This window comes from Lemur catta, chromosome 21 (assembly GCF_020740605.2).
Source record: "Lemur catta isolate mLemCat1 chromosome 21, mLemCat1.pri, whole genome shotgun sequence".
Taxonomy (NCBI): domain Eukaryota; kingdom Metazoa; phylum Chordata; class Mammalia; order Primates; family Lemuridae; genus Lemur; species Lemur catta.
This window is the reverse complement of record NC_059148.1, coordinates 34,323,649-34,388,312: the sequence shown is the minus strand read 5'-3', so window position 1 is coordinate 34,388,312 and position 64,664 is coordinate 34,323,649. Positions and strand designations below refer to the sequence as shown.

At 60.0% G+C, this 64,664-nt stretch overlaps 2 protein-coding genes across 2 annotated transcripts; one reads left to right on the top strand and one right to left on the bottom strand.

Annotated features, from left to right (window-relative positions):
- Nucleotides 1–16,944: 16,944 nt before the first annotated feature.
- On the bottom strand, nucleotides 16,945–26,397 carry KLF15 (Kruppel like factor 15). The gene is given in 7 exon segments (XM_045535033.1): nucleotides 16,945–17,338; nucleotides 24,836–25,224; nucleotides 25,226–25,369; nucleotides 25,371–25,418; nucleotides 25,421–25,670; nucleotides 25,672–25,811; nucleotides 25,813–26,397. Coding segments are annotated over 7 exon segments (1,245 nt in total). The 5' UTR covers nucleotides 25,918–26,397; the 3' UTR covers nucleotides 16,945–17,169.
- A 3,677-nt stretch (nucleotides 26,398–30,074) lies between these two features.
- CFAP100 (cilia and flagella associated protein 100) lies at nucleotides 30,075–58,364 on the top strand. The gene is given in 20 exon segments (XM_045534273.1): nucleotides 30,075–31,524; nucleotides 42,824–42,916; nucleotides 47,011–47,085; nucleotides 47,774–47,874; nucleotides 48,547–48,727; nucleotides 49,448–49,515; nucleotides 49,608–49,771; nucleotides 49,940–50,020; nucleotides 50,406–50,584; nucleotides 50,808–50,849; nucleotides 50,930–51,039; nucleotides 52,214–52,227; nucleotides 52,377–52,425; nucleotides 53,435–53,586; nucleotides 56,043–56,178; nucleotides 56,347–56,552; nucleotides 57,308–57,356; nucleotides 57,359–57,403; nucleotides 58,157–58,186; nucleotides 58,188–58,364. Coding segments are annotated over 19 exon segments (1,818 nt in total). The 5' UTR covers nucleotides 30,075–31,524; nucleotides 42,824–42,864; the 3' UTR covers nucleotides 58,272–58,364.
- The last annotated feature ends 6,300 nt before the right edge of the window (nucleotides 58,365–64,664 follow it).

The following is a 64,664-nucleotide window of genomic DNA, read 5'->3' as shown; positions in this document are numbered from 1 at the left end:
TTTTGCTCAACTCTCTTAGGACCCGCATTTTGCTGCATTGGACGTTGACAGTCCTAACCCACTTTCCCCAGTGGCCGGCCTCCATGGGCGGGGGGACACCGCAGGCCACAGTGAGTGACACGATGTGGCCAGTGGCAGGCCCAGCGGCGTCACCTGTGAACCCGGCAGGCCCGCCACGCCCGGCCTGATTTTTTTGTATTTTATTTAGAAGGTGGGATCTTGCTGTGTTGTCCAGGCTGGGCTCCCAGAGTGCTGGGATTACAGGCGTGAGCCACTGCGCCCGGCCCACGTCGTGATTTCAGTGAGACTTCCTCCCCAAACCTCTGCCTCCCTCCACTTAAAAAACACACAGAAGCCCAGAGTTCTGAGTCAGGGGAGTTCATCCAGCGTGGGTTGTGACAGTCCGGGGCTGTCCCTGCTGGGGGACTTGGGGCAGCCTGGGACACGGGGCGGGGGAAGCCCGTGTGCTCCCCCCTGCAGACACTCCTAGGGCTGAACCCCAGCACGTTGTGAGCCTGAGGACAGGCCGGGGAGTGGGGGAAGGTGAGATGTGGGCAGGGACAGGACAGTGTGTCACACGGCCAGTCAGGAGGAGGAGGCCACCGGCCGGGCTCAGCATCAGGCGTAGCTGCTTGGTGGGAAGTCAAGTCTCACGTCAGATTTGCCCATTTTTCCCAAGATGGAAATCTGGATTTTGATAACCTCATTTTAATATCTGAATAGTGTTATTTAATTTTAATTAAATAATAAATTAAATACTAATAAATCAATGTATCAGTTAACAATAAATTATTTAATAATAAATTAATTATTAATGAATGAATTAATTTACTGAGTAGTAATAAATTAGTTCGTTAATTAATTTATTTAAGTAGTAATTAATTATTAATTAGCAAATTAATTTATTGAGTAGAAATAAATTAATTATTAATTAATGGATCGATTTATTTAGTCGTAATAAATTAATTGTTTGAATTATTAATTAATTTAATTAACTTATAGCTTAATTGAATTGAATCAATTAAAAGTCCTATATTCATTTTACTATTATGGAAATAATTTTTTAAATGATTTTAAAAGTTCTAAAATCACAGCCAAGCCACACAAAACATCATCTGTGGGCTGGAAGTTTGTAGGGCACAGGGGACAGGGGCCACCGGTACCCTGATGGCCCCATGTTCCTGCAGTGCCTGGCGTGTCATAGAACCTCAGCCAGCAGTTCCTGACTCGACGGATGAATGAATGAGTGAATGAATGAATAGATAAGTGAATGAATGAATGGATGGATGAGTGAATGAATGGATGGACGGATGAGGGAATGGATGGATGGATGGATGAGTGAATGAATGGATGGATGAAGGAGTGAATGAATGGACGGACGGATGAGGGAATGGATGGACAGACGGATGAGGGAATGGATGGACGGACGGATGAATGAATGGGTGGATGGACGGTGAGTGAATGGATGGATGGACGGATGAGTGGATGAATGGATGGACAGATGAGTGAATGAATGGATGGATGGATGGATGGATGAGTGAATGAATGGACGGACGGATGAGTGAATGCATGGACAGATGAGTGAATGGATGCATGGACGGATGAGTGGATGAATGGATGAACGGATGAGTGAATGAATGGATGGATGGATGGATGGAGGAGTGAATGAATGGATGGACGGATGAGTGAATGGATGGATGGATGGACGGATGAGTGAATGAATGGATGGACGGATGAGTGAATGAATGGATGGATGGATGAGTGAATGAATGGATGGATGGATGAGTGAATGAATGGATAGGTGGACAGATGAGTGAATGGATGGATGGATGGGTGAGGGAATGAATGGACAGATGAATGAATGAATGGATGGATGGATGAGTGAATGGATGGATGGACGGGTAAGTGAATGAATGAATGGATGGCCGCGTGAGTGACTAGATGAAAGGGTTGGCGGGATGTCCCGGTTCCCGTGGGGCCGGAGGGCTGGCGGCCACCCCGTGTCCTGCGGGGGAACGCAGGGACCAGAGGCGGTGCCGGAGCCGGCGTGCACACGGGGCCGGCTGGGACCCTGCTGACACTGTGGCTCTGCAAGGCGACAGCTGCCACTTCCTTGGCCCTCGGGCCCCAGCTTAGCACAAACACGAGGACCTGGGCTAGCACGAGCCCCAGCGACACCTGTGAGCCATTCCCAGCCGATGGCCACCTGCGGGGGGCTCAGTCCTGCGAGGCCAGGCTGGGAGGCCAGTGGCTGGGCCGGCCCAGGGACCCTGGAGCTGTCACTCGGTTGTCGGGGACTTGGAGACCCTCTGCGGGTCCCCCTGTCCACGAAGGAGCTAGAAGCTGTGTCTGGGGGTGGGGGTCTCTTGTCTGTGCAGCCCCCGCTGTGTGTGCCTGTCTGTGTGCGCTATGACATGCACGCTCAAGTCCCTTCGCCGTGTGTCGCGTGTGTGCGTGTGTCGCGTGTGTGTGTGTGTGTGTGCACGTGTGTGTGCCCCAGATCTCGTCCCCACCCACGCCCAGGTTTACCGGTGGCCCCGGCTGCGCACGCGCCCTGCGCAGCGGGGCCTCGCCCCCCCCCCCAATGCCTGACATCTGAATGTCCCCAGAGAGCCGGCCGGGTGGGGAGGTCGCCGGGCCACATTCCATTCATAACATTCCCGAGCGCGGGGAGGGAGCAGAAGGGAAGAGGAAGGATAGGCCGGCTCTTCGCAGCAGCTCCCCCCGGCCCCGGAAGCCACCCCCTCTCTCTCTCTATTGGTGGCCTCCCGAGGGGGCGCTGTGGCTGGGCAGACGGACAAGGTGCCCCAGGCCCAGGGCGACCTGGAAGGTCAGAGCCAGCCAGGGCTCCATCTGCCCGCACAGGTCCTGTCATTCCCATTTCACAGCTGGGAAAACTGAGGCTCGGAGCGCCGAAGTCACCTGTGCCTGTCATTCTCCACGCTGTTGACTGTGCAAACGCCCCGGGGCCGCTCACAAGGGGCTTTTTCCTCCCGGGGACCCGCACATCTCCTTCATCTGAGTCCCACTCTCCTCCAGGGCCACCTGGGCCTTCCCCCCCAGTCCCGACTTGTAGCCCTGCGTGTGCTTGTGTGTCTCCGGGGACAGCTTTGAGGAGCTGGGGGAACCTGACACCGACCCATCCTTCCAGCACTAAGTCCCGGGCGGGCGCGGTGGCTCACGCCTGTCACCCCAGCACGCTGGGAGGCCGAGGCGGGAGGATCGCTTGAGGTCAGGAGTTCGAGACCAGCCTGGGCAATGTAGCGAGACCCCATCTCTGCTAAAAATAGAAAGAAATGATCTGGACAGCTAAAAATATATATAGAAAAATGAGCCAGGCGTGGTGGCGCATGCCTGTCGTCCCAGCGACTCGGGAGGCTGAGGCAGGAGGATCGCTTGAGCCCAGGAGGCTGAGGCTGCTGTGAGCGAGGCTGACGCCACGGCACTCTAGCACTTGCTACGTTTTCCTTATTTATTGGGAACAGATATTTACGCAACACAGATATTAACCGCTGATACAGCACATCCGCCGCAAACTATTTTCTCCCTGCCTGGAATCGGTCGTTTCTTCGTTTGCTTACGACACCCGTGCATTTAGCTTTTGCAACATTCAACCCTGTCGGTCATTTCCTTTAGGGTTTCCAGGTTGGGTTTCCCGCTTAGCGAAGCCTTGTTCGCTTGTGGGATTTAAAAAATATTCTCCTATATTTGCTTCTAAAACTTCATTAGACATTTTTTTTTTTTTTTTGAGGCAGAGTCTGGCTCTGTCACCCGGGCTGGACTGCCGTGGCGTCAGCCTCGCTCACAGCAGCCTCAGACTCCCGGGCTCAAGCGATCCTCCTGCCTCAGCCTCCCGAGTAGCTGGGACTACAGGCATGCGCCACCACGCCCGGCTCATTTTTTCTATATATATTTTTAGTTGTCCAGCTAATTTCTTTCTATTTTTAGTAGAGACGGGGTCTCGCTACATTGCCCAGGCTGGTCTCGACCTCCTGACCTCGAGCGATCCTCCCGCCTCGGCCTCCCAGAGTGCTAGCACGACAGGCGTGAGCCACCGCGCCCGGCCACCAATATTTATTGATTTGGGACTTTTTGATAAAAGCCCTTCTCATTGGAGATAAGTGACATCTCACTGTGCTTTTTGTTCGCATTTCCGTGATGATCAGAGACGTTGAGCATTTTTTCGTATATTTTTCTGTGTTCTTTCGAGAAGTTTCTGTGACTGTCCTTTGCCCAGTTTCGAATGGGGTTGTTTGATTTTTCTTTTTTCTTGCTGATTTTCCTGAATCCTATATAGATTCTCGATATCAGCCCTTCATAGCAGGTATAATCCGCTGTTTTTATGGTTACGTCTTTCACACACCTGGAGTTTAACCCTCTTGTTTTGGGATTCTGTCAAGATGGCCCTGCATGGGACGTTGTCACTCGTGACCGCCCTGGTGTCGAGCCGGGGGGAGTGTTAGCAGCAGGGTGGGCCTGGGGGGGCCATCCAGCCTTGTCTGTCTGTCTGTCCGGGGCCCAGTGGGCAGGCCACACGCTGATGGCGTGTCCAACCCTCAGCCCGACAGTCCAGTGGGGTCAAGGACAGGCTGTAGGAGGTAGGAGCAGGATCGGGTCGGTGCTGGACCCTCAGGGCGGGTGACATCGGCCATCTGTCCCTCCCAAGTGGCGGAGTAAGTGCCAGGCAGACCCCCCAGGCAAGCAGGGTGCTTGTCCCCCCCCCTGCCCCACGCTGGGCTGAGGCCAACAATTGCCTTGAGTTGTTCTAGGATTTTGAGAAAGGTTTATTCCTGTCTGTCGTGCGAACACGCTTTAATTCAAACTCACCACCTTGACAGAGCCCCGATTGTCACAAAGATCAACTGCCATCATGCTATTGATAACGTTTTGTGTTTTTTTTTTTTGCAATCTGCCATGTCCCCAAGAGACCGGGGATATTTTGGTTTAACCCATTCATCGTTAACCATCCAAATACCCGCGGCGGCGTCATTTGGAGCCACCGCACCTGTGACAGCGTGGCTTTGGTCCCCCACCGCCTCTGAATGCCCCAGAGGAAAGAATGTGAGGAGTCCACCCGGTGCTGCCATCACTGAGCATGAGCTGTGTCCCCTCGGTGACACGTGGGTCCCCCCCCCCCTGGGGCGGGTCCCCATGGGAAATACAGGCCCCCGGGCAAGCTGGGCTTTGCTCTTGCTCTGAGTCGATGCGGATTTTTATTTCTGCAGCTCCAGCGAGCTCGTACAAGGCAGTTGGGGGAGGAAACAGACAGCCAGGGGGTGACGGGGACAAGAAAGGACACAGCAGCTCCTTGGCCGGGGTCCACCTGCCCCCACCAGCTCGGGGACCCCTGATGGATGCAGGACGGCGGGAGCTGGCCCGTGGCCCCCAGGAAGGGCAGGGCGTCTTCAAAGCATTCCCTCCGGGACACTCGGGTAGCCCCGGGGACTCCAGCCTTCACCATGCCAGCCCGGCTCAAAGGCCCTGTGTCCCCCAGGCCTGGGGTGGACAGCCAGCCTCACGATCACGCATGGAGTGAGCCGGGGGGACACTCTCCCTCGCTGCAAGTGGGAAAGGGGACCCCAGCACGGAGGGGGACTGGTCCGGATCACACACAGCCAGCAAGTAGCTCTGGCTGCACAGTCCCCACGCCAGCCTGTCACTCCAGAGCCACCGAGGTAGCTGCCTTGGCCGCGTGATGCTGTTGGGAACATGCCACAGGTAGGAGCACGGGAGGCCAGAAGGAAATTTTCATTTTTTTTTTTTTTTCTTTTTTTGGAGACAGAGTCTGGCTCTGTCGCCCGGGCTAGAGCGCCGTGGCGTCAGCCTCGCTCACAGCAGCCTCAACCTCCTGGGCTCCAGCGATCCTCCTGCCTCAGCCTCCCGAGTAGCTGGGACGACAGGCATGTGCCACCACGCCTGGCTAATTTTTTCTATATATTTTCAGCTGTCTGTCCAGTTAATTTCTTTCCATTTTTAGTAGAGACGGGGTCTCGCTCTTGCCCAGGCTGGTCTCGACCTCCTGACCTCGAGCGATCCTCCCGCCTCGGCCTCCCAGAGTGCTGGGGTGACAGGCGCGAGCCACCGCGCCTGGCCAAGAAAAATATTTTCTAGAAATCTACTGTCCGGTGTTTCTAAAGTCTAGACTGGTGTTCAGAATTGTCCTGGGACTTCAGAGTCACTTGCTACTCACCTGCTGACCCACCCAGAGCTACTTCCAGTCCTGCAAGCTCCGTTCATGGTATAAGTGTCCCATATGGTTGTGCCATTTTTTATCTTTTATGTTGTATGTTTACTATACGTTTCCTGTGTTTACCTATGTTTAGCTACACAAATACTTACCATATTTCTCAGAATGTGCCCCTGGTTTTCAATGCTGTGTGTCTAAATCATTGCCATGAACAATCTGAAAATAAAATCAGGAGGATAATTCCATTTGCAATAACATCTAAAGGAATAAAATGCTTCTAGATTAAATTTAACGAAAGAAGTGTGTAGGCCGGGCGCGGTGGCTCACGCCTGTCACCCCAGCACTCTGGGAGGCCGAGGCGGGAGGATCGCGAGAGGTCGGGAGTTCGAGACCAGCCTGGGCAAGAGCAAGACCCCATCTCTACTAAAAAAATAGAGAAACAAATTAGCTGGACAGATAAAAATATATGCAGAAAAAATGAGCCGGGCGTGGTGGCGCATGCCTGTAGTCCCAGCTACTCGGGAGCCTGAGGCAGGAGGATCGCTTGAGCCCAGGAGGCTGAGGTTGCTGTGAGCGAGGCTGACGCCACGGCACTCTAGCCCGGGCGACAGAGCCAGACTCTGTCTCAAAAAAAAAAAAAAAAAAAAAAAGAGAAGTGTGTAAGGATATTGAAAAAACAAACTCAGGTTGTCCTAGTGTCGTCTCACGACTCAACACAGAAAGCTTCTGTGACCAAATATGTGACAATATCTCCCTTCGAACCCACCAAGCAATTCCATCAGCTTCCCCAGCCGGTACTAGCTGGGTATTGAGAACTAAAATAAAATCTTAAGGCTTCTCCCACCCCACCAGCTGACTGAATGGACCCCCTCCTGGCCAAGCGGATACCCTCCAACTGAATTGCCTGCCAGGAGGAGGGAGGTCAGACACGTCCCCTCCCTTTTTGGGGATGTCCTTTGTCACCCATTAACAGGCCTAAGGGCATGCACGACACACCTGCAGGTCACACACACCCTCTTCCCTTTTCCCTTTATTGTTTCAGTCTTCGGTTTCATGTTTGTTAAGTTCTCTCCTTCATCCCGAAGATTCCATAAACATCCCCTGAAATATGCTTCTCATGTTTTTCGGGTTTCATGTTACATTGGAATCTTAGATCCATCGAGAACAAGGAGCAGAAATGTAATTTTATTGCATTTCAAGGGCCTGGCCGTTTGCCCAAACTGTTGGTTGAAGAAGAAAAGCCTACGTTTTCCCTGCTGGTTTAAAAGGACATCATGTCACATACGAAATGTTTGCACGGCTTCAGGTTGACATGTAGATTTCCTATGTCGTCCTATTGCATTTCTGCATCAGGAATTCAAAGTCGAAAAAAAAATTTTTTTTTATTTCTTTTTTTGGAGACAGAGTCTGGCTCTGTCGCCCGGGCTAGAGTGCCGTGGGCATCAGCCTCGCTCACAGCAGCCTCCAATTCCTGGGCTCAAGCGATCCTCCTGCCTCGGCCTCCCGAGTAGCCGGGACTACAGGCATGCGCCACCATGCCGGGCTAATTTTTTCTGCATATATTTTTATCTGTCCAGCTAATTTGTTTCTCTATTTTTTTTAGTAGAGACGGGGTCTCGCTCTTGCTCAGGCTGGTCTCGAACTCCTGACCTCGAGCGATCCTCCCTCCTCGGCCTCCCAGAGTGCTGGAGTGACAGGCGTGAGCCACCGCGCCCGGCCAGAAAAGATTTTTAGTTTTATTATCTGATGAGACAAACCCAACTCCACACCCACTTGGCTCTCTTTTCAAATATTTCTTGCAAGAAAAATGGATATATTTACATTATGTCTTTCTAAGCCTGGACATGTGTCTCTGTGCATTTACTAAATAATTTGCATTTCTCAGGGAAGCGTTGAAGTCCTCTGATTTCACATCCTATGTGCGCTTCCTTGTGTGAGTATATCCCTAGGAATTTCTGCTTTCTCGCTGAATTGTGAATGGGACCTTTTTTTCCCCCTCAGTGTATTTTGTTGCAGCTATTTTGGGCCATTTGGCAAGCCACAGGGTTTTGTATATTTATTTTGTAACTGGCCAACCTCGCTGAATTCTCTTTGCAGTTTGCATAGCTTCTTTCCTCCTGTGGTTTGCTCTGGGTGTTTTATTCCTGTACCCCGTTTGTGGCGACAGCCCGGACCTTGCAAGGGGAGTCCCAGCCTGGTCCTCCTCGGGAGGGGCGGGGGTGGGGGGTGGGAGGAGACCCAGCCTGGAGAAGAAATATTTATTTCACCCTCTGCGAGCCGTCGGGGATCCAGCTCTAAAGAAAATATTTTTATTTTATTTTATTTTATTTTTTATTATTTTTATTTATTTTTTTTTATTTTTTTTATTTTTTTTTATTTTTTTTATTTTTTTTATTTTTTTAATTTTTTTTTATTTTTTTTATTTTTTTTTTATTTTTTTTATTTTTTTTTATTTATTTTATTTTTTTTTATTTATTTTATTTTTTTTTATTTATTTTATTTTTTTTTTTTCCGTGAAGGAGGTGCTTTTACGTCAGCTGGTGTTTTGGTCGGGAATTACAGAATGTACTTTGCAACCGGTGGAAAACACACACGGCTTTTGAAAACCAGGCCTCCTCCAGCAAGATCAACAACGAATGTGCAAATTTTCTCACACCTTGGAAATGCAGGAAAATGTGTACTCAGGGGGCTGGCCCGGTGCCCAGCTGGGGAAGGTGCCAGGCGGGATGAATGCTAGGGACAGGGGCTTGGCGCGTCCTTGCTGGCCAGACTCTGAGGAGCTAGCTGCTAAGAGTCCCCTCCACAGCCCACGGGCACCCTCGTGCAGGGCAGCTGGCAGCCTGCACAGCTTTGCCAACTGCATGCATCTCCACGTTGTGGCCGCGTCATCTCATGTGTGAGCCATGTAGCACCACAGGGAACACGCCTTTGAAGAAGAGGAACTGCGTCTTCGCGATAAGTTCATGTCACAGACGTTTGGGGACAGGACTGGATTCGAACCCAGTTTAAGCCCGCGATCCTCAAATGTTTTGATCTCAAGACCCCTTTACGGGCCGGGCGCGGTGGCTCACGCCTGTCATCCCAGCACTTTGGGGAGACCAGCCCGGGCAACATAGCAAGACCCCATTATCTAAATAAAATGCAGAAAATCAGGCCAGGCACAGTGGCTCACGCCTGTCACCCCAGCACTCTGGGAGGCCGAGGCAGGAGGATCACTCGAGGTCAGGGGTTCGAGACCAGCCTGAGCAAGAGCGAGACCCCGTCTCTGCTAAAAAAAATAGAAGGAAAAATGATCTGGCCAACTAAAAAAATATATATAGAAAAAATGAGCTGGGCGTGGTGGCACATGCCTGTAGTCCCAGCTACTCGGGAGGCTGAGGCAGGAGGATCTCTTAAAGCCAAGAGTTCCAGACCAGCCTGGGCAATATAGCAAGACCCCATCTCTACAAAAAATAAGAAAAATTCGCCAGGTGTGGTGGCGCATGCCTGTAGTCCCAGCCACTCGGGAGGCTGAGGCAGGAGGATCGCTTGAGCCCAGGAGTCTGAGGTTGCTGTGAGCGAGGCTGACGCCACGGCACTCTAGCCCGGGCGACAGAGCGAGACTCTGTCTCAAAAAAAAAAAAAAAAAAAAAGGGGGAAAAAGAGGCGACCACACTGGGGTGTGAATGACCACAGCTAGGACCGGTGGGTGTTGTCCCGGGCCGGCTGTGGCTGGGTGGGGACCCTGCCACCTGCAGTCACCTGGCCGGGCTGCAGCATCAGCTGCTCTCCCAGAATGTTCGAGAGGAGCAGAGGCCTAGAATTTGGGCACCTCCCCGACCCTGCTCCTGCCGAGGCTTGGCTCCTTCGTCCTCCAGCCCGGGAGCCCTCAGGGGCCTGTCAACAAGGTCCCCAACCCTCAGCGGAGGCTCCGCGTGTGTTCCTGGTGACGTTTTCCCAGTGACAACTTCGCCCAGGTATGTGCTTAACCTTCCCGCTGCGAATTTTAACATCTCACCGGGGACCCTGGTGCAGCGGTGGCTGCTCCCCTCTCGTCCCCTCCACGGTTTGTCACTGGAGTTCTTCTGCGGGGAAGGAGTCCACCGGCTTTGGAACATCAATGATTAAACGCCACTCCAGTCCCCAGAGCCCGGGGCAGGAGGACAGCGGGGCTTCCAGTCCAAAGGGTGGCCGGAGTCACTTTTTAACCGGGCGGGCACTTGTCCCTGGGCACGGGCTGACCTTTGTCGTCACTGCCCTCTCTGGCTTCGAGCCAGCCCTGCTGCTGAGGTCAGCAGGCCCCGCATGAGCCCGGCGTGTGCTCGGGGACAGCTCCAGAGGGCAGGGCCTGGCTCCTTCCTGCGGGTCCAAGCGTCTCTGCTGTCCTTGTCCTGCCCCAACGAGGCCACCTCCCTGCCACGGCCTCCCCTCTCCTGGAAGAGACACACTCAGGTCTGTTGCCAGTGGCTGTCCCCTGTGCATGCACATGTACACACACGCTGTCCCCATGCCTGCACATATACACACATGCACATGTACACAGATACATATACACAGGTGCAAACACACACATGCATAGATGCACACGTACACAGACATATAAATACACGTGCACACAGATAAACACATATATGCATATACATATGCACAAACACACACATGCATGGATACACACATACACACATACATATACACACATATATGCATATACACATGCACAAACACACATACATGCATGGATACACGTGTACACATACACATACACACATACATATACCCGTATGTACACACATACACATATATACACATATATGCACAAACACACACATACATGCATAGATACACTTGTACACACATACATATACATGTATGCACACACATATATGAATATACACATGCACAAAGACACACATACATGCATGGATACACATGTACACATACACATACACACATACATATACCTGTATGTACACAGATACACATATATATGCACAAACACACACATACATGCTTGGATACACACGTACACATACACATACATATATCCATACACACATACACATATACATATACACATATGTACACACATAGACTCAGATAAACACATGCACACACATACATGCAGAAATGCACACATACATGTACAGACATAAATACACATACACACAGATAAACACATATATGCATATACATATGCACAAACACACATACATGCATAGATCCACACGTGCACATATAGATACACATACATACATACATATACACATATGTGCATACATACAGATAAACACATATACATGTATACATAAGCACACATAATACATGCATAGATACACATGTACACATATACACACATACACACATATATACATATACACACATGTACACACATGCACACAGATAAACACATATACACGTATGCATATGCACACACGCATGCATAGATGCACATGTACACATATACATATATATGTACATACATACACAGATACACATACGCATATACATATGTGCACACATGCATGCATAGATGCACACATACATATACACACATACACACGTGTGTACACACATACACACCTATGTGTGCACACATGCATATATATGCACATGCACACATACATGTGCACATACACAGTTACTTAGACACGTGCATACACATGTCTGAGCTCACCTGGCTGCACGTGCATGCAAGTATCGCACACACGTGCACACACGTGCACATACATGCACATACATGCATGCAGCATTTTACGAGAACCCTCCAGCGGCAGCCTAGCTAGTGGTCCCCTGACCCCCTCCCAGGCTGCCCCGTGGCTGCTGGGCTCCCCTCTCTCCGCAGTCTCGGGGAGAAGCCAGGGCTGCCCTCTGGGACCACTTGGTGGCCTTTCCCAACTCTGCTGGACGTGGACGTCACACAAGGGGGATCTCTGATGACATCGGGGCCACGGATCCAACTGCAGTTCGCGCCGCCTGGTGTAGGAGGGGAGGGGCAGCCGCATTGGACTGTCTGGTTTCCATCCTTCTAGCGATTCTGTCCCACCACGGCTGTGACAGTGACCACAAACTCTGTGTCTTCAAACCACACTCGTTTAAGAGGTCTGAGAATCAACGTGTCATCAGCAGGGCTGGCTCCCCCTGTAGCTAGAGGGGACTCTGCTTTCTTCGCCTTTTCCTGGTGCTAGTTCTCGGCAGCCTCAGACTCCTGGGCTCAAGCGATCCTCCTGCCTCGGCCTCCCGAGTTGCTGTGACTACAGCCATGCGCCACCACGCCCGGCTCATTTTTTCTCTATATATTTTTAGCTGTCCAGCTAATTTCTTTCTATTTTTAGTACAGACGGGGTCTTGCTACATTGCCCAGGCTGGTCTCGAACTCCTGACCTCGAGCGATCCTCCCGCCTCGGCCTCCCAGAGTGCTGGGATGACAGGCGTGAGCCACCGCGCCCGGCCAAGTTCCATTTTTTTTTTTAAAAATCCACCTCCCCCCCGGCAGGATTTGTGCTGGAATCACGTTGAACGCTAGATCAGAGTGACAAAAGTTGGAATCTTTACGAGGCTGAGTCTTCCCGTACAAGAAAAATGCTAGACAGCCTCCTTTGGTCTCCCTTCTGTCTCCCGTTAAGGTTTTATTGTTTCCCCGACCACTGGGACTGTTTGTGATTTTCCTCACCGTCATGAGAGTCACGAACACTCTCGCTCGCGGGTTCCAGGACAAGAACCAGGAGTCCCCGGAGCAGAGTTACGGCCGGACCCCCTCCGTGTCCCCGGGCACGGGACCGAGCCGGCTGAGGTCAGCAGACTCCCGGCCGACGGCGGTCTCCCGGCTGTGATGCCAAACCACGGCTATTTCACAGCGGTGAGCTTCGAGGTGGGCTGTTCCTTACGCGGCAGTTGCTGACTGACACAATGAAACGTGAACGGCCTATCCATGTGCGCGGGTCGATCTCGCGGCTGCCCATCGATCGAACGGTTTTATAAATTCTGACAGATTTCAGTTGATCGTTTCCTGCCTTTCCGGGTGATCACCCCGAACGCTGCGGAGGTCCCCTTTCCCCTTCCTTTCCTATCGTCGTCCCTTATTTCTTTTTCTTGTCGTATCACATCGGCAAAGACTTTGCAGACAACGAGAGGCTGTATTTACGTCTGTGCATGTGCTGGGTGTGTGATGCTGTTTGTGAACGGATACAGGTGTGTTTTCTAGCAGCCTGAGAACATTTCCGCGGGCGTGGCGAATCTGTCCGGAGTCCCTCTCCTAAAGAAAAACCGAAAATGTCATCCCAGCACCCTGGGAGGCCGAGGCGGGAGGATCGCTCGAGGTATGGAGTCCGAGACCAGCTTGGGCAATGTAGCGAGACCCCGTCTCTACTAAAAATAGAAAGAGATGATCTGGACAGCTAAAAATATACAGAAAAAATGAGCCGGACATGGTGGCACATGCCTGTAGTCCCAGCCACCCGGGAGGGTGAGGGCAGCATGGTGGCAGGAGGTAAGATACCTCCTCACACTCAATTCCACGGACGCAAACTCAAGAGTCGCCAGCCCCCATCATAGGGTGGGCAGGGTGCACCTGGCCTTTTCGGCCAAAGGCTCAATATGTGAGGCCACTCAATTGTCCAAGGGTACAATGCCCTGGGGTTGGGCGTACGTTGGGGACCCTTCTTACAGCTACAGGGCTGGCCCCTCTGTGGGGGTGGAAGGAGTGAGCCCCGGGCTCTGGCGTTGAACACAATGGTCCAACCATTGGTTCTCCCAATAGATCCGCCATATTGTGGCCGTGCACACGGGTCCCCAGCGAAGACTCCACTTCCCAGCTCCCCTGGCAGTGGATGAGGCCAGGCGATGTGACTGGATGTGACTGAGCTCTGGGCACAGGGACGTGCACAGAAGTGGCTGTGCGGGTCCCCCACTGGCCCGCACCTGTTGACACGTCTTGGGTTTTGGAGGAGCCACGACAGTGCAGGAGGCTGGGAGCTCCGACGAAGGCCACCCTGTGAGCCCAGACTGCTCACTCGTGGGCTGTCCCGAAAAGGGGTGACACAGGGGTCCCTCTGCAGCCTCTCGGTCTGCCCTGGCCCTGGGGCTGGCTGCAGCGGGAGGGTGGCAGGCTCTCCCGCCCAGAGGGGACTGCTTAGAGCACTCCTGTCACCCCCACCCACATTCCCTGTCCCCAAGACAGCCAGTGGGCTGCTGGGGACACACGTCAATGGGAGGTTGGCGGTGTGTACCGTGTACTGTGGGTTCTTGTCGTAGGAGGTACCTATGCCCGAGGGCCTTCCTCCTGCAGCGTCACTGTCCTGGCCAAATGACAGTCCTCCCTGTCCCTCCCTCCTCCCTCTTATCTGGGGCTGGATGACAACAGGCTGTGTTAACCCGGCTGGAAATCAATGCCTCGCTTCCCCGGAGCACGTTGGCCCCACGGGGGGCACTTGCGGTCAGGGTCAAAGGGCAGAGGTCACCAGGGCCAGCCTAGGCAAAGGCCACTCAGGACGGGATGTCCATCCTCCAAGGAGCGGGACAGACAAGTAGCGGTCGGTCCCCAAGCCAGCGAGCACGATGGCTTCTAGCTTTTGGGCTGTGTGTGACGTGCCACTCCTGTCTCTGTCTCTCTGTCTCTCTCACCCCGTGACACCTCTCTGCTGCCAACCCCCGGGTGCTGTGCCACCTGCCGGCAGATCTCCAAGGCTGTCACTGAGAAACACTTGTCCTTGGGTCCCCAACTGCCCCAGCCTCCCAGCCGGTACACGGTGGTGGACAAATGGGTACAAATCTCAACGGCAGAGATCGCACATGAGTTGGGCAGTTAGGGACGGCAGAAGAGTCGGTCTCACTGCGTCCCCGGGCTTCTCAGAGTGTCACCTCTCTGCCTGGTCGAGATTCCTAATATTTTAGGCCAGGCGCGGTGGCTCACGCCTGTCACCCCAGCACTCGGGGAGGCCGAGGCGGGAGGATCGCTCGAGGTCAGGAGGTCGAGACCAGCCTGGGCAATGTAGCGAGATCCCGTCTCTACTAAAAATAGAAAGAAATTAGCTGGACGACTAAAAATATATAGAAAAAATTAGCCGGGCGTGGTGGCGCATGCCTGTAGTCCCAGCTACTCGGGAGGCTGAGGCAGGAGGATCGCTTGAGCCCAGGAGTTGGAGGTTGCTGTGAGCGAGGCTGACGCCACGGCACTCTAGCCCGGGTGACAGAGCCAGACTCTGTCTCAAAACGAAAAACAAAAAACAAACAAACAAAAAGATTCCTAATATTTTCATGGTCACTGTGCAAGAAGGAAGTGACATGGATCTAGGGGGCTCCAAAAGGGTAAATAACCTCCCTACCAGCACTCAGCGACCAGGGAGTGCCAGGTGGCTAGGAGCAGGGGACCCCCGAGGGACCACAGGGGACAGTGGCGTGTGGCCTGGATTTGGGTTTAAGGAACACCAGGGCGGGAGGTCGGAATGAGCAGAACCCCCGTGGCTGGCACGGAGCCGGCCCGACCCTGCTGGCCCAGGGCTGGGGACCCCAAGGGGCCTCTGTGTCCCTCCGAGGACAAAACCAGGTCCCCTGAGCTCTGGAGATGCAGACGCATCCACTGCGCCCCAGAATGGTCCCCAGGTCCCCTGTGCCAAAGCCCAGGACGCCACCCCAGCAATGCCAAGACGCTGTTAAGAAGTTCTGGGTTTTTTTTTTTTTTCTCTCTCTTTTTATTGGCAAAGTAAATATTTTTATGAAGGACCAAAGAAAATATACAGAATTGTCACCTATGTACACCGGCTTTATAGATCTTTGTTTGCTTTTTGAAATTTCAAATGTACACAAACGTTGATATGTTATTAAAAGATCTTTTTTTTTTTTAATGTCGATGTCGCTATGTACAGTTTATTTACATACATTCATAGGATGCGAAATAAACCTGTCCCAAACACGCTGGTCGATGTCGTATTAATTTCTAGATGGAAGGAAGGAAGGAATGCGTTTCTCCATCGGGGTGGGGGTCGTCTAAGTCCTTCCGCGCCCCGGCCACCCGGCCTGCTGCCGGCTCCGGAGGGCGTCCTGGAGGCGGGCACCCGGATTTGTGCGGGGACACCGGAGCAGGGGCGAGCCACCCTGGGGGGGAGGGACCCTCCGGCTGTGTCTCTCCGCCCCGTGCGTTTAACCTAACCCAAGCACGTGCAGTGCCAGCTCCCAGCGAGGGTCGCCTTTGGCCTCTCCCAGCGCCAGGCCACTCGGTGATCGCGCCGGGGGAGGGAGGCATCTTGGACGGAGGAGGTGGCGGGGACGGAGCCCTGACACCCGCAGCGCAAGACCCGGACTTTGGCCTACTTCCTCCTCCGCCAGCAAGGCTCCCTCCGGGAAGGCGACATTTCCCAACTGCACATTTCATCTTGCCCAAAGAGCCGCCGGCGAAGCGCTGGCGTTGGCCCCGGTGGAGAGCCCAGTGGGACAAGGGCCAGGGCTCCCCTCCGCCCCCCCAAAAAAACACCCCTTCTCCACTCAGCTGCTGCAGCTGACGCCGCCCCCCAACCCTGCAGAAGGGAGGCGCGAAGGCACCAGGGCGCAAAGGCCTGTCCCAGCCGCGCACCCCAGCCGTGCGCCCCATCCGCGTGCGCCCCAGTCGTGCGCCCCAGCCGTGCACCCCAGCCGCGTGCGCCCCAGCCGTGCGCCCCATCCGTGCGCCCCAGCCGTGCACCCCATCCGCGTGCGCCCCAGTCGTGCGCCCCAGCCGTGCACCCCAGCCGCGTGCGCCCCATCCGCGCGCCCCAGCCGTGCGCCCCAGCCGTGCGCCCCAGCCGTGCGCCCCAGCCGCGTGCGCCCCAGCCTCCAAGGACGCAGCGCGGCTTAAGTCCCCCCCCCCCCAAAAAAGGCATCGGGTGACGGGCTCTGGGTGCAGAAGGTGGGCTGGTAACCTTGCCACGGTCCTCTGGAGGTGGCCAATAAGTTATTCCCGCCCTCTCAAAAAAAAAAAAAAAAAAACCCCAACCAGAAATGGGGGTGCGGGCCCGGGGCGGGGCGGCGGGTGCTCAGTTGACGGCGCGCACCGAGCGGCTGCCCCGCGGGAAGCGGTGCACCTTGATGTGCTTGGAGAGGTGGTCGCTGCGCGCGAACTTCTTCTCGCACACCGGGCACTGGTACGGCTTCACGCCCGAGTGCGAGCGCCGGTGTCGCGACAGCTCGTCGGAGCGCGAGAACCTGCGGGACACGCGGGAGGGGCGGGTGGTCAGCCCTGTGCGCTCGGGGAGGCCACACCGGTTCCCGAAATAGCCACCGGGCAAAGCCACTCTCCCGGGCTCCGCGAGCGTCCCCTGCCGCCCCCACCCCCCCAAAGATGGGGAGGGTCACAGAGAGAGGCCAGGGCGCGCGCGCGACAGGTGCCACTCTGGTGCGCCAGGGCGGCTGCTGAGCGCTGCGCACGGGAAAGGCCCCCAAGGCCACCGAGCCGGGGACTGAGTCCCCACGGCCCTCCCGGTTGGGGTCCGGAGCGTGCTGGAGCGCTCAGGCCCCAACCCCGGCCACCTGTCACAACCCGTTCCGCATCCTCCTGCTGGACCCGAACTCCCCAGGGGTGTCCCCCAGCGCTGCGGGGATGTCCCTGGGTCCTGTCTCTCCTGCTTCCCCTGTGGCAGGGTGAGGGGTCCTCCGGCTGGAGCCCAGCCCACCACGCCTGGACCAGGCTGTCCCGGCAGCAGGACCCCTCCCACCCCACTTACCCCACACACACACTCTCTCTCTCTCCTCAGCGCTCCACCTGCACGCACCTTTCCTTGGTCCCTCCTGCCACAGGACATTTGCACAAACTTTCCCCTCCATTGAGAAAGCTCTTCCCTCCCCTCTTCTTGCGCTCTCCTACCCATCCTTTAGAGCTCATCTCAAACGTCACCTCCTCAGGAGAGCCCTCCAGGATTGCAGCCCGGTCTGGGCACCTTCGGCATCGTGCACCCCTCTTCCCCCCCACTCCTGCCGCCGCTGCAGTTTTAAATCCGTCTCAACTTTTTGATGGGCGTCAGCCTGGCCCGCTAGACCGCGGCTCCACGCGGGGCACGTCTGTCTGGTGCCCTGTGGTCTCCCCGATGACCAGCCCAGTGCTTGGTGTGTGACAGGTGCTCAGTGAGGGCATTTCAATGACAGAGTGGGCGCAGCGAGCAGCCTCAGGACAGAGCAGTGTCACGGGGACAGTCCCTGTGCACACATACACGCGTGCTAACCTACACACATACATGTGCTCACGTACACACGTGCACATATACACACGTGTACACATGCATGTGCTCACACGTGCCCACATACACATACATGTGCTCATGTACACACGTACACACACATGTATACACATGCATGTGCTCACACGTGCACACATACACATACATGTGCTCATGTACACACATACACACACATGCATACACATGCATGTGCTCACATACACATGTGCACGCATACACATACATGTGCTCGTGTACACACGTATACACACACGTATACACATCCATGTGCTCACATGTGCACACATACATGTGCTTATGTACACGCGTGCACATATACACACATATACACATCCATGTGCTCACATACACACATGCGCACAGATACACATACATGTGCTCGCATACACATGTGCACATATACATGCACACACATGCATGTGCTCACATACACATGTGCACGCATACACATGCATGTGCTTGTGTACACACGTATGCACACACGCATACACATGCGTGTGCACACATGCACACAGAGACACATACATGTGCTCGCATATACACGTGCACATGTACACGTAAACACATGCATGTGCTCACATACACATGCACACACATACACATACATGTGCTCATGTACACACGCATGCACAATGTGCTCATGCACACATACACACATACATGTGCACATACGTGCATGCACACATGCTCACGCATACACATGCATGAACACACATGCACACACAGGAGCACCGGGTCCAACGCCCCATTCCCAGACCCGGGGCCACGTGACAAGAGGCGCTGCCCCAGGGTAGCAATTCCTGAACCGGTAGGGGCTGGGGACCCACCCTCTGTCACCCCTCTGTCATCCCTCTGTCGCCACCCCCTGTGGGTGGAGGCCTCGACTCTGCAGCCTGAGGAGGAGCAGAAGGACCCAGCAGAGCACGCACTGGGCGGGACCCAGGCGGGTGGCAGGAGGGGCGTGTAGGGGGACAAGGCCGTCAGCCTCGGCTGCTGCCCGGTGCCAGGGTCCTGCTCCCAGACGGTGACGGCGTCTGCACTTGGAGGCTGGCACCTCCCCCCCGCCCTGCCCCCGCATCCTGGAGCGCCAGCGGGGCCCGGCACAGGGCAGGGCTCTCTGCACACCTTCAGACTACATGACTCTCCTGCCTGCCAGATGACGACACCGAGGGTCAGAGTGGTCAGGGCCTCATCTAGGGGCACTAACAAGAAAGAGCAACCGAGGCTGGAGCATAGGTCTCAGCAGGGTCCCCTAGACCTGTGTCCCATGGCCAGGACGACCGGCCCCCGGCCAGAGCTGAGCAAACGGCTTCTAAGTAGACGAGCTGGCCCAGGGCAGGGACAAGCAGAATGCCAGGCGTCCCCACACACAGGTGTCACCTGGTGCCTCCCTGCCCAGGGAGCCCGGATTAGCCCCGTCGGACCTGCAAGTTACACCCAGGGCTCAGGGAGGCCAACTCACGTGACCCGAGGGACAGCAAGATCTACCCTGCTGTCCCTGCCTCAACGGGCCCCACCCTGGGCCTCAGTTTCCTCACGTGTCCAGCGAAGACCTTGCAACTCCTGCTTGCCTTCCGAGATTCACCTCAGAGGCCACAGGCAGTGACATAGAGCCACGGCAGCCCTCTGTCCCCGGGGACACCCTGGGACACCCTGGGACGGCCAGGCCGGTCGAGCCTCACTCATGAGCCCCTTCCCGCTGCCGCAGGGTCCAGGTGGGGGGTGCCAAGATCCCGGAGCCTCAGTTTCCCCTCCCGGAGACGAGGAGAGTGACAACACTAGCCCACAGGATGGTGACAATTGGAGAAGGGAACCAGCACCGTGCTGGGAGCTGGAAATTGTTCCAGAATCCTGCGTTCTCGTTCCCTGCGTGGGGCTCAGCGCAGGGCCCCGTGTGTGTCGGGCCGCGGGACGGAGGACGCACGGGAGCCCAGGCGACTCCCGGGGCATCCCATAATGTCAGCACCGGCCCACGCAGCACGGACGGGTGACACTAACCCGCCACCCTCCACGAAGCCATCATCGTCAGCCGTCCATGCTCGGGGACCCCGATGGCAATGGTGCGTCTAGACTTGCGAGTGCACAACCTGCCCAACCGTACCTGGGCTCTGCCTGCTAGCGGGGAAGGGGGCAGAGAATGCCGGGTCCCCCCAGGGGCAGCGGTGCCACAGGGGTCAAGAGAGCAGGCTGGTGCCGGAGCACTGGGTTCGAGTCCTGTCCCTGTCACTTTCTCGGGGCCTCCCACTGCGGGTGACAACCGTACCTGGCAGAGGAGACTGCCGGGAGCTACTGACGCTCGTGTTTGCTGTGGCAGGAGGGGACTCTTTCTGGACGGAATGGCTTGGCCACCCCAGAAGGGGACGTTCCGCTGCTGTGAGGGACAAAGGAGGCCTGTGTCTGAGAGGGAGGCGAGGAAGTTTCTAGAAAGGCGGCGGACGCTTCCCCGGAGGGTCCGATCGGAACAGGGAAAGCCCGGTCGCGTCACCGGAGGGAAAGGGACAGGAGGTGCTGAGTCCGGGCCCGACAGCACGAGGAGGTGGGGTTGGGTCCCCGACTCCTGCAGGGCACGGAGGTCACCGGGCTGTTCTCTGCACACGGGACACGGCACCGGGGCCAGAGGCTGCCTGGGTCTCGAGAGGGACATCCCAGGCACAAAAGCCACCAGGAGGAAGAGGAGGGGCCTTGGCGTGCGGAGCAGGGGTGGGGTCCCGAGTCGGGGGGGTCCAGACAGCCCCGGCTGAACGCCTGCTTTCCCGCGTCCTCGCTGTGTGACTATAGAGGACTCGCTTAACCACTCTGTGCCTTAATTTCTCCCTCCGTAAAATGGGCACAAGCGTTCAGAGCAGTGCCCGGCGCGCTCGGAGGCTCGGGGCTGTCCCCGTGACCGCTGTCATCAGCTCTTTCCCCAGATCGGAGGCAAAACGGCTAAAGCAGCCAACAGCGTGGGTCGGGGAGGGGAGACACAAGCGGCTACGGTGACAGCAGGTGGGGGGTGACAGCAGGTGGAGGGTGACAGCAGGTGGGGGGTGACAGCAGGGCCGAGGCGCTGGCCTAAAGGTGCACCCCAGATTCACACTCGCTACCTATGTCCCTGTGGGCACGGTCGTGGGATACAAACATTCTGTGCCTCAGTTTCCCCCTCTGTAAAACGCGAATTGGAGCCCACGCTTTTACACGGCTCTTGTGCGGACTCAGGACGGGCAGTGCGACAGCTGGGACCGTCAACAAGAGCACGGGACACTAGCTGTCACTGCAGCCACCAGGGGCCGGCGGCAGCGTTTCAGACCGGGGGCCACAGAGGGGCCCGATGAGAGGGGAAGAGGCGGGAGGGCGGACCGAGAACGGGACAGCAATTTAGGGCGCGCTGAGTGGCCAGCGTAGCCTCAGGCCTGGGGAGAAGCTACGGGGAGCCTTTCAGAAGCCCGGGGCGTGGCCGACGGCAGGGACAGTTCCCACGGCGATGACATCACGCCGGGGACACGCCACACGCCTTCTCCTGCCAAGCGGGGCCCGAGCAAGACCAGTTCGTGAACCCTCTCCAGGAACCCCCGCTCTCACTTGCATACCTCCTGCCGTGGGGAACTCACTACCTCTCATGGGCAGCATGTGGAGGGCTAAGGTCTGCCTCCCTGAGATACAGCTGGGCTGAGCCCAGAAGAAGGCGGCAGGGCCTCTCCTTCTGGGGGAGCTGGACAGGGGGTGGCCTGGACCTGGGACCGCCACACCCTCCCTCCCTGCCGTCCAAGCTGGCCTCACCCCCGCTGGAGGGGCCGTGTGCCAGCGGTCAGCACCAACCAGGGGACGGTGCCATGGAGGGGGCTGTCGGCCCCGCGCCCGCTCGGCAGGCCACGGCCCGGGGCTCAGAGGGACGGGGACACCAGGACCCAATGTCACCAGGCTGCAGCCGGGGCTGTCACAGAAGCCTCCGGGCTGTCTGAAGGGAGCAGGGGACAGACCCCGAGGGATGTCCTCGCTCAGGAAGGGCCTCCATCACCCAAGAATGACATCGTTTGGGAAAAGTCCCCGCTCTGGCCGGCTCAGCGCTCCGTGCACAGGTGACAGTATCACTGTCACATTCCACGCACACGCCTCCCCGTCCATGCACACGCCTCCCCATCCATGACATGCCTCCCCGTCCACGCACATGCCTCCCCGTCCACGCACACGCCTCCCCGCCCACGCACACGCCTCCCTGCCCACACACACGCCTCCCCGCCCACGCACACGCCTCCCCATCCACGCACACGCCTCCCCGTCCACGCACACGCCTCCCCGTCCACGCACATGCCTCCCCGTCCACGCACACGCCTCCCCGCCCACGCACACGCCTCCATGCCACACGCCTCCCCGTCCATGCACACGCCTCCCCGCCCACGCACACGCCTCCCCGTCCATGCTACACGCCTCCCCGCCCACGCACACGCCTCCCCGTCCATGCCACACGCCTCCCCGTCCACGCACACGCCTCCCCGTCCATGCTACACGCCTCCCCGTCCATGCACACGCCTCCCCGTCCACGCACACACCTCCCCATCCACGCACACGCCTCCCCATCCACGCACACGCCTCCCCGCCCACACACACGCCTCCCCGTCCACACACACACCTCCCCATCCACGCACACGCCTCCCCGCCCACACACACGCCTCCCCGTCCACGCACACGCCTCCCCATCCACGCACACGCCTCCCCGCCCACACACACGCCTCCCCGTCCATGCTACACGCCTCCCCGCCCATGCACACGCCTCCCCGTCCACGCACACACCTCCCCATCCACGCACACGCCTCCCCGCCCACACACACGCCTCCCCGTCCATGCTACACGCCTCCCCGCCCATGCACACGCCTCCCCGTCCACGCACACACCTCCCCGTCCACGCACATGCCTCCCCATCCACACACACGCCTCCCCGCCCATACACACGCCTCCCCATCCACGCACACGCCTCCCCGCCCACGCACACGCCTCCCCGTCCATGCACACACCTCCCCATCCATGCCACACGCCTCCCCGTCCACGCACACGCCTCCCCATCCACGCACACGCCTCCCCGTCCACGCACACGCCTCCCCGTGCACGCACATGCTTCCCCGCCCACACACATGCCTCCCCGTCCACGCACACGCCTCCCCGTCCACCCGGACCCCTGCCCCGGGGCCAAGTCTCAAAAACCCAGAACCAGGCTGCAGTCTAAAAGCACGAAAGCTCCAAGAGGCTCCCTGTGCGTGACTCCCACGCATAACACATGCATGCACATGCACGCACACCAGGTGCACGCATAGACACGTGCAAACACATATGGTCACGTGTGACAAACATAACGGAGAAAGCAAGACATGGACACACACACACACGCACACACACACACACGCACACACACGCACACGCACACACACGCACACGCACCCGGGCCTGCTGGCGTGGCGAGGGCCGGGTCTACACACACCCCCACGCACGCACACGCGCACGCACGGCAGCATGCCACGTCTCACCCCACACCTTGCACAGCCCGGGAATGTCTTGGTGGCACCCGGCGCCCTCCCGGGCAGGCCGGGGACACCTTCAGGACGGATGTCCCAAACCGGGGACGGAGTTGCGGCAGCCCTGAACACGTGGGCCCCGGGCAGGCCGCCCGCATTTCAGGAAAAGGTGCATGTGTCCCCCCCCTGCCCCCACCCCGGGCAGGGTGATCCCCAGGGGCCCCTCTGGCACCCAGAGGCCGGGCGAGCCTGGGCCAGTCCCCGCCCCGTGCAGGCTGCGTCCCCCGCCGGGCCGCGCAGGGCCCAGAGCCCGGACGGCTTCTGCCACCTTGGACGCGGCATCGCCGGCCAGCCGGGTCCCCCTCTGCGTGGGGGTTTGTGGCTTCCCCAGACAACTCCAGGTCCCCAGGGAGCAAGCAGGGGCCCGGCCCAGCCCACACGCCCGGAGACGTCCGTGGACGAAGCTAGAGCCCCGGGGTGGGGAAGCCGCACTTTCAGGATGTGACCTCTGTCACCCCACCGGCTGGGTTCCAACCCCGGCTGCTCCGAGCCACCGTGTCCTCGGGGTTGCAGCTGGGAGTGATGCTGGTACTTACCCTGGGGGTGCCGCGCGCCCGGAGCCCCGTGTGCCAGCGTCCCCGGCTGTCCTTGCGCACACAGGGGCCCTGGCACTGCGCTCGGCCCCGCGCCCTCGTGCCACTGCGTCGGGGACCCGGCCGGCATCGCAAAGCCACAGCCGGCCTTACCTGGTCGTCATGGCGCCGGAGACCAGCTGGCCTGCGGCTCGGAAACCAGGAGGGACAAGGACACCTCCGGGCGGGCGGCCGTGCCAGCGCCGATCCTGTCCCCCCCGCCCGCCCCGCTGTCCCCTCGCTACTCAGCCTTCTCCGGCAGGGGGACAAACGGCTTGGCCGCGCACCCAAGCAGGCAGACACGCGTGTGGGACCGCGGGCACCGCCCGGGGGACCTGTCACCGCCATACTGACCTCCAGCCGCAGCCCGGCCAGGTGCAGGCGAAGGGCTTCTCACCCGTGTGGCGACGCAGGTGGGCCTTGAGGTGGCTGCTCTTGGTGTACATCTTGCTGCAGCCGGGGAAGGTGCATTTGTGCATTTTGATCAGTTCCGCCGCCGGGTTCTTGGGGAACTTCTGGCCCGCGAGGAGGCCGGCGGGGCCGGGCCCCAGGGGACCCGAGCCCACGGGCTTGGCGGCGATCGGCACCGGGGCGATGCGCACGAACTTGGAGGGCAGGTGCGGGCCGCACGAGGGGACCACCTGGGGCACCAGGGCGAACGTCTGGCCCTGGATGCTGACCAGGAGCTGGGCGACCTTGACGTTCTCGCCGGCGGGCTGCCCGGGGGAGGCGGGCGCGGAGCCCCGATTCCTGCTTCAGCGGCAGGGGCTGGATCTGCAGCAGCACGGGGACGGGGCCCTCGGGCGCGGGGCTCCCGCTGGGGCCCTGGGTGTCACCAGAGCCCGGGCCGCCTGGCGGAGAGACGCGGCACTCTTTGCCACCGGCGGGCCCCGGGGCAGAAGTGGCTGCGGTGTGGCCCCGCGGAGAGGCGGGCCGCGGGCCTCCGGGTCCCCTGCCGGGGCCCTCGAGCGCCTCCTTGACCTCCGGCTCCATGTTCTCCTCCAGAAACTCCTCGATCTCCTCCAGGGTGGGCTGGAAGAGTCTCTGGGCGTTGCTGGGGTCACCTCCCAGGGGACACTCGGGGAAGCAGAAATGCTCCCCCTTCACTGGTGGGGTTGCTCTTCGCCAGGGTCCCCAGGCCGTGGGGCTGGCGCTGGCCGCAAAGCCACCACCGCTGCCACCCCCCGCTGAGGGTGGCCTGGGACAGCAGGAAGTCCAAGATGCCATCCTGGCTCCCCGCGTAGCAGGAGCACAGGGCTTGGGAGTCGGGGCTGGCACAGGAGCAGGGGCTGGAGGAGTCGCTGTCGTCTTCCGAGAGGGGCGAGGGCGGCCGCAGCGGGGTAGTCCCGCCGGCCGGCCAGCCTGTCGCCCAGGTAACCCACGGGGCACTTCGGCGACGAGAACCTCTCGTCCACTGGGAGCATGTGGTCCACCATGCTGGCCTGGCCGGAACCGGGTGGCAGCTGCAGAGAGGGGACAGAGGGAGGCCCGGTCAGAAGGACAACGCGCTCACCTGCCACCGCCCCGTGGGGCTGCAGCCCCCACCCCCCTCAGCAGCCTGGCCGGCCACCTCCCGCTGCCGCCGAATGCCCGGGTCCTGCCTCGGTCCCTCGGGAGAGAGAGCTGTCCCTGCAAGTGTTGTCTGAAATTGCACCACCTGTTTGCAAAAGAGCCCTCTCCCGGGCCCGTTGCACAACCTGGGGCACTTCTGGTGGCAAACAGATTTTCCAGAAGAATCCTGGAAAAGAACACACGCGAGTATGCGGGGAGGACGGTATGTGAGGAGGGTCGCCACACCCCGTCGGGGGCCCCAGAGATCGGGGACCGTCCTGCCACCAACGTACAGAGTCACCGCGTGACTCGGGACACCGGACCCCAGCTTCAAGCCTGCTGGCTCCCCGACTGGGGAGTAGGACATTGGCTGTTTGCCCTCTGACCCCCGTGTCGTCGTCATCGGGGACTTGCGGAGGTTGTGCAAATAAAAACACAGGCTTCCGATTCAATTGGAATCTCAGATTTATAAAAAACAAACAAACAAACAAACAAAAAAAGAACGATTTTTCATATAAACATGTCCCCAGTGTTGGACGGGGACGCTTGTGTTTCGAAATTATTGGATCTGAGATTCAAATGTCACCGGGGAACTTGGTAAAACTGGAGTTTGGAGGCCGGAAAATTAAAGACCAGATGAGCGGCTGCGCTTGCGGGCTCAGTTTCCCCACCTGAAGGAGACAGAGGGGGGACGGGGCACGCTGTCTGGTCTCAGACCCCTCTGGACGTCCCACGCCCCCGAGGCTTCGCCACCTGGTGGACAAGCCCCGCCCTCTCGGCTGTGGACACTCCTCACCACAGGTCCCCAGTCCCGGTATGTGTGTGACCTCCCTGTAGTTCACAACTCGGCTGCTTTCCCACCCTTGACCCTCGCCACCTTAGGCAGCCTCAGCTAATGCCCCACGAGACCCAGTGCTCCTGTCTCTGCTGCGTCCCCCGTCCCTGGTGTGGCACCTGGTGCCCCCAGGAGGGGTTCAGAGAACTGTCACAGACAGCAGATGGGAAAGCTGAGTCTCCTGAAGCCAAAGGACAGGCCGGGTCCAGTGTCCAAGGAGAGTCAACAGTGTCCGGCTGTGACAGGGCCACCTCTGTGGACCTTTGTCCCCAGCCCGGGACCGCAGCGGGCTGGGTGTTTATCGAGGTTGCAGAAGGGGAACGTTCTGCGTCTGAAGCCAGAGGGTCTCTGCCGACTGGCGTCACCCCTGCACCGGGTCCCTTCGGGGTCCGGGACCACTTCGGGGCCCGGTGCCCACCACTGCCCAACCGGCCGACACGCCGGTGTCATTATGAGCTGCGTGCGACCTTGGGCAAGTGCTTGGTCCCCGCCAAGCGCAGTCTCCCCATCTGTTCCGGGCTTCAATGATTTCTGAGTCTCTCTCCTGCTTGGGGACCCCAGGCCCTTTGACCCGAGCTCCCGACTCATCCCGGAAGCTCCGTGGTGCCCCAGGAAGCTGAGGCAGGGTCTGTGCGTGCCCCGCCCCAGGCTGGTTTTGCCAAGGGACATTTGTCTTTCGGGCCGGAATACTCAGCTGAAGATTGAAAACGGGGAGTGCGTTTGAAAACACGCGCTATTCGCCCAAATCAGGTGCCGGGAAGGAACGGAACGCGCAGATAACGAACCCACATGCCACCCCAGGGCTCCCCACCCTCCGAGCAGGGGCTGCAAGCAGGGCTGGGTGACCTCGGCAGGTGGCACGACCCTCTCTGTCTGCTCAGTCAGGACCGGCCATTGGGGGGTCTCTCTGCCGCTCTGCAGCGACGCTAAGTCCCCCCGTGGGGGTCCCCCCGCACCACCCTGCCACACCACCCCGTGTAATTCTTCCTAGCAGGTGCCAGTGTGGGAATCCGCCTGGGTCACGCGTTTGCAAACTTTGTCCCCTGCCTGCATCCCCACCCGAATCTTAGCTGCTCCGCGGGGTGGGTCCCAGGCCACATCCTAGCGACTGTAACCGGGGCCGGGACGATGTTCTGAATGAGCGAGTGAGAGGTGCTTCGGCGGCGGGGACCAGCAATCGGGTGGCCCGGGTCAGGCGTCCCCCAGAAGGGACACTCGGGCCAAGGGGCTTTGGGACTGCCCTGCCGGCCAGGGCTGGAGCTCCGGCTCCGAAAACACAGCAGCACGTGGCTCGGCCAGAGGCACAGGGTGCGTGCAGGGGGAGGGGACTCGCTGTTCCGGGCACAGTCCCCGGCCAGCCGCCGGACTCCGCCCCCTCCCCGGGCCAGGCCAGGCCTGCTGTTTATCCTCCGGGGGACACAGCGGCAGCAGGAACAACATGTAATTGATAACAAGCCCAGCGCCGGCCAAGGGCTCGCCATTGGGTCAGCGTGCAAATCCCGGGGGTGGCGGGTGGGGGCCGCCCTTCAAAATAAGAGTCTGCGCTGGCCGCCGCGCGCCACCCACAGGCCCCAAAGTCGCCCGAGTCCGGGCGTCCCTCGCACCTGTAGGACAGCGGGGTCCCCCCACCCCCCGGAGCCACCCGGTCCTCGGGGGGGAAGGGGGAAAAGGTTGGAGGGGCTCAGACATTTGGGGGTTTCATCTCGGGGGGAGAAAACAGCCCCTCTGTGCCCCCCGGGAGAGGAGGGTCCCATGGGTAACCCCACATTTGCGGGAGAGGGGGGTCCCATGGTTGCCGGGGGGTGGGGGTGGGAGAGGGAACAGGACGACCACGCAGGGTGGCGGTGGTCTGTCCTCCGCCGGCCACCGCTCAGTCCCAGCGGCCGGGGCACCGGGCCGGGGGTTGGAGCCCAAGACGAGCGAGCGGTGCGGGGGTGCGTGTCGTGCGACCGCGTGTGCGGGGCGCGGGGCGGCGGCCGCTGGTGCGCGCGGAGGGGACCCGCGAGGGACGCGGAAGGCGGGCGGGCAGCCCTGGCGCGCGGCCCGGTGGGCACCGTGCCCTCGGCCCGCGCCCCCCGCCGCCGCCGCCGCCGCGGTGACCGCCAGTGACCCCTCCGCCCCCGGCCTGCGCCCCCCGAAGCCCGCGCGGGCCGGCGCGTCCCCTCCTCCCGCCGGGCCCCGCCGGGCGCTCGCCATATGGGAGGGCCGGCCCGCGGGCCCCGAGCGCGGCGACTCCGGGTGGCGCCCGGGGGTGGCTGTCCCTCGGGCCCGCCCGGGCCCCGCCGCGCCTGTCCCACCTGAACTCGGCGCGCGCGCCCCGGCCGCGGCCCGGCCCCTGCGCTCCCGCGGCTCCGGCTCCCCGGCTGGCGGCGGCCGCGGGCCGAGCCGCCCGTCCTGCGCTGGCTCGCTCGCCCGCCGGCCCGCGCGGGTCGCTGCGGCGGAGCCCTGGCCGCTCGCTGCTCGCGCTGCGCTCACTCCCCGCGCTCACGTGACGCCGCGGGCGCCGCGAAGGCTCGCAGGAGGCTCGGCCCCGGGCGCGCGCCCCATTGGCCAGCGCCGCGCGTCACGCGCCCCGCCCCGCCCCCGGACCCGCCCCCGGACCCGCCCCCGGCTGCGCCGGGCCCGCCCAGGCTCCGCCCCCAGGCCCCGCCCCCGGCTGCATTCGGACCAACCTCCCCGACCTGACAAGACCCCGCCCCAAGACCCGCCCCCGGACCCGCCCCCGGCTGCACCCGGGCCCGCCCAGGCTCCGCCCCCAGGCCCCGACCCCGGCTGCATCCAGACCCGCCAAGGCTCCGCCCCCGGCTGCATTCGGACCAACCTCCCCGACCTGCCCAGACCCCGCCCCAAGCTCCGCCCCCGGACCCGCCCCCGGCTGCACCCGGGCCCGCCCAGGCCCCGCCCCAAGCCCCGCCTCCGGCTGCATTCGGACCAACCCCCTCCTCGACCTGTCCAGGCCCCGCCCCCCTGACCCGTCCCCTGACCCGCCCCCGGCTGCACCCTGGCCCGCCCAGGCCCCGCCCCAAGCCCCGCCCCCGGCTGCATTCGGACCAACCCCCCCTCGACCTGTCCAGGCCCCGCCCCAAGCCCCGCCCCCGGACCCGCCCCCGGCTGCACCCTGGCCCGCCCAGGCCCCGCCCCAAGCCCCGCCCCCGGCTGCTCCCGGCCGAGCGCAGCCGGCGCGCTCCGAGCCCTGCAGCTCCCCGATCCGCGCGGCCCGGACCCGCCGCGCCGCCACCTCCCTGCGTCCCAGCCGTCGCCGCGGACTTGGCTGCGCCCGCGAGGGTCCCCTTCGGGTGAGAACGGAAGCGGCGCCTGCAAGCGCAGCGCACCCGGTGAGGGCTGCGGCGCTGGCGGGGGCGGGGGACACCGCCCGGCCTAGGGGGCCACCACGTCGCCACCTCCACCCCGGCGGGGCCAGGCCGCTGTGCGTCCCGCCGGATGACAGATAAGTAGGAGACTGGCCCGGGGAGCCTATCGTTGGAGAGATGCGGGGTCTGATCCTAACACCGGGCAACGAGGGACCTCGGGAACGTGCGCGCCGCCTGGGCCACCCGCTGTCGTCCCCGCACCCCCTCGCTGTCCCCAGGCCTCCAGAAGCAGGTTCGCCGCCCCCCACCTCAAGACAATGACACTCTGCCTCGGGGACCCCTTTCTGAGGACTGACTAGCGCTTCCCGGCCTACAGATGCCGCTGGCAGCGCGCGCGCTGGTCCCCGGCAATGCGGGGACGCGTTCGGGTTCCCGTCTCTAACTGGCTGCAGAGATCTGAGCAAGTCACCACCCTCTACGGGTCCCTGTGTCCTCTGGACCAAGAGTTGGGCCAAAACAGCCTCTGAGGGGTCCTGAGTGGGGGACTCAGAATACACACGTCTTGGGAGGGCAGGCAGCGTGCCCCAGGCCATTGGCACAGCCCCGGAACGTCCAATCTTTCTTGCAAAAGCTTCTGTGGACGGCCAGCTAATACCATAGGTGACTTTCCTGCGGGCTTATTGTGCACCGGGCACAAAACTCAGAGCTAACACTCCTAAGCAGTCACCAGACGCCCGTGGTTTAGAAATCCCGCCTCCCTTAACCCGCACAAACTCCCGGTGAGCTGGGACTATCGTCCTCGCCATGAGCAGGGCGAAAAGTTTTGTCGCTTTTTGCCAATGGGACGGGTCAGGGTGTCACTGTATTCATTGGCGTCTCTGATGGTTCGGGAAGTCGAATGTTTTCCCGGTAAGTTTGTCCTCGACGGGCAGATTGAGTTGAGTCTATGCAGTGCCCGTTTGGACCCGTGCTTTCTCGGGAGGCCTCGGCGTTTTCCCGTCCCGCCCTGTGTCTGGTCACATTGTCACCTGTGTCCCACGGCGACACAGTCACCTTCTGGGACTATAGCGGTTCGCTTTTATCGTCAGCCTCTTCAAGGCAGAGGGGAGCTATTTGGATGGTCGTGTGACATATTACATGTCCCTAAAAGTCAAGACCGGGCCAGCCCCGGCTGCCTGCCTCCCCGCCTCGACAGCTTCCCTGCAACGCGGGGACGTTTACAGTGTCCCCACCCGCAAGAAGAGCACAGTCGTCTGCCACCTCGAGGGCCAAGGGTCACTGCACAGGCTTTGCCAGTGGCATTTGCGGTTTATAAGAGGACCCGGGAGAAGACGCCAGGCAAGGAGGTCCGGCCAGTGGGATTCCAGGCATGGCCTGGTCCCCGAGGGTCCCCAGCCCTCCCCAGCCCTACCTGAGCCTCTGAGTCCAGCCCTCCCCTCCCTCACCCCATCCCCCATTCCCCACCCCGCACCCCCCACCGGCTCCCTGCAGTGATGCCCAAGCCCCCAGTGCCAACGATTTCTGTCCCCTTCTGTCCCGCTCAGCTCTAGTTCCATTAAAGGGGGTGCACGGAGTTCCATGCCCCTCCCGACCCACGGAGAGACCGCAAGTGGCGATTTAGGAAGCGCGGTTGTAGGCCGGACGCGGTGGCTCACGCCTGTCACCCCAGCACTCTGGGAGGCCGAGGCGGGAGGATCGCTCGAGGTCAGGAGTTCGAGGCCAGCCTGAGCAAGAGCGAGAGGTAAGCGGTGTTTGGTGACATTCCTCTTTCGGGCTTGGGACAGAAAATGGGTTTCTGAACTTGGGAAGCCAGTGTGTCCTCAGGCCAGGGGCCTTGCTGCCCTGCACCCCACACCCCTGCACTGTCCCGTCCCTGTCCCCTGTCCCCGGGGACCTGTGCAGACTCCCCCTCCCTCGGCTCCAACATGGTCCTCTGGCATGTGGCGTTTTGAAGCAAGGATCCCAGAGGCAGAACCGGTTAACTCACTTCTAACCCACTTTGCCCGGGGAGCGTCCCGGCTGGCTGGCAGCCCCGCGCCGGCTCCCGCTCCTCCTGCAGGGCGGGGTCCCCCACTCTGCTGGGGTCACTGCAGGGTCCCCCCCAAATCGTCTCCCAGCCCCCGCCAGGGCCGCAGGCTGTCCCCAAGGCCGAGAGCTCTGCAGCGGCCAGGAAAGGGGCCGTTGTCCGGTGAGGTTGTGGCTGGAACTTTTTTCCATGTCCCTGGTCACTTCTTGCAAAAGCAAATGTTTCTCATGGAACACCGGGCATCTCGCCACCGCGACAGGGGCCGGAAAAGTCAGGGTCTTGAACGGCCAGGGCCTTTCAGACGGCAGACGTGGTCTGTCGTCTCCCTGCTGCGGAGTGTGACCCGCAGGGAGGGGTCCGGGGTGCAGGGCTCGGCGAGCGGTGACTCTAGACCGTGGGGCTGCACCCGATGGGGAGCGGGAGGTCACAAGACAGTCGGTAGCTTCGCCCCCAGCCAGGCAGACTCGGGGGCACAGGAATCTGCTTTTGCGGGAAGCACCAGGTGACCCTGAAATGCCCATTGAGTCACTCAGGGTGACAGCCACACGCCAGGGGCCGGCAGGCGTTTGGGCCACAGGCGTGAACACTGCAGGCGACGATTTCTGCCTTCAAGGAGCTTGTTTCCAGGCCGGGCGCGGTGGCTCACGCCTGTCATCCCAGCACTCGGGGAGGCCGAGGCGGGAGGATCGCTCGAGGTCAGGAGTTCGAGACCAGCCTGGGCAATGTAGCGAGACCCCGTCTCTACTAAAAATAGAAAGAAATTAGCTGGACAGCTAAAAATATAGATAGAAAAAATGAGCCGGGCGTGGTGGCGCATGCCTGTCGTCCCAGCTACTCGGGAGGCTGAGGCAGGAGGATCGCTTGAGCCCAGGAGTCTGAGGTTGCTGTGAGCTAGGCTGATGCCACAGCACTCTAGCCCGGGTGACAGAGCCAGACTCTGTCTCAAAAAAAAAAAAAAAGAAAAAAAGAAAAAAGAAAAAAAATGAGTTCACTCAGATAGTGACCAGTAGGGCCTGTCTGAAGGGACAGAAATGAGAAATGATGGGACCGTAGGGGACACTGCTCCGGGGTGTCAGGCTGAGTGCCCTGCCAGTGTTAACCCATTTGATGCCAGCGCAGCCCGGCAAAGCGGGTCTTCGCCTCGTCCTTGTTCAGAGAAGCTGCTGAGGCACAGAGAGGGCAAGGAACTTGCCCCAGGCCACACAGCAAGAAGAAGGTAACCGAGCCAGGATTGGAACCCAGGTGTTGGCATCGTGGCAAAGGGACTCTGCGGGCTTTGGGGACACCTCTGCGGATTTCCTCAGCAGGCCAAGCAAGGAAGTCGCTTTCGAGGACACTGGGGCTTGGGGACGTGTCGCAAGTTGGCGCGGTCCCGCCTGACCCGCGGCGTCTTTGCAGCTTGTTTACAAGCCTGCGTCACCGGGGAAGCTGTCCCCGCCGCCTGGGACAAAACGTTCCTGTTTGGCAAGTCCCCTCTCTCGGGCAGAAAGCGCGGCCACCCGGCCAGGCACTGTCGCCGGCGGGGCGGGGCGGGGCGACACCCCGCGGTGGCCGCGCTCCGTGCGTCCTGGCTCGCTGCGCATGCGTCATCCGTCCCCAACCCTGGCACCACCCAGCCACCCGGCCGTGCGCCGCTCGGACGCACACGCACGCGTCCTCGTGTTCCTCCGCCGCCGCTGTCGCCCTTTACGCAAACACACGACACGGTCACCCGCCCCTATGCAGCCAGTCACTCTGCACACGACCGATCCGGCACCTTCCGTGCGCCAGGCAGGCGTCGGGGTGCAGGGGACACGGGCCACAGCTCGTGTCCTCATGGGACACCCCCCGCCACCACCACGCGCCCTTGTGAAATGACCTTCGCTTTCGGGGCGCAATGAAGACGCATCAGCCCAGACTTGGGGACAGGGGTGGCGGGACACAGGCAGCGAGGACAGACTCCAGTCCCCGGGCGGGGGCAGGGCAGGGCGCGGGCGACATCCCGGGCGGCGCGCGGTCTGCTCTACTTCTTCGCTATTTTATTTGTCACAGAAGTGATGCGTTTCCGCAACTTCAGTTTCAGTGAAAAAAAAAACAAAACAAAAAAAAAAAAAAAAACGAAAAAAAAAAACCCGAAAAAAAAAAACCAAAAAAAAAAAAACCCGAAAAAAAAAACCCGAAAAAAAAAAAAAACCGAAAAAAAAAAAAAAAAACGAAAAAAAAAAAAAAACCAAAAAAAAAAAAAATTCAATAGCGACAAAATCATCAGCTGTCATCCCGGCACGCAGGGGGGATCTTTTGCTGCACGGGCAGAGCTCGAAGGTGTCCCCGGCACCCCGGAGGGCCAGCGCCAGGCTCCTCGGGGCTGCACGGCGGGGTGACAGCGAACACGACGCCCTGTCCCCAAGGCAGCCAGACGCCCAGCGTGGGGATGTCCCGGAGCAGGATGTTGGTGACCAACCCAGCCAACGTGCATTCAAATCCTCCCATCTCGTTCCCAACACAACCGAGCGGGGGTGGCTCGGGGAGTCACCCTTGTCCCCAGGGGCCACGCGCCCCGGGCAGGGTCCCCCGCAGGGTTGCATTGGCCTTCCCCGCCGGAGATTGGCCGAGGCTTGCAGGAAGGTTTTGGGCTGAGGACACGTGGTGACAAATACTCTCAGGGGCTTCTCCTTAGGTGACGTGATATTGTCCCCGGTGTTTAGGTCACCGCTAGCAGAGCTTTCTGTCGCCCCGGAGCAAAATGCAGCCTCGGTGGTGTCAGGACCCGGCGCCGGGACCGCCTCATCCCGTCACTCTCTGCCCTGCGGCCTCGATGTCCCGTCCGGCCTCCCCGTGTGCGCGTGCGCGCCACCCAGCGGCCTCTGCCCTCCTCCCTCCTCCCCTCCTCTGCCCTCCTCCCCCCTCCCCTCCTCTGCCCTCCTCCCCCCTCCCCTCCTCTGTCCTCCTCCTCCCTCCCCTCCTCCCCCCTCCCCTCCCCTTCCCTCCCCTCCTCTCCCCTCCCCTCCTCTCCCCTCCCCTCCCCTCCTCCCCCCTCCCCTCCACTCCCCTCCTCCCCCTCCCCTCCCCTCCCCTTCCCCTCCCCTCCCCTCCTCCCCCCTCCCCTCCTCTCCCCTCCCCTCCCCTCCTCCCCCTCCCCTCCCCTCCCCTTCCCTCCCCTCCCCTCCTCCCCCCTCCCCTCCTCTCCCCTCCCCTCCCCTCCTCCCCCTCCCCTCCTCTCCCCTCCCCTCCCCTCCTCCCCCTCCCCTCCCCTCCCCTTCCCTCCCCTCCCCTCCTCCCCCCTCCCCTCCTCTCCCCTCCCCTCCCCTCCTCCCCCTCCCCTCCTCTCCCCTCCACTCCCCTCCTCCCCCTCCCCTCCTCCCCCCTCCCCTCCTCCCCCCTCCCCTCCTCCCCCTCCACTCCCCTCCTCCCCCTCCCCTCCCCTCCTCCCCCTCCCCTCCTCTCCCCTCCCCTCCCCTCCTCCCCCCTCCCCTCCTCTCCCCTCCACTCCCCTCCTCCCCTCCCCTCCTCCCGCCTCCCCTCCTCTCCTCTCCCATCTCCCCCCTCCTCCCCTCCCCTCCTCCGGTCTCTCCCGGCCCCTCCCCCATCTCCACTGTGCACACAGCCTAGTCTGAGTCCCCTCAGCCACCTGGGACCTCACCTGTGGGGACCAGGCATGGGAGCAGCGCCTGTGACCCAGAGCAGTGTCACCTGGCTTTCCCACCCAGGTGGGCTGCGTCCCCCGAGCCTTGGTGGCCTGCCTCCCACGCTGGCGTTTGACGACCCCGCATCCACCGGGGCTGGGGCAGATGTGGGTCTTTTTCTTTCTTTTCTTTTCCCTCCCTCCCTCCCTCCTTCCCTCCTTCCTTCCCTCCTTCCTTCCCTCCTTTCTTCCTTCCCTCCTTCCTTCCTTCCTTCCCTCCTTCCTTCCTTCCCTCCTTCCTTCCCTCCTTTCTTCCTTCCTTCCTTCCTTCCTTCCTTCCCTCCTTCCTTCCTTCCCTCCTTCCTTCCTTCCTTCCTTCCTTCCTTCCTTCCTTCCCTCCTTCCTTCCTTCCTTCTTCCGGAGAGAGGGTCTTGCTCTGTCGCCCAGGCTGCAGTGCAGTGGGCACAATCATACCTCATTGTGGCCTCAGACTCCTGGCCTCAAGCGATCCTCCTGCCTCAGCCTCCCAAAGAGTTGGGACCACAGGTCCGAATCACCCCACCCGGCCATGTTCGTCTTTTCCTCACCGAGTTGTTGGAGTTTATTCCAGAGTCCGGATCCAAGTCCCTCGTGAGATCAATGATTTGAAAATAATTTCTCCCATTCTTTTCACTTTCCGAATGGTGTGATTTATAGCACAAAGCGTTTTCATTCTGATGAAGTTCAATTTACCTTTTTTTTTTTTTCTCTTTTGTCACTTGGCTTTTGGTGTCATCGCTAACAAAACATTGCCCTAACTCAGGGTCACAGATACTGACTCCTGTGTTTTCTTCTAAGAGTTGTATAGTTTGAGCTCTTACATGGAGGCCTGTGATCCACTTGGAGTTTAATTTCTGTCGTGTGATAAAAGCAGGCCCGGCGCGGTGGCTCACGCCTGTCACCCCAGCACTCGGGGAGGCCGAGGAGGGAGGATCGCTCGAGGTCAGGAGGTCGAGACCAGCCTGGGCAATGTAGCAAGACCCCGTCTCTAGTAAAAATAGAAACAAATGATCTGGACAGCTAAAAATATATATAGAAAAAATGAGCCGGGCGTGGTGGCGCATGCATGTAGTCCCAGCTACTCGGGAGGCTGAGGCAGGAGGATCGCTTGAGCCCGGGAGGTTGAGGCTGCTGTGAGCGAGGCTGACGCCACGGCACTCTAGCCCGGGCGACAGAGGGAGACTCTGTCTCCAAAAAAAAAAAAATGTTATAAAAGGAGGCCCGATTTCCTCTTTTGCATGTGGATACCCGGTTTTGTCCACACCGCTGGCTGAGAGACTTTTCCGTCCCGTTGCAGGGTCGCGGCAGGGTCGTGTTCCTTTGGCTTTTCCAGAGATCCCACCGGCCTGATTTTCTTCCTACCTCTTCTTTCCCTTTCTCCTTTGAGCCTCCTCCTCCTCCCCCGGCTGCCCCTCTACTCCCTCAAAGTGTTCCCCAAGGGGATGTCACCTGCCACCTGCACGCCAGCCCTCTCTCCCTGGGTCTTGGCTGCGTCCTGTCTCCACTTCACCCAAGTCCCGACCGGCTCTTGCTAGGAAACAGCTGCTGCGTCCTAACATCTTTCCCTGCTGCTCAGCTTGCCCCGACCCCTCCACCCCTGCAATGCATCCTCTTCTGAAGCTAAAGCTGGAACTCAACAGCACATGTGGTCCACTTGGACCCTCAGATCAAAAGACAAAAAAAAAAAAAAAAAAAAAAACAAATCACAGCCCCTACCGGCCTGTTTTTAGACCTCTTCATCCTTTCACCTGGTCCAAATGGTGCCAACTCCCAACACCCGGGCCTCTCCCGCCGACCTGCAGGGAAGCAGCGCTTAGCCAGTGTGGCAGGAGAAGGTCCTGGGCATTGGGGGACAAGTGGGGCCATTGAGTCACTTACGGACTGTGTGGCAGGAGGCTCTGTAGGCAGGCAGGGGTGCCCACCACCAGGCTCACGGACGGGCCCCACTGAACCTCCCTCCTCCGAGCATGATACTATATTGGCAGACAAGCATTATTTGGGACCCAGCGAGGTGCAAGCCACACGCCTGTCCTCCCAGGTCACTGTCACCATTCCCACTCTAGAGATGAGGAAACGGAGTCCCAGACTTGCCCACGGTCACGTAGCCGGCGAGGAGGGACACCCCGTTCTCTCGACCTCTGTCTCTCAAGCTCTCATGCCTCTGTCTAATGGGAGTCTAGCTTCTGCCTGGAAAACGGAAGCCCACGAGGGGTGTCAAAGAGAGGGGACTTTTCATGCGGTAAGTTGGTCACACGTGTGTGGCAATAACTAAGTATGGGAAGAGGCAATGGCAAGGCCAAGAGGAGCTTGCAAGAGCAGGGCTGCAGGCTGCAGGGAGGAGGTGGCGGAGTTCCAGAGTTGGAACCGGGACAGGGTGCCCGGCAGCAGCCAGGGGGCGGGGCCACGGGAGGCAGAGTGACAGCCCTGAGACTGTGGCTCCTCCCCTTTCCCCGCCCACTGGACCTAGTGGCCCACGGAGGGGTCCTGGGAAAGGGTGGCAGACAGCTAAGGACAGGAGGAGTGCAGTAAGGTTCTGTCACACGGATCTATGTGACAATCAGACTGCGACCTTTTTCCAAAGCTCGTGCACCGTTGTCTTAATAATTGCTTGAAAGGACGGGACAGTTCCTGGCGACAGCCAGCGTGTTCCGGTTAAGAGCAGAGATGCACCCCACGGCCTGCCGGGGAGAGCCCCAGCTCCGGCCCGCCCCCGCTGGATCCTTCCGGAAAGGCAGGGGCGACAGCAGAACCTACCCCGCAGGGGTCTCGGGGGTTAGATCGGAGAAATTGAGTCAAGCATGTAGAATTGGTGCCTGGCACACAGAAAACCTTGAGTGACAGTTCACGGGGACATTCACGGCAGTTTCTAGACTTCTCTGCTAATGACAATGAGTTGTCATCGTCCTCAGGAGCTTTTCTCTTTGGGGGAAAAGCTTATTCTCTGGATGCCAAAAGGCCTCGTTAGAATTCCTGGTGTTTTAGAGAAACTATTTAAAAAAATAGTTGCACACCACGCACATGCAAAACACACACTACATGAGTGCATGCATGCATGCACACAGACATGCTACACACGTGTATGCCAGAGCATGCACACGCAAGACACACACTACATGAGTGCACGTGGGCATGCACACAGACATGCTACACACGTGCACACCAGAGCACGCACATGCAAAACACACACTACATGAGTGCATGCATGCATGCACACAGACATGCTACACACGTGTATGCCAGAGCATGCACACGCAAGACACACACTACATGAGTGCATGTATGCATGCACACAGACATGCTACACACGTGCACACCAGAGCACGCACATGCAAAACACACACTACATGAGTGTACGTGTGCATGCACACAGACATGCTACGCACGTGCATGCCAGAGCATGCACATGCAAAACACACACCACATGAGTGCACATGATACACACACAAACATGCAACACACGTGCACACCAGAACATGCACATGCAAAACACACACATGAGTGCACACGTGTATGCACAGACATGCTACACACGTGCACACCAGAGCACGCACATGCAAAACACACACTACATGAGTGCACATGACACACACACAAACATGCAACACATGTGCACACCAGAACATGCACATGCAAAACACACACTACATGAGTGCACGTGTGCATGCACACAGACATGCTACACACGTGCATGCCAGAGCATGCACACGCAAAACATACACCACATGAGTGCACATGATACATACACAAACATGCAACACATGTGCACACCAGAACATGCACATGCAAAACACACACTGCATGAGTGCACGTGTGCATGCACACAGACATGCTACACACGTGCACACCAGAACATGCACACTCAAAACACACACTACATGAGTGCACACGTGCATGCACACAGACATGCTACACACATGCACATGCAAAACACACACATGAGTGCACACGTGTATGCACAGACATGCTACACACGTGCACACCAGAGCACGCACATGCAAAACACACACTACATGAGTGCACGTGTGCATGCACACAGACATGCTACGCACGTGCATGCCAGAGCATGCACACGCAAAACACACACCACATGAGTGCACATGATACACACACAAACATGCAACACACGTGCACACCAGAACATGCACATGCAAAACACACACATGAGTGCACACGTGTATGCACAGACATGCTACACACGTGCACACCAGAGCACGCACATGCAAAACACACACTACATGAGTGCACATGACACACACACAAACATGCAACACATGTGCACACCAGAACATGCACATGCAAAACACACACTACATGAGTGCACGTGTGCATGCACACAGACATGCTACACACGTGCATGCCAGAGCATGCACACGCAAAACATACACCACATGAGTGCACATGATACATACACAAACATGCAACACATGTGCACACCAGAACATGCACATGCAAAACACACACTGCATGAGTGCACGTGTGCATGCACACAGACATGCTACACACGTGCACACCAGAACATGCACACTCAAAACACACACTACATGAGTGCACACGTGCATGCACACAGACATGCTACACACATGCACATGCAAAACACACACATGAGTGCACACGTGTATGCACAGACATGCTACACACGTGCACACCAGAGCACGCACATGCAAAACACACACTACATGAGTGCACGTGTGCATGCACACAGACATGCTACACACGTGCACGCCAGAGCATGCACACACAAAACACACACTACATGAGTGCACATGATACACACACAAACATGCAACACATGTGCACACCAGAACATGCACATGCAAAACACACACTACATGAGTGCACAAATCACATATGTGGCTTAACACGAAACTTCCTCCCTGTGCAAAGCGCACTGTGGATGCCGTGGTCGGGACAACTGTCCTTGCAGTGGGAATTCGGGGGGTCCCTGCCCCACACTCACTCCACCCTGGCCCCACCGGACTTCCGGCAGTGGGTCCCCATGTCCTCTTCCATTACCCTGGCCTTGGGCAGAGCCACAAGCTGCTGGGATTCCCCACTGGGACCACGTCGCCGGGCTGCAGGCTGCTCCAGACACCCCTAAGTGTCCCTGAAAACAGAGGACGCCTGGCTGTCCCCCAGCTCCAAGCAGCCTTTGGCAATCTTCAACCCCCCGAGATGTGTGACAAAGTCTGGCGATCGTGGTGGGAACTCTAGCAGGGGTCTCCTGCCGCCGCCGCTTTTTTGGGGGGCGCAGAGGCAGGGGCCGCTGAGCCTGGGGGACCGGACGCCCCGCGCCCCTGGCCGCAAACAGCTGGTAATTGGGGACGATCTCAGATGTCACCTCACCCCTGCGCTCCCTCCCCTCCTCCCCTCGCCTCTCGGTTTGCCGATCGCGCCTGTCACCGCGTCTGGTCCCTTCCCTGCAGCGGGAGCTCTCAGACCTCAGCCGGCACCCACCGGGCTTCTCGGAATTGTCACCAGACCCGGCTGCCCGGTGCCACCCGCGCGCGGTGCTTTTGATTCAGGGGCGGGGACTGCAAACTGGCTTTTCTAACGCGGTCCCCAGCGTTCTGGACGCTGCTTAAGTGAAGCCCCTCCGGTTTTGCGCCGCGTAGACCCGGCCCGCAGCCCCGCCCCGCTCCCCCCCCCCCCCCCCCCCCGGGCCAGGGCTTTTGTGACATCACCGCCGGCCGGAACAATGGTTGCCATGGCGACGTAAACCCAGCGCCCGGCGCGTAGAGCGGAGAATTGCAAATTGCAGCGGGGACGCGGGCGCAGGGCCGGTGCGTGCGCGGGGCGCGGGAGCGGGACCCCGGGTGGGGACCGTGCGGGGCCGGGGGGGGGGGGGACCCCGCCAGGCGACCCTGGGGACGCCCCTCGCGAGCCTCCTCGCCCTTCCTGCTCGCATTGCACCGGCTTTATTTGCAAAGCCACCCACCCATCCCCGGCTGGTCCCCGCATCCCTGTGCACCCCGCTATGTCGCCCCAGGGGGAGGCCCGCCAAGCCGCGGGGTCAGGAGGCGCGGCCCGGGGGCGCGGGGTCGCTGTCCACCGGGCGCGGTAGCTGGCAGGTCGCGGGATCGCCGCAAGCCAGCCTTACAGTCAAAGGATCTTGAGTTCTGTCCCGCTCTAGCCCTTCCTGCCTGTGTCGCTTTGGACACGGTGCTGAATCCCGAGTCTGAGGTTGTTGGAGGGAGGCTGGCGCCACGGCACTCTAGCCCGGGCGACAGAGCCAGACTCTGTCTCAAAAAAATAAAAAATTTAAAGTGATCATCACATGGTGGCAATTGCAGAGAAGAGAATTCATGGTGGTCCCACATGGGGGTGGGGAGAAAGAAGCCACTCTGGATGTGGTGGTGACGGAAGGGGTGACATCTGAGTTCCGTTTATTTTTATTTTTATTTTTGAGACAGAGTCTCCCTCTGTCGCCCGGGCTAGAGTGAGTGCCGTGGCGTCAGCCTCGCTCACAGCAACCTCAAACTCCTGGGCTCCAGCGATCCTCCTGCCTCGGCCTCCCGAGTAGCTGGGACGACAGGCGTGAGCCACCACGCCCGGCTCATTTTTTCTATATATATTTTTAGTTGTCCATATAATTTCTTTCTATTTTTAGTAGAGACGGGGTCTCGCTCTTGCCCAGGCTGGTCTCGACCTCCTGACCTCGAGCGATCCTCCCGCCTCGGCCTCCCAGAGTGCTGGGGTGACAGGCGTGAGCCACCGCGCCCGGCCTAGGGAGGATAGTTTTGGCCGAGGCAGCCTCACGTGCAAAGGCCCTGAGGCAGACCGAGGTTCGTGTGTTCTAAGAGCGCAAAGATTAGGCAGCTAGAACCAAATCCGGGAAGGGCGAGTGGACCTGGCAGGGGTGTGACAGGTAGGAGGAGCGTGAAGGTGTCAGCCACACGGGGAACCCGGCTGTTGCCGGCCACTCGGGAAAGGGGGGTGTGAGCCTGGGGACCGGCCAGCTCATCTCTGTGTCCCTCCACAGGTGAGGATCTCCGTTAGCCGAGGTCACACTTCGCATCGACCATGATGTCCAGGACGAAGTCCACTAGGGTGTCCAAGAGGGTGACGTATGACAGTAAGTACTAGGGTGGGCTTTTCAGCGGTCCAGGACAGCCTTGAAGCTTAGGACGGTGAGGTCTAGACTTACTCCAGGGTTCAGATGGTTCTAGATTAAGCCACGAGGCAGGAGTGACAGTTTGCCAAGTGCCTTGAGACGCCAGGATGACAGTTTCCTGCCACTGCTGTTACAAAGTATCGCCACCAACTGGTGGCTTAAACCCCAGGGATTTACTATGTCCCAGCTCTGGAGGCTGGACGGCTGGGATGGAGGTGTGGCCTGGCTTGGTCCCTTCTGGGAGCCGTGTGTGACTGTCCCTTAGCCTTTGATGAAGAATTCCCTGTGCTTGTTGTGCTTTTGACCCGAATAGCAATCCCATAGTGTCGCTATATCATAATTTATTTAACCAGTCAACCGTTTTTTGGGTTTTTTTGTTTTTTGAGACAGAGTCTGGCTCTGTCGCCCGGGCTAGAGTGCCGTGGCGTCAGCCTCGCTCACAGCAGCCTCAACCTCCTGGGCTCCAGCGATCCTCCCACCTCGGCCTCCCGAGTAGCTGGGACGACAGGCACGCGCCACCACGCCCGGCTCATTTTTTCTATATATATTTTTAGTTGTCCATATAATTTCTATTTTTAGTAGAGACGGGGTCTCGCTACACTGCCCAGGCTGGTCTCGAACTCCTGACCTCGAGCGATCCTCCCACCTCGGCCTCCCGGAGTGCCGGGGTGACAGGCGTGAGCCACCACCGTGCCCGGCCCTAACCCGTCGATTGTTAATGAGCAGAGATTACAAATTAATTCGCAATACACAAAACAGTGCAAGATGGTGGCGCTAGCACGAGACAGTGGAAGGATTTGGAAACTCTGATTCGTTCGTGGGGACGCTGGGGGCAGGGACTAGTTGGGGCCACCCTACGGCCCCGTGGCATTTCGGGGTCCCCCGGGATTGGTTGAGGGTCTGTGCATTTGGGAGAAAAACCAGGCTGGGCAGGGGAGTTGGCCCGGTCAGGGGCTCCAGCCCTAGAGGATTGCAGAGCCCAATGTCCTGGGGTCACGCGCAGGAGCTGGGGACAAAAGTGGGGGATCAGGAAGACGCTGAGCCACCAGGAGTGAGGGGTTTGGGGACACTGAGCTCCGAGTCTGGGCCAGGTGCAGACAGGGCTCCCGGACCCCACACCCAGGCAGAAGGCCCCCCTGCAGGCCCCGTCATTTCTGAGCTCCTCCATCCGTAGGAGGGGCCCAACCCCTGTCCCCTCGGGCTGCTGCGAGACCTAAGGACAGAGAAACACATGCCACCAACGTGCATTTTGCACAGCCTGTACGCGGTACAGAGGAATAGGACCGGAAGCTTGGAGCAACTGGGAGGCGGCGGGGGTGTCATTTAAATGAAAAGGTGTTTAGGGACGGCCTCTCCGAGGAGGGTCATGGTGGCATCCGCGGTCAGCCTACAGGACAAGTGGGAGCCCTGAAGGCAGCGTGGGGAAAGAAAGGGCTCTCTAGGTGGTGGCAATGAGCTTGGAGCGTTGGAGGAAGAGACAGAAGGCCATAGTGGACCACACTCGGCAGGGCCTACGGGCAGGGGAGGACTCCTGGGCTCTGTTCAGATGATGGAAAGGGTTGGAGCAGGCAGACTGCCCGGTGTCAAGCTTTTATGATTTTGTGACTAGACACACTGTCCCCTAAGCCACGGCAGAGGCGCTAGTTTGCTTACAGTCTCCCTGTAGGCCTTGAGCACTTGATAGAAATGTTTTTTTTTTCATCTTTTTCTTCTTTTTTTGTTTTTTTTTCTTTTTTCTTTTTTTTTCTTTTTTCTTTTTTTTCTTTTTTCTTTTTTTTCTTTTTTCTTTTTTTTCTTTTTTCCTTTTTTTTCTTTTTTCTTTTTTTTTCTTTTTTCTTTTTTTTCTTTTTTTTTCTTTTTTCTTTTTTTCTTTTTTCTTTTTTTTTTCTTTTTTCTTTTTTTCTTTTTTCTTTTTCTTTTTTCTTTTTTTTCTTTTTTCTTTTTTTTTCTTTTTTGCTTTTTTTTGTTTTTTCTTTTTTTTTCTTTTTTTCTTTTTTTCTTTTTTCTTTTTTGTTTTTTTTTTTCTTTTTTTTTCTTTTTTCTTTTTTTTTTTCTTTTTTGTTTTTTCTTTCTTTTTCTTTTTCTTGTTTTCTTTTGCTCGCTCCGACAGAGATCTTGCCCAGGCAGAAGAGTCAGGGAGAGCCCAGAGTGGACCCCAGGCTTCTCGGCCAGGCTGGTGGGACCCCCACACCCTCCGCCCGGCCCCAGTGTGGAGCCAGCTCATGCAGGCAGGGTCTGAAGCTGGTCCCTCCCTCTCTGGGGCTCCTGACATCCGGGCCAGAACCCAGCCTGAGCCTCATGGCAGTGGGGACATTTGTTCATGGAGCGGGCAAGTTTATTTCCCAAGAGGCCAGGCTCGGGGTACGGGCCTCCAGGAGGAGGAGGAGGACGGGAGAGGCTCGCTCCTGCGGAAGGGGGTCCGAGGTCACACGCTCTGCACTCTGGGAGGGCGTTAACCGCTGTTCAGCACCGCACTGAAAGTTCTAGACAGAGCAACTGGGCAAGAGAAAGAAATAAAGGAGGAAAAGCCATTGCAGGCCGGGCGCGGGGGCGCACGCCTGTCACCCCAGCACTCTGGGAGGCCAAGGCAGGAGGATCGCTCGAGGTCAGGAGTTCGAGACCAGCCTGGGCAATGTAGTGAGACCCCGTCTCTACTAAAAATAGAAAGAAATTATGTGGACAACTAAAAATATATATAGAAAAAAATGACCCGGGCGTGGTGGCGCATGCCTGTAGTCCCAGCTACTCGGGAGGCCGAGGCAGGAGGATCGCTGGAGCCCAGGAGTCTGAGGCTGCTGTGAGCGAGGCTGACGCCACGGCACTCTAGCCCGGGCGACAGAGCCAGACTCTGTCTCAAAATAAATACATGACAGTGACAGCTTCTGGTTTGTATAATGGGTTAATTAAATCGACGACCTGGGTACGCAACCGTACGGCCACTGAGAAAGAAAACAGTGACGTTATTCGGCCACCAAAGCTCCTGAGTTTTCCGCAGGCCTCGCCGCGCCCTATTGCCCCCCGCCCCCGGGCGACATTGTGTCCTCTGCCAGCCCTGATGGCATGCGAGGTTCCTCGCCAGACTCTGACCTTCCTGCCAGTCCCCCGGGACTGCCTCAACTTCCTCCCTGATCCCTCCGCCCGGCACCGTGTGCTCGGGCCTGGGTGTCAGGGTGACAGCCACCGCCACCTGCCTGCACCCTGCCTCCCCTATCTGCATTCTGGGAGCGCACAGCCCCTTCCCCGTCCGGCCCCAAGATGCCCGGCTCCCTGTGCAGCCCCGTGATCGTGATTGGGGACACCCTGTGACAGCTGCTGCCCTGCTGGCCTGGCCTGGGCTCGCTGAGCTCTGGAAGATTCATGGGTCAGAGTGGAAGACGCGTCGGGGCAAAGCTCCTCTTCCCCGTGGGGCAGCGGGGGTCCCCGAGTGACATGTCATCTGAAGACACGGGGTGCTGAGGAGCCCACCCCTGGGACGGGGACATGCCAGTCTCTTGTGGGGACAAGTGGGACCCTGGCTTCCAGACCAGGCCACCTCGCCTCGGGTGGGCCAGATCTGTCACAGGGGCCACTTCTCACCGTGGGGTGGGAGTGGGAGGTCCCAGAGGGACACGGGGGGGGGTCTCTGGGTCCTCCATCCAAGCCCTAAGGGCCACCCCAGGCGGCCAGGCGCTGAGCAGCCCAGGAGCCCGAGGCTGGAGGCCCTTGGCCTCCCTGAGCCTCAGTGTGTCCATCTGTGAAATGGGCCCCGCGCTGCGACTCCAAGGAACAAACTGAAGGTTAAAAACAGAGGCCGACGCAGCGGCTGTGTGTGTGGCAGGTGTGTGTGCCGGACACGGTCAAGGCCACCGTCTAGCTCAATTCTGTCCCCTTCCCAGCGAAGGCGGTGGGAGCATCTCAGACGTGGAAACTGAGGCTCAGAGAAGCCACGCCCGGCGGGCACACGAGGACGCCGGGGCCACAGGCCCCCCGAGTGTCTGCCTCGCGCGGTGATCACACGCCTCACGGCCACATGGGTGACTTCCGGGGGGCCACCCCCCCGCTTTGTGTCCCTCCAGAACACATCCTGGAATCCGGGCGGAAGAGTTCTCCGATCAATGAGGAAAAGCTGGAGAAAGGGGTGAAAAAAAAAGGTAACCTTCGAGGTGGGGGGAGGCAAACCCTGTCCCCTCTGCTCCTGGACACCCTCAGAGCTGGTCTGGGGTACAAAGAGCAGAGGGGAACACTTCTTCCGCATTGGGGACAGAGTCACAGACTCCTGCACAACCAGGACCGTCTACACAGTAGGATTTGGTTTTGCCTCCACGCGTGGGGACCGGGGGAGGCGGTGCAGGGTTCCCTGAGGCTCCACGTACAGCAGTTCAGGGACAGGATCGAGGTGACCCGGTGCCAAGTCTTCCCGTCCCACCAGAAAGGGATTAGGGCTCTCAACGGCGAGGTTGCCTCTCGGGCACAGAATGGCTGCTGCGGCGCCGGCCTGAGCACAGCCGATTCCAGGCAGGGAAGAGGAGCAAAGGGACGTTTGGCAAAACTACCCATCCGCCAACTCGGCCTTCCTGGCAAAGGGGTTGTTCCCGCACCTCGGAGCGCAGGGACTCCCTCCTGTCCCTCTGTCCCCCGGGCTCACGGGCCGCTGTGACACTCCGCACGCGTGCAGATTGGGCGTGTTCTCCGCGTTGTGTCCTTTACAAGCCAGGCTCCCGCCTGTCACCCCAGCCTGCTTCCTCCAGCTGGCGGGGGGTTGGGGACAGGCGCCCGAGGTCACAGGCCACCTCCCGGCCCCCCGCAAGAGCTGGCCCCTCTCTGCAATGTCCCTTTCAGAGCCTCGGAGCCCCCCTGCCCGTGCGTCCAATCCCTTCCATATGTCCGGGGACGAGGACTTCTTCTTGCTCAGACAGCAGGAGCGGGACAGGGCTCTCTTGGTGAGTATCAGGGACAGTCCCAAGGTCGTTCCGTGCCTCGGTGGTCCCCCCCTGTGTCAGCCCAACAGTGCTCACGTGTCCCTTGTCAGGACAGCACTTTCCTCCATTGACTCTCCCTCTAGAACAGGCAATGGCTCCCCGCTTCCTACCAAGGCAGCCGGAAGCCCTGCCTGGCTCGCAGCTGTCCCCGTCTTCCCCAGTCCCTCAGCACTGTCCCCACGCCTCCATCGGCCCCCCCCGCAGCCTTCCTGGTCACTCTCGGGGGACTCAGGGTCGCTGAGATTCTTTCGAGCAGCGGTCCCAGGGCAGCTGGGACCAGCCTGCCGGCATCAGCCGGGCGCCGGTGGACACGCAGGTCCTGCGACCCCGCTCCAGCTTCCGGATGAGGCTGTGAGGTGGCCCCGGGGCTGCGGCTCCTGTCCCTGCTGGGACGCCGAGGACAGGAGTTCGAGACCAGCCTGGGCAACATAGCAAGACCCAATCTCTATAAAAAAGAAAAAAAGAACAATGAGCCGGGCGTGGTGGCGCATGCCTGTCGTCCCAGCTACTCGGGAGGCTGAGGCAGGAGGATCGCTTGAGCCTGGGAGGTTGAGGCCGCTGTGAGCGAGGCTGTCGCCACGGCGCTCCAGCCCGGGTGACACAGTGACAGCCAGCCTGGCCTGCCGTCCCTAGGAACGCCAGCGGCAGCAGCAGCTGCGCGTGTTTGAGAAGATGACCCACTCCTCCAAGGTCGCGGCCAAGCGCAGCCACCTCCTGCGGCAGCTGCAGGTGGCGGATGACACCGCGGACCGGGAGGCCGAGCAGCTGGCCGCCTTCCACGACAACGTCATCTGGAAGCTGGCGGTCACCAAAGGTACCCTGCAGCCAGCCGCCACCGGCGGGTGGGGACCCTGGGCTGTCACCCCCCCCCCCGCAACCCCGCAGCGGGTAGGAAGCCCCTGATTTCTGCAGAGCCCGGTCCCTCCGTGCCAGGCACCTGGATTCTGGGACACGGCCCTTGTCCCAACCCGCCCCTGCCCCCGCCCCAGGGCTCTTTTCCGGGCCCAGTTTTGAGGTCGTTTCCACAGTTCCCGGACACTCCAAAATCGGGGAGCCCCTCGAGCCTCCTCCCCAGCAAGGCCCTTGTCCCCAAGCTCCGGAAGGTTCTCCACACGCCCCTCGGTTTGTCCCCACTTACCCGGTTTAAACTGTAGAGACTTCGCCGCCGCTCAGACCGGGCTCTGGAGTCGGAGGGTCCCCCACTTGGGGGGTCTCGGTGCCTCACGTTTCTGTCACTGTCCTGGCTAGTGGCGAGTCTTTTATTGTGACATTCATGGGTGAAATTTCCGCGGGGCTGGGAGGCGTCCGGAGCGCGATTCCACGGCTACAACAGCAAGAGAGACTCGAGTCAGACCGAGGAAGGACTTCCCGCCTGGCGGGACTGCAGGCGAGGAGACTGCGGAGCCTCCAGTCCTTGGGGCTGGAGGCGGAGGGCAGCGCTGCCACCTGCCACCGTCCTGCGGTCACCTGCCCGGGAGCCAGCGGGTGTGCTGAGTCCCCCTCCGTCCTCACCCGCGGCCGCCTGTCGTTGCAGAACGGAAGGTGGAGCCGGGAAACACTAGCGGCTTCGTGCAGCAGAAGCGGCAGATGTTCCTGATCCAGGTAGGAGGGCCGCCCGTGCTGGGCCGGGGGACTGTCCCCGGGCTTGGGGACAGGCGCTGTGACTTCCCGACGCGCCCCCGTACCCCCCCCAGCACGCCCTGGAGATGAAGCGAGTCGAGATCCAGCGGCTGGAGCTGGTCGCTGCCACGGAGGAGGCGAGGCTCGACCGGGCGGAGAAGTCCCTGGAGGAGGACGCGGCTCTGTTCGAAGAGTTTCTCAGGGACAATGACCGCAGCTCCGTGCGGGCCACCAGAGTGTGAGTCGCCCGCCTTGCCCGGTGACATCGTGCGTGCCCTGGCGTCCCCCGGGCGTCTGCAAGGCCCCCGGCCCCACCCAAGCCAGACCCCGGGTCCTCCCAGCTCCCCCGGGGAGGGGTCGGGGACAGTCTGCCACCAGCCCCCGTGTCCCCACGCTGTCCCCGCAGCGCCGAGAAGGAGACCAAAGCCAGGATGCAGAAGATCCTCAAGATCCAGGACCTGGGCACCCAGATCGTGAACATCAAAAGGTGAGGGCAAAGGGCGTGCTGGCACCCCTGTCCCCTCCCCGCCCCCCCCCCCCCGCTGTCCCTGTCCCCGTGTCCCAGGCCGATCTGCCTCCCGGTCCCCGGTCCCTCCGGCGTTTGGCCCCTGCAAACCTCACCGGTCACCGCTCAGGGCCTCGAAGCTCCCAGGACGCTGTCGCCCATTTGACAGACGGGGAGACTGAGGCCAAGAGGCATTCGGTGACTTTCCCAAAGCCACCCCGGTGGGAGGTGGGGCCGCCTGGGCTCAGCAGCTCCGGGGGCTCCAGCCTGAGACACAGAGAGGCCGGCAGAGTCCCCAGGGTGGAGGGGACAGGCCCAGCTTTGGGCAGAGCCTGAGCGCTACCTCTGTGTCCCCCCCGGGGCCTAGCGAGATTTCCAGATTCGAGGACAACCTGCGGCATTACAAGGTCTACAAGGACTTCCTGTACAAGCTGTCACCCAAGGAGTGGCTCGAAGAACAGGAGAACCACCGCGTGGCCCTCAGGAAAGCCAAGGAGGCCACCGAGGTCCCCAAAGAGACCAGTGTTTCCTCAGCAGGGGACAAAGGTAGCGGAAAAGAGAACGCGGGTCCCCCCAGGGTTCGCTGCGCCAGGGGTCCACTGAGACCCCGAGCTCAGGCTCTGCAGAGGGCGTCTGCTCGCAGCTCAGACTCGGGGGCTGGTGTCCCCGCGAGCACCGCTGAGGCGGAGTCCGGGGGGAGCCTGAGCAGTGTCACTTGGAACCTGGTTCCAGCCGAGACCGTGTGGGACCCGTGCTTTGCTTCCCGTAGGAGCAGGGATCAAGGGCAGGACACTGTCCACGTTGGCCAGAGGTACGTGGCCGTGCCAGGCTGGAGGGGACCCCGCACCCGGGACCGGCGCACGCTGGACACTGTCCCCCTGCTTCCTCCAGAGGGCCAGGTCACCAAGAAGTTCTCCAAGTTTGTGCAGGGGACGCGGCTGGGACAGGTCCTGTCCGACGGCAGCTCCCAGCAAAGCAGCCAGCCCAGCGAGCCGCCGGGGGTCCCAAGGGTGAGCGGGCTCGGGGGTCTTGGAAGGGACCAGGGCCTGGTGGCACCGGGCGTGAGGAACGAGGTCAACGCCGCAGGGAGTGATGGGGCCGCCGGGTTTTATTGGATTCTTGGCATTTTTTTTTTTACGATTCTCTGTTTTTTTTTGTTTTTTTTTTTTTTTTGAGACAGAGTCCCCCTCTGTCCCCCGGGCTAGAGAGCTGTGGCGTCAGCCTCGCTCACAGCAGCCTCAGCCTCCTGGGCTCAAGCGATCCTCCCGCCTCAGCCTCCCGAGTAGCTGGGACGACAGGCATGCGCCACCACGCCCGGCTCATTTTTCTTATTTTTTGTAGAGATGGGGTCTTGCTATACTGCCCAGGCTGGTCTCGAAGTCTTGGCTTTTAGAGATCCTCCCGCCTCGGCCTCCCCGAGTGCGGGGATTTCATATTGTCTTTTAAAGGACAGGGATTTTTAGCTTTGTCACCAAGCCCGGTTTACCCGTCGTTTCCTTTCTGGTTGGTGTGTTTCGTGCCCTGCTTTGAAGAAATCTTCGCCAACCCCTGAGTCACTCAGATGTTCTCTTGTGTTTTCTTCTGGAAGCTTCTGGAAGGGTTAGCGGCTTGGACGAGGGCAGGGGTGGCGGGATGGGGACAGGTGGGCACCCTGGGGCTGGAGGGCTGCTTCCTCGTCTGTCCCCGGCTGGTGGCGCCTCGCTGTCCTTGGCCGGGCCTGTGTCCTCCTCTCTCCATCTTCCCTTCTCTGCATCGGCTGGGCCCCCTCCTGTGACTTGTCCCCAACTTGTTCTCGAGCTGGGTGTCCCCCACCCTCAACCTCCTGTGTCCCAAACTGATGCTTCTCCAGCTGCAAAAGGACCCGACCTCTACCAGCGTCCAAGCTCGTGACCTTGAGCCAGGGGACTGGCTTGTGCTTATGCCTGTCCCCTTACGGGGGTCAGGCGGGGCCTGGCATCTCCGAGCCCAGGTTCCTGGGGCGGCCACCCCTCCGCCAGTGACAACGGCAGGTCCCGGGCACAGGCTCGGCTGTGAGTGGGGCCATCAGGGACTGGCTCCAAATGCGGGACGGAGGGGGTGCGGCAGCAAGGCCTTGAATGCCGCGCTCAAAAAAGGAATTGGGGGCAGGGGAGCACGTGCAAAGGCCCTGAGGTGTAGCGTCAGTCCCCAGAGCAGAGTGACCTCCAGGGGTGGGCGCAGGGCTGCAAGGGCAGTGGCTGCAGGTGGCAAGAGGCGGCCAAGCTTCGTGCCCGCTGGAGCGAGACGAGCTGATGGCATTTGAAGCCACACCCGGGCGGCAGCGCACAGCCCGCGCCCTGACGCTGTCGTCTCTGCGCAGGTCAAACTCTCCCGTCCCCACGCAGGAGGACAGCGACAGCGACGGGGAGGTCAGTGGCCCCGTTCTGCCCCGGCTGCGGCAGCCGCCCCGCCCCCCGCTGTCCCCGCCCTGTCCCCCAGGTCCCGGCCCCCCGCTGTCCCCCGCCCCCGCTGTCCCGCCCCCGCTGTCCCCCCGGGTCCCAGCCCCCGCTGTCCCCACCCCCACTATCCCGCCCCCACTATCCCGTCCCCGCTGTCCCCACCCCTACTATCCCGCCCCCAGTGTCCCGCCCCCGCTGTCCCCACCCCTACTATCCCGCCCCCGCTGTCCCCGCCCCCGCTGTCCCCCGCCTCCTCCACTGTCCCCGCCCCCGGTGGCCCCGCCCCGATGGCCCCGCCCCCCACTGTCCCCGGCCCCCGGTGTCCTCGCCCTGTCCCCCGGGTCCCTGCCAGCTGCCCCGCCCCCCGCCGTCCCCGCCCCCCGCTGGCCCCCGCCCCCGCTGGCCCCGCTGGCCCTGCCCTGTCCCCCGGGTCCCCGCCGGCCGCCCCCAGCCCCCCGCTGGCCCCGCCCCCACTGGTCCCGCCCCCCCGCTCTCTCCTGGCTCCCCGCCCCCCGCTGGCCCCGCCCCCACCGTCCCCGACCCCGCCGTCCCCGCCCCCGCTGGCCCCGCCCCGTCCCCCGGGTCCCCGCCCCCGCTGGCCCCGCCCCCCGCTGGCCCCGCCCCGCTGGCCCCTCCCCACTGGCCCCGCCCCCGCCGTCCCCGCCCCCCCGCTGTACCCCGCCCCCCACCGTCCCCGCCCCCGCTGGCCCCGCCCCACTGGCCCCGCCCCCACCGTCCCCGCCCCCACTGGCCCCGCCCCCCGCCGTCCCCGCCCCGCTGGCCCCGCCCCCCGCTGGCCCCGCCCTGTCCCCCGGGTCCCCGCCCCCCGCTGGCCTCGCCCCCGCTGGCCCCGCCCCCCGGGTCCCCGCCCCCCGCTGGCCCCGCCCCGCTGGCCCCGCCCCCGCTGGCCCCGCCCCCCGGGTCCCCGCCCCGTCCCCCGGGTCCCCGCCGGCCGCCCCCAGCCCCCGCTCCGCTGCAGGAGCCGCAGTTGTACTTCACGGAGCCGCAGCAGCTGCTGGACGCGTTCACGGAGCTGGAGGAGCAGAACCTGCTGCTGATCCAGAACACGCAGGAGACGGAGGAGACCATGGAGGACCTGGCCCGCACGCTCAAGACCACGCAGAGCCGCATGTGGGTCCCGCGCAGGCGCGGTCGGACCCCGCCTGGGGGCGTGGCCGGGGAGGGGCGTGGCCCTGGGGCGGGGTGGAGCAGGGCCCCCTCTAGGGGGCGTGGCCTGGGAAGGGGGCGTGTCCCCCGGGGCAGGATGGAGCAGGACCCATAGGGGTGTGACCTGGGTGGGGGTGTGGCCTGGGTAGGGGCGTGGCCTCGGTAGGGGGCGAGTCCCTGGGGAGGGGTGGAGCAGAGCCCCTCTAGGGGCGTGGCCCGGGGAGGGGCATGTCTCCTGGGGTGGGGTGGAGCAGGGCCCCCTAGGGGCGTGGCCTGGAGAGGGGCGTGGTCTGGGGGCATGTTCCCTGGGTAGGGCCTGAAGAGGGGGCGTGTCCCCTGGGGCTGGATGGAGCAGGACCCTAGGGGTGTGGCCTGGGTAGGGGGCGTGGTCTGAGTGTGGCCTGGGTAGGGGGCGTGGTCTGAGTGTGGCCTGGGTACAGGGCGGGGCGGGGCAGGGCCCCCTCTAGGGCGTGTCCCGAGGGCGGGGCCTGGGGAGGGGGCGTGTCCCCTGGGGCAGGATGGAGCAAGACCCCCCCTAAGGGTGTGGCCTGGGTAGGGCCTTGGTAGGGGACGTGGTGGAGCTCGGGCCCCTCTAGGTGCGTGGCCCGGGGAGGGGCGTGTCCCTGGGGCTGTGTGGAGCAGGGCCCCCTCTAGGGGCGTGGCCCGGGAAGGGGCGTGTCCCTGGGGCTGGGTGGAGCAGGGCCCCCTCTAGGGGCGTGGCCCAGGGAGAGGCGTGTCCCTGGGGCTGGGTGGAGCCGGGCCCTCTCTAGGGGCGTGGCCCGGGGAGGGGCGTGTCCCTGGGGTGGGTGGAGCCGGGCCCTCTCTAGGGGCGTGGCCCGGGGAGGGGCGTGTCCCTGGGGTGTGTGGAGCAGGGCCCTCTCTAGGGGCGTGGCCCGGGGAGGGGCGTGTCCCTGGGGTGTGTGGAGCAGGGCCCTCTCTAGGGGCGTGGCCCGGGGAGGGGCGTGTCCCTGGGGCTGGGTGGAGCAGGGCCCCCTCTAGGGGCGTGGCCCGGGGAGGGGCGTGTCCCAGAGGGCAGGGGGGTGCCCGGCTGTCACCGGGAGCCCACCTGAGGCTGTTGTGGCCACCAGCCTTTCCCCAGTCCCTTCCTCGGGTCCCCACCCATCGCCTGGTCCCCGGGCGAGGCCCGCCCGGAGCAGGGGGTCATCTGGTCGCTCCCCAACACTGCACATCAATTCGGGGGCTCAGGCCTGGCCCTCAGCCCTGCAGGGACAAGGCACAGCCCTGCCCCGCGGAGGTGACAATTGATGCCGGCAGCCACAACCAACAGGCCCGCAGATCTGACTTGTACAGAGTGACATGTGCTAGAAGGAAAATCGAGTGAGAAATCGGAGCACAAGGGCAGAAGTGGAGGGTGACAGCGGGTGGGAGGGGGCAGGGAGGGCTTCTAGAAGATGTCACAGGGCCCGGGAGCTTCCAGAAGGTCAGGAAGGAAGCCAGCCACACACGGGGGTCTGGGCAGAGAGCGCTGCAGGCAGAGGTGACAGCAGGGGCGAAGGTGGGAGCCGCCGAGGGTTCAATGTCGTCTTATGGGGGAGCCACGCCCCTGAGTACCCACATGGGGGGGGTCCGGTGTGGCTGGAAGTTTCCAGAATGATTTGAAACCATCAGTTCTCGGGCAAGATTGTGTCCCCTGGAAGAGCTGAGAGGTGTCAGAGGCACAGAGAGGTGACCTGGGAGGGACAGGAAGCCACACGGATTCCCAGAGAATCCGGCAAGACCTGCGCTCGTGAGAACTAAAAACACGACCTCGCAGACACCTGCACGTATTCGTAGCAGCCATAATGTCCCAGCGACCAAAGGTGACAACACCCAAGTGTCCCCCCACGCAGGAGCGGACCCACAAAGCGCGGTCCGGCCACGCAACGGGACATTATTCCGCCACGAAAATGAAGTTCTGAGACCCCCAAGCGACCTTGAAAATAATTACGCCGGGTCAAAGGAGCCAGTCACGAAAGACCACGTGTTGTTCGGTTCCATTTTCATGAAATGTCCGGGACAGATAGAAAGTCGATTTGTGGCTGCCTAAGGCCGAGAGGGACAGGGGACAATGGGGGGCGGGGGTGACAGCTCATGGACACAGGATTTTTTTTGGGGGGGGGGTGATGACAATGTTCTAAAATTCCTCGATGGGGATGGTTGCGTAACTTTGTGAATGTACCAAAAACTAGCGAATTGTACACTTGAAGTTTATGGTATGTTAATTTCATCATATGCAAATGATATCGCAATTCATTTAAATATTAATTAATGTTAAAGACTTAAACTGTCCCCTGCATTCCCCCGGCATCCTTGACCCCTGGGCGAGCGGACACTTGGCTGGGGGGACGGCTCAGTGGCGGTGGGGGGGGGACCTGTCCGGAGCCGCGCTGAGCGAGTGGCCCTGCGGTCCCCACACGCAGGGACAAGGAGGTCAGCCACCTGAAGCAGTGGATCGCCACGATGACGACGTCCATCGCCAAGGAGGAGGAAACGGCGGCCGAGCTGGAGCTCAAGGCCCGGGTCTTTCACTTTGGCGAGTACATGGGGGACGAGCAGGTAAGGCCGGGAGTCGGGGACAAGGGGGGCGGGGGGTGTCCCCAAGCCGGGCTGGGACGGCGAGGGACTCCTGAGACAGCAGGAGGGCCGGGGAGCGGGGTCCGGGCTGCAGGACTCCCCCCACCCCGGCCACCCTGCAGCAGGACAGGGTCCCCCTGTCCCCCGCAGGACAGGCTGCTGGACAGCCTGACCCTGAAGGTGCGGGACGTGTACCGGCACTGCGTGAGCAGCCAGCCGGAGGCCAACCTGGGCCCCGTGCAGATGTTGACGGTCATCGAGCACCAGCTGGACGAGCTGCTCGAGACCCTGGAGCACGTGCCCCCGGCCACCATCGAGCAGGTGGAGAAAGCCAAGGAGAAGGAGCGGCGGCTGCGGTGAGCTCCGGGGCGGCGGGTGTCCCCAACCCTCCAGGGGGTCCCCACCCAGGGTGCACGGTGGCAGGGGGGTGGGCATCGGACTCGGCCGGAGCCATCGAGAAAGGCTTCCTGGGGGGGTGACGGTGCCCAGGGAGTGTGGCCCAGCATGGGCACCAGTGCGGGGCTTAGGCAGGGGACACACGGGGCCAGGCGGGGCTCAGTTGGGCCGGATCGAAGGGGCCAGAGCCCGGGGGAGGGGAGGGAGGGGTGTCGGGGCCCGGGGAGCCCCCAGGGTCCCCAGCTCGGAGGCGAGCGGTGGAGGCAGGTGACACGAGTCCACCAATACACCACGTGGGACCTGGTGCCAGGGGTCCCCGTGGTGGCCTTTCCGGCCCGGGGGCCGCCTGGTTCGTTCGCTCGCTGCACAGGGCCCTGAAATACCCAAGCGTCACCCGCAAACACGGGGTCTTCCCCCCTGGGCCCCTGTCTCGAGGGGCCACCGGGCAGAGGTTCGGTGATCGGAAGTACAAACAGGAAGGGGACGGGACCGCTGCCCTAGCCTGGTGCTGGGCCCTCACAGTAACGGTGACAGGGGCTGTGGGGACACAGTTCACGGACAGGGATGAGCCTCGGGTCACCCGGGGGCCAGGAGCAGGCGGCCAGGCCCCGATCTGGCAGGGGAGGGCGAGAGGACTCGGGTCTCTCTCTCGAGGGAGGACGGTGCCCGCGAGAAGGGGACTCAGCCGTCCCCCACTGTCCCCTGTCCCACCCAGACTCCGGGAGGAGAAGGCCCGGATGCAGAAGCTGCTGCAGGAGGAGCGGGGTGCTGCGGGGCGCAGGCCCGGGCCCGGGCCGAGATCAAGAAGAAGGTGGGCAGGGTCACCTGGGGGGGGTCGCAGCTGGGGGACGGGGGGGTCCCGAGACTCCGCACGGCAGGCTGAGGGGCTGAGGTCCCGCAGCCCAAGGCCCCGGTACCTGGGGGCGCTGGGGGGGGCCGCTGCCTCGGAGCCAGGCCGGGGAGGAGCGGGGTCGTCCCCTGTCGGGGGGCCCCCCACGGGTCACCCTGTCCCCCCACCGCCTGCGTGCCAGCTCCCGGCCAAAGCCTGGCCTGGCCGTGCCCACCCGCCCACACGCCAACCAGACCCCCCCCACGCCAAGCTCCTCACCTGTCACGGGGTCCTCCTACTGTCACAGTGTCCCGAGGGCCCCGGCAGTCGGAAGGACGGTCCCCAACGTGGGTCTGGCGCCGAGCATTGTCCCCAGCACACCAGCGAGGCCGGGGTCCTTTTAGCTGGGGGGGATCCTCAGTCCCAGGCTGTCACCCCGGGAGGGGCAAACGCTGCAGGGTCTCCTCCGGGACCCCCCCAGCGCGGGACACGCATTTGTGCCGCATGGCCTGGTCGTTCCCGGTCGGTGTCCTGGTCCCCCCCCCCCCGCCCCCCGCAACAGCTAAGACGTCTGCTCCCTGTCACTCCAGAGTCCCTCGGCCTGTCGCGCTGACGTGGGGTGACCAGGAGCCACTGGCTGGAGCTTGCCGGGGGGCCTGTGCCCAGCGGGGGACGGGGGGCAGGGCAGGTGTCCCCCGCACCCCCGGGAGCTCACCGCGGCCACCTCCCCTGCAGAGAGGCCGGAGGCTGGTCTGCCGCTCCCGGCCCCCCCGCCTTCAAGCCCCGGGCGGCGTCAGGGCACCAGCTGGTGGACAAGGACAAGGAGGAGATGCTGTTTTTCTTCACCTGACTGTCCCCAGCGCCACGGGGGCACGGTGGCGGCTCAGCAAGGACGTCGGCGGTGGACGCGGAGGGACTGGCTGGGTCCCCAGGGGGCCCTTCTGTCTGGGCTCCTGCCGTCCCCCGAAATAAACCCCTATTGCTTTAGTGTCCCGACAGCCTGTGTGACGAAGCGGCCGCTGTCACCGAATCGCAGTGGCCCTCTCTTTTGTCACAAGCGCTTGAGGGGTGCGGCGGCGGCCCAGGTCCCGTCTAAACAGCTGCCTGGGGAGAGGCGGAGGCGTGAGGTCAGCCCCGATGTCGAGCCGCGGTGGCCTGGGACGCGGTGGCACGTGGCTCCGCGGCCCACAGCCTGGTCCCCGGGGAGGGAGGAGCAGCCCGGACCACCCGGCGGCCGGGAGGAGCCTTCTGGGGGGACAGTCACAGCCCCGAGCTCGAGTCTGTGCTGGGGCACAGAGGTCGCCGGGAAGCCACCACTCACGGAAGGGGCTTGAAGTCCCCCGGGGGCAGCCGCTCCCGGGCACACGGCCACACGCGGTGACATTCCCGAAAGCCAGGGCCCCAGAATCCAAGAAACAGACGCGCAGAAAGTTCGGAGGATTCCGAGTCTCGGGCCCAAAGTAGTATCTCAATAAACACACACGTCACAAGGCACAAGGCAAAAACGAAACAGAAAACCAAAGCGCATTTCCGAGGGGCCCCGTGTGTCCACTCCTTTAACGAACAAAACCCGTGCGAGGTCTCGACTGTTCTCCTCTTGGAAGCTGAACCTCACGCCGTAAAAACACGCACTGACGTGTTACACGCTCGCCTTTGACCTTGACAATGAAAACCGTGCACCTACCGTAATCACAGTCCTACACGTGATCCACAGCGTTCGGAACATCACTTTATAAGCCGTTGCCAAATTACTATTTAACATTCATCCCCAAATACAGAATTTAAAAAAAAAATCATCTTGAAGTTTTAACGCTGCCGGCTGCACGCGCTGAGCTATGAATGTGGTGGAGGAGGAGGAAGAGGAGGAGGGAGGAGGGGAGGAGGGAGGAGGGAGGAGGGGGGAGGAGGGAGGAGGGGGGAGGAGGGAGGACGGGGAGGAGGGAGGAGGAGGGAGGAGGGGGAGGAGGGAGGAGGAGGAGGGGAAAGGAGGAGGGAGGAGGAGGAGGGAGGAGGAGGAGAGAGGAGGAGGGAGGAGGAGGGAGGGAGGAGGAGGGAGGAGGAGGAGGGAGGAGGAGGGAGGAGGAGGGAGGAGGAGGGAGGAGGAGGAGGGAGGAGGAGGGGGAAGGAGGAGGGAGGAGGAGGGGAGGAGGGGGGAGGAGGGAGGAGGAGGAGGGAGGACGGAGGAGGAGGAGGAGGAGGAGGAGGAAGGAGGGAGGAGGAGGAGGGGAGGAGGAGAGAGGAGGGAGGAAGAGGGAGGAGGAGGAGGAAGAGGGAAGAGGAGGAGGAGGGAGGAGGAGGGAGGAGGGGGAGGAGGGGGAGGGGAGAAGGAAGGGGGAAGGGGAAGTGGGAAGGAGGGGGAGGGAGGGAGGAGGGGAGGGGGAGGCAGAGCTCAGGTCCTGCTGCCCAGTGTTCTCCTAACAGGCCGGAGACTGGCACGGGGCCGTGGGCCAGGGCCTGGGGACTACAGGTCCCCACCGCTCCGGATCTCGGGTGACGACCCCTGGAGGCCCGTGGAAGTGTCCCAAGGGCGAGCCAGGAGGCAAAGCTCCTCTGTGGCTTGCCGTTTCCATGCCAGCTCTGGTGTCAACTTGCTAATTACACGATCAATGTGTGTTTCCAATACAAAAGGTGGAAACGCTCGCAACAAAATATCCACAATTTCCACGCTCATAAAATACCACCATCCGTGCATGCTTGTGTATGTCCTACCATTTTTTTTTTTTTTTCTGAGACAGGGTCTCATTCTGTCGCCCGGGCTAGAGTGCCGTGACGTCAGCCTCGCTCACAGCAGCCTCAGCCTCCTGGGCTCCAGCGATCCTCCTGCCTCAGCCTCCCAAGTAGCTGGGACGACAGGCATGCGCCACCACGCCCGGCTCATTTTTCTATATATATTTTTAGCTGTCCAGCTAATTTCTTTCTATTTTTAGTAGAGACGGGGTCTTGCTACATTGCCCAGGCTGGCCTCGACCTCCTGACCTCGAGCGATCCTCCCGCCTCGGCCTCCCCGAGTGCTGGGGTGACAGGCGTGAGCCACCACGCCCGGCCCCTTAGGGATTCCTGCCCGTAGCTCCTTACACAACTACCCTGAGACCTGCTTGGACTTTCAAACGCAAGTGCAGGAAGAGCGGCCTGTCTGCAGAACGTCCCTGGGGACAGGCCCGGGACTCGGACGCCGGCCCTTGCTCAGTCACCACCCTGACCTCGGCTCCCGCTCCTCGCACGACCAGACAGGCTCCTAACTGCTCCCCGGCCTCCTCCTGTGTCGCCCGTCAGTTTATTTCCAAAAGAGCAGCTGGAATCACCCTCTCGAGTATCACTTTTCTAATTATACCCTCTTCCGCGTTCCCATCGCACTCGATGACCTAGCAGGCCCTCACCAAGCTCGCTGGCCCTTCTAGAACTCTCCCCCGGCTCAGTCGCTCCAGCAACTGCCTCAGGCTCTGCAGGGAGGCCCGGATGTCTGTCCCCTTGGCCCAGGGAGCGAACGGCTCCCCCGACACGGACCGAGGCTCCATTCTTACCTCCCAGCACCTTCTCTGAGGGCTCCCCTGCCCCCGACCACTGGAGTCTCTTCTAAGTTTTACTCATTTCTCTGGTGATTCTGTTTGGTTTTCCAATAAACTGTCAAATCATCTATAAATCACTCGTCTCCTCCCTATAGGTCTGTATTACTTTTTGCTTTACTTCAATGTCAAGAACCTCCAGGACAAGGCTGGGCGCGGTGGCTCACGCCTGTCACCCCAGCACTCTGGGAGGCCGAGGCGGGAGGATCGCTCGAGGTCAGGAGTTCGAGACCAGCCTGAGCAAGAGCGAGACCCCGTCTCTACTAAAAATAGAAAGAAATTATCTGGATAGGTAAAAATATATATAGAAAAAATTAGCCGGGCGTGGTGGCGCATGCCTGTCGTCCCAGCTACTCGGGAGGCTGAGGCAGGAGGATCGCTGGAGCCCAGGAGTGTGAGGCTGCTGTGAGCGAGGCTGACGCCACGGCACTCTAGCCTGGTGACAGAGCGAGACTCTGTCTCAAGAAAAACAAAACAAAACAAACAAAAAAAAACCTCCAGGACAATATAAAACAGCCAGGGTAACAACAGTAATACAAGTAATTCCTGAATGATTCCCAGGTGCACGTGTAGAACGCTTCTGGAATTCACCGCTGAATACGATGTTGGCTATAGGTCCGGGCTTACAGAATCTTCATTCCTGATTCCGTCGGTAACACGTGAATCGTTAAAATACAGGATCTTTGAGAAAATAAGAAAGTTCCTCACTGACCTATTACTGAAATAACCCAATTAACAGATTTCGCAATATTAAACATTCTCAAGCTATCTGATTAAACCCCGTGTGGTCAGAAGAGTAGATTAAATATCTTGCCATCTTCTTTATTTTTTTTTTTTTTTTGAGACAGAGTCTCGCTCTGTCACCCGGGCTAGAGTGCCGTGGCGTCAGCCTCGCTCACAGCAGCCTCAGACTCCTGGGCTCAAGCGATCCTCCTGCCTCAGCCTCCCGAGTAGCTGGGACTACAGGCGTGCGCCACTACGGCCGGCTAATTTTTTCTATATATATTTTTAACTGTCCAGCTAATTTCTTTCTATTTTTAGTAGAGATGGGGTCTCGCTCTTGCTCAGGCTGGTCTCCAACTCCTGACCTCGAGCGATCCTCCCGCCTCGGCCTCCCAGAGTGCTGGGGTGCAGGCGTGAGCCACCGCGCCCGGCCTCCTAAGTGTCTTTTATTTTGAACACTTCCATCTATATTCCATCAATCCGCCCTCTCTTCGAGGAGTATCCTTGTCAGGGTTCTCGTGGGAAGCCTCCCGTTTCCAGAGCTTTGGAGTAGCATTTCCTGCATCTATTCCATGAAGGAATATAAGAATTTGTTGATAAACTGTTCATATTCTTAGTTTCGAATAACGATGGTTTCTTTTTCTGGAAAAGTGTTCATTTTGTTACCAGTATTCTCATTTTGATACCTATTTCTGCGTATGCCACAGAATCGGTGGGATTCACTTCTCCTTCCTTTTTTCTTGGTGAAATTGCTCAGAGCAGAAACTGACAGCCTAGGGGCTACGTCCACGCAGGGTATGTTTTGTCTGACCCATCCCGAAAGTTCTAAATCCGCACGGGCTGCCACACTTTAGCACCAAACTCCGGGGGACTTGACACTTCTTAGGCCTGTTCTGTTTTCATCTTGAAATAATAGCTCATTCCACTTAGCTGTCTTTCTCTTATTTATCAGGAAGGCATTCCGAGGCATAAACTGGCATCTCGCTTCGGCCACACCCAGTTTCACAATCACACGCAGTGACGATCAAGCGCATAGCCTGAGTACCTGCAATCCCGTCACAAGTAGTATCTCATTTAACTCCCAAGTAGTATCTCATTTAACTCCCAAGTAGTATCTCATTTAACTCCCCAACGACTCCTAAGTCGCTGCTTTTACTACCGTTTTACAAGGGAGAAAGCTGCTTGCTCAACAGTTCAAACTTACAACCACACGGCCGTCGATTTTTTTTCTGTATTTGTAATTAGCTTTCATTTCTTCCTTTCCCAACTGTCCAGTGACCTTTCTTTGTTCTCCAAGGAATTTTTACTAATTTACCACATTATAGTCAGAAAACGGTACTGCTGAGATTTTCTTTTCTGTAAAGACTTTCACAGAGTGTTGCTGATGCCCTAACTTGTTCAGTTTGATTTCTATAAATACCCCATGGACATGGAATAGGATCTATTAAATCGATTTTATTAATTCCATTATAAACATCTTGCATATCCTCATTTTTTCTGATCTGTAAAAAATGCACTAAATCACTTTCAATACACTCTAGGTTTTAGTTTATCCAGTTCTCCTAGATAGCAGTTTTTACTTGTTTGATATTACAAGTTTTCAAATCAATATTCGTATAAATATTTGTGGGTCTGTTTTTTTTTTTTTTTTGAGACAGAGTCTGGCTCTGTCGCCCGGGCTAGAGAGCCGTGGCGTCAGCCTCGCTCACAGGAGCCTCAGACTCCTGGGCTCAAGCGATCCTCCTGCCTCAGCCTCCCGAGTAGCTGGGACGACAGGCATGCGCCACCACGCCTGGCTTATTTTTTTCTATATGTTTTTAGTTGTCCACTAATTTCTTTCCATTTTTAGTAGAGACGGGGTCTCGCTCTTGCTCAGGCTGGTCTCGAACTCCTGACCTCGAGCGATCCTCCCGCCTCGGCCTCCCAAAGAGCTAGGATGAGAGGCGTGAGCCACCGCGCCCGGCCTGTAATTTGCTTTTGATTTATTTAACCCTGTCTTAATTTTAACCTTCCCAGATATTTCTGTCCAGGTGCCTCTTCTAGACAACACATAGCTAGAACTTTGCCGTTTGATCTATTTATTCAGTCTTTGTGTCAGAACACGAGTCAGGCTTGTTTACATTTTTGGGGGGACACAGCGACCCTCGGTTTTCTGTACAACGTGCCTTGCCGTTTACTGTCTTTTCCAACGAGCATTCTACTCTTTCTCTTCCCTGTCCTTACAGAGCAGAAAGGTACACAAACCCATCTGCAGTTCTCAAGCTGGTTACATTTATTTTTTTTGAAGCTTATTTCAAGAACAAAAACCTGACAATTTTTTATTTTGAGCAAAAATTTCCCCGGTTTATTCCGAAGGGAAAACCCCAACACTAAGAAACAGGCACAATTCTATTTCCTATACTCAACAGCAACGCGAGGAATCGAGGAATCGTTCTGGACTCTGGATCCCCCTCCGGGCCGGGCATTTCCTGAGCCATCAATACGTGCGCTTTGCTGCTACCTGTATTTACAACAGTGACATCTGGACTATGTTTCCAAATGAGTTAGTTCCACCAACAGTCCTATTACACTGCACCTTCTGTCCCTGGACTTGCTACAGCTCCACAACCCCTCTATCACAGCCCCCAAAACCCCAAACCCCCATACTTTTCCCCCCTAAACTTGGTGCCAAAAATAATTTAGCAGAAAAACCTGACCTGAATTGATGTAAAGCTATTTACGGTCTTACTCGAGCCCACTTAGGTATATTTTGAGTCACTAAAGTGTAGTCGCTAGGGGTGTTAAGTAATATGTAACGTACATACCACACGACCCTTCTGAAATCTGAAATATTCCGAATTCAGACACAGCTGGGGTGGGTTAGTAGACATAAATACATGTCTCAGCACCACCCGGGGGACAGCCCAGCACGGTGACAAGCCTATGTCATCTCCGTATCTCGGATTCTAAACACCCGT